Source organism: Pinus tabuliformis, chromosome 1_2 (genome assembly GCF_031772625.1).
Source record: "Pinus tabuliformis cultivar Carrire ecotype Pingquan chromosome 1_2, CPIR1, whole genome shotgun sequence".
Lineage (NCBI taxonomy): Eukaryota > Viridiplantae > Streptophyta > Pinopsida > Pinales > Pinaceae > Pinus > Pinus tabuliformis.
In genome coordinates this window covers 514,643,039-514,715,127 of record NC_142298.1, presented here as the reverse complement: position 1 = coordinate 514,715,127, position 72,089 = coordinate 514,643,039, and positions in this window count along the sequence as shown.

Here is a 72,089-nt window from a genome sequence, read left to right as displayed (position 1 = left end):
TACTCAAATTACACCATGGCTTCTGACATCTATCTCCTTCTTATGTTTGCTCCTACATTCCCACAGCCTAGACCTACTTGTGGCTCCAAACCCTAAGTTCAACAAATCCTTAAAAAAACCAAATTTTCACAAACAAACAAACAAATACACATATCTAGCCTAAAATTCATTTGCTTTAAAGTCATATCATTGATAAGAGACTTAGAGAGATCCCTCTCATGCTCAGTAGGGCTAGATACTGAGCTGAAGTGGTTTGAGGTTACCCTTTCTAATTTCCTTTTCAACCTAGGAGATTGTAACGACTAAAATTTTTGGCGCCGCTGCCAGGGAACGACTGTTAAATTATTCCTGGGAAATATCTAAGAGCTTTCAAAGAACTGGTTCTGTACCTCTCAGTTTCTAGTATTCGAAGTTAGGTTGAATTCATAAATCTCATCAGTTTAGGGTGTATACATTCTGGCTTCCAAAAGGCATACCAGGTCAAACCCTAACCCAAATCCACCCTTTATTGTTGAAGATCCAGAAAGACTGCTCATAAAACTTAGACTACCCATCACTAAAAGTGCAGTTCATAAAATTAAAAGAACATCTGCTTTGCCTAAACACATGTTTGCCTTTGAGCAAATTCTTTTTGAAGAGCAGATAGAATTATCACTTACAAGGTCCAAGTCTGACTCTTGTATCTCTGATATAACATTAGAACTTTAAAGGTTGAAAGTCACTCTATTTCTTCATAATCTTTGTCTGCTAATATTGATCATGACCTGTGGTTAAATTTTGGTATGCTTCAAAGCCTTGCTGACCAACTCCAGATCACTACTGAAAAAGCTTTTGTTTAATATCAACTTGAATACCTAGCCACAGCTTCCTCTGTTTCACCTCCAAACACATCTACCACATCTCCCAAATTTTCAGTTTCCTCATCCTTCCTACCTCCCCCATTCGTTCCAACTTTGCCTCCACAACCCATTTAAATTACTAGTTCCATCATCCTCATCAGTATTTCGACCCTTACTTACACAATCTGTTGTAACACTTTCACTATCTCCAACAGTCATGGCAAGATTTGTGCCTCTTTTACTTCCTGCTCAAATTGCTGCTTTGCCTCTGAACTATGGTCAAAGAATCCCTTTGTTTGATGGAAGTGCAGAAATTACAGCTCAGCAACATGTTGACAAGTTAATAGACTTCATTGATTTAGAAGAAATTGATGAGGAGAATGCCAAAATGAGGATTATAGCTCAGAGTTTCTCAGGAGATGTTAAGAAATGGTTTCGAAGTATGGTCTCTAATTCTATTAATAGTTCTCAAAGATTGATTGAATTATTCTTAGCTCATTGGCAAGAGAAGAAAAATCCATTACAGATATTGGTTGAGTATAATTCAATGAAAAGGAACCAAAATGAAACAGTTCAAGAATTCACATCAAGATTTAATACAGTGTACAATTCTATACCTGATGATATGAAGCCTCCTCTTGGTTTGGCTCTTCTTCATTATCCTGATGCTTTCGATCCAGACATGGCCTACCAGCTCAGAGAAAGAGACCCCACTACTCTTGAAGAGATGCAACGGAATGCAATTAGTGTTGAAGCCAATTTTCTCATTAAGAAGTCAAAATCAAAGCCAGAGAGAGCAGAGAAGAAAGTTGTCTTCAAAGAAGAGCTTGCATCATCTTCTGATGCAAAGCTTGACAATCTGATAAAAACTATGGAGAGGATGATGGATAGAATATCCATAACTGATTGACAAGCTGAACCTTCAGTGAGGAATCCTAACTTTCACGGACAGCAACAACAGCAGTTCAGAAATCGGCAGAAAGAGAAGCGAAACCAAGATCCTCAAGGTCAAGTAAGAGCTCCATTCCAGCAAAATTACACTAAAGGTCAGGAATAAGATGAACAAGAAATTGTAGAAGAAAATCACTTCTTTCAAGAAGATGAACTGCCTACTTTCCTAACAGAGGAAGATCAGTTTTCCGAAGACTCTCTCAAATGATTAGCAATTTGTGTTCGCAAGGGAAAATATGTGGGCTGATAGGACTGAAGAGTACCAAAGAGGATATCATAATGCCCTCAGTCATCTCCAAAAGCAGTACAATTTGAGGAATAGAAATGTACCTGTTACTCTAACTCAGAAAAGACAAAATCTAAAAAAGGATGCACCAAGCAAAGAAACCACTCCTATAGGCCAAAATAAAGACAAAGACATTGCCATACTGAATTGAGATAGAACAAATGAAGCCTCCACTAGAAATGTGAGGAAATATAAATAACTGTAGACTGAAAGTCAAAGGAAGTAACCTCAAGCTAAAGGCCAACAAAAGGAAGGACATCGCTTCAAAAGAGGTAGAAAAGCAATCTAATATTTTTAGCTTGAAGAATGAAATTTCTAAATTGAAAATAGCCATTCCCCTCACCGAATTGGTAAGGAATGAAAAATATAAATTTTAGATTGCAAAGATCCTTAAGGTTGATCAAATGTCTAATACAGTTAATGTAGCTGATGATGAGCCAACAATCCTTTTTGGCCCAGCCTTAGAAGGAACTCCTTAAGATAGTTAAATTCCTCCTTTTTATCTGAGTCTCAAACTTCATGATTTTATCCTTCATAATGCTATGCTAGATTCTGGTGCCTCCCATAATCTGATGCCTAAAGCCATCATGGATAAACTAGGACTGAGCATCACTCGACCTTACCATGATCTTTATTCTTTTGATTCTGGAAGAGTGAAATGCCTTGGCCTCATTAAAGACTTGGTAGTGTCCTTGGACCAAATCCCGACTAAAAATGTACTTATGGATGTCGTAGTTGTCGATATTCCTCCTAGGTTTGGCATGTTGCTTTCAAGGTCTTGGGGAGAAAAATTAAAGGGCACTCTGCAGCTTGACTTTTCATACGCCACTATCCCTGTTTTTGGACAGCTCCGGAAACTTTATAGAGAAAAGAAGATGAAATTTATGATCAACAATAAGGAGAAGCTAGTCAATCATCCTATACATGATGTTCATACTGATCTTGACTCTTTCATTCTATTTAGTGATATGAATTATGTTGATGATGAAAGTCAGTTAGTGGAAATTTCAGAAGTTCCCAACCTAATGGGCAGCATACATGAAACTATTACAGCAGAAGGTAAAGAGGTTGGTGAGGAATATAGGCAACCTGCAAATCCTATTGAGGAGATTCAAAGAATAGTGCAGAAAATAGAAAGTTTTGAGATAGTTGTTCAAAATCCTGAAAATAAAAAAATTCAGTCTTCAGAAATCCTTTTTCCAGATGAATAAAATGGTCTTTGGACCATGGAGTTTGATGGTGCATCGGGAAGAGAAGGAGCAGGAATTGGTGTTTGAATACATGATCCATTACATCATTCAAAACAAAATCCCTCAAAATGTGAGAATGAGTTCTTACAAGTTGGCTTTTGAATGTTCAAACAATGAGGTGGAGTATGAGGCATTGATTGCTGGCCTCAAAATTCTGAAAAAGTTGGGAGCAAAAAATATTTTTGTTTATGGCGACTCTGAATTAGTGATCAAGCAAGTCAAAGGGGAATACCAGGCCAAACACCCAAGGATGAGAGCTTATCACAATGTTGTACTTGATATTCTCAAAACTTTTTCAAAATATACTTTATCTCTTATTCCTAGAACTCAGAATGTCATAGTTGATTCACTCGCCACTACAGCAAGTATGGTGAAGATCCCTATTCATCCTAATCATAAGTACTCCATCCATGTTAAACATCGCCCAGCTGTCCCAGACAATATGAGGTTTTGGCAAGTGTTTGGTGATGATAAGCAAATAAACAGTTTTCTGCAATTGGAGGGAGAATTTCATAATTCTCACATTGATGATGCATACAACTTTGATGATCCCAACATCCATTCAGCTGACACTGAAGTATTACAGCTCAAGGACAACAACATTCCAAGAGGCTTGGTGCCTTTGGAAGAGTTATTTGATAGAGATGATATCACCAAGAAGCCCACCATGGTTCCTACATAAAAGGGAGTTGAAGATGTAAACATTGGCACAGTTGAAAATCCTAAATTGGTCAAGTTATCAAAGTCTTTATCTCCTGAAACAAAGGGTAAGTATATGTCTTTAATGAAGGAATTTGTTGATGCTTTTGCTTGGGATTACTCAGATCTGAAAGTTTATGACAAAAGTATCATTCAGCACACCATTCCTATTAAGCCCTATTTGAAGTCATTTCGTCGGAAATTGAGGAGAATCAATCCCAAGTTGTTGCCATCGATTGAAAAATAGGTAAATAGAATTTATAAGTCTGGAATAATAGTTCCCATTCGGTTTTCTAAATGGATGTCTAACATAGTACCTGTGAGAAAGAAGACCGGGGTAATTCGTCTATGTATTGGTTTCATAAATCTCAATAAAGTGTTCTTGAAAGACAACTATCCCCTGCCTAAGATGGATCACATACTACAAAGGGTGGTCGGATCCTCTAGGAGTGCCCTAAAATTCATCAAAACTCTCCCAAACTTCAAATTTTCACTTGCAAGCTTGGTTTTACTGACTTCTAAGCTAAGGAACAAGTAAGTACACCATCACCCTCTATCTTTTGCTTTCCCAATTTCATCTCATATCAAAGATTTTTCAAGTTAGGGTTTATAGCAAATTTTGCATGGGAAATGTTAGGGTAAAAATGGCCATCATTATTTTTGATTTCCAAAACATGTAAAATGATATCCTACACCTGCATACATGTTTAATGAGCCATTTTGACCATTTTATCCACCTCAAAACAAGGTTTGAACACTCAAAAATCAAAACCATAGCTCATTCCTAGATGTTTCTTGGAAAATTTCATCATAAACCCTCTTGTTTCCACCTGCAACCAAAGCATCTTTCCACTATTTCTCCACTAATTTTCATCAGCTTTCAAATTCATCTCACCTTTACTAAGACCCCTCCCATCATTTTGTCAAAATCACCTACATATCACTTCATTTCCATTCACACCTCACATCTTATTTTCACTTCCTGCTACTAGGGCTTTGTGTCATCATGGAGGTAGAATCTTCACCAGAAAGAAAGAGACAACACAAAGGAGGGAGGATCCTCAAAAATGAACCATCAGACTGCAACACAATCAACTCTTATCCTTTCATCAAACAATGCTTTGAGGATTTCCACTGCTTGGAATTTTGCAAAATGGTGAGCGAGGCAGGATTTCATGAGCAACTAACAGATTGGGTAGCAACACGCCTTAAAGGAGACATTGTTGTCATTGCTGGTATTGAGTTTAGTTTCTCAGTGGCCTCCATCTCAATAGCAATTGGGTTACCGGACAACGGTGAATATTGGTTCAAAGGAATGAACCTAGATCTTGAAAACAATAAGCCTTTCTTAAAGATGCCATACAAAGATACACATACTCACCTCTTGATTTTCAGATATTTATTGGAGAAATATGCCCCTTTAATGAAAACTGTCATAAGGTTCTTCACTTGTGAAGGTAGATTCTCCAGGTTGTATGCCTATCATATTCACCTCCTGATGCATTTCATATCTCAAAAGCCACTCAACGTGTGTAATTATCTATTCAGGAGCATTTCCAAAATGTCTGAAAATATAAAATTAAAGGACAATGAACACTCCCCAAGCTTGTTCCATCATAGTTTCATCAAAACCATTGTCCTTCACCAGCTGGCAGAGAAAGGTATGGCTTGGGAAGCCTTTTTGGAAGCAGCCTTGAAATGGCATGAGGAAAATGCAGCATCTCAGTCTCCAAGTGCACCAAAACAACAAACAGAGGTGGGGTCATCTAGCAAAATAATGGAGAAGACTCAGCTATCCAAACCTGAGGTGACTAAAGTGTATAAGAAAGGGCAGAGGCTTGTGTTTTCTTCTCACAAAGAGAAAGGGGCCAAGCCTTCTTCATCAACAAAGCAGGAATCGGCAGCAAAGGATAAAGACACAGTAGAACATGAGTTTGAACTAATTGATCCAGAGACTGAAGATCAAACCACAAACATGAGACAAACTATCAGGGATAAGGACTACCAAATCAAGGAGCTGGTAATCAATTTGGAAAGGGAAAAGTATGTTATATCATTCCTTGAACAGGAAAACAGTCAACTCAAAGCAAAGGAGTTGATACTAGAAAAGGAAAAAGCTAAGTTAATGCAGCAAATTGGCAAAGGTAAGGAGATCATGACATCAAGAGAGCCTGAAGCATCAGAGGTGAGAGGAAAAAGGAAAATACAAAGAATAAGAGGCATCAAGAAAACTTCGCAAGAGGAACAAGAACAAATTCTGCTTAATGAGGACCTTGACCTAGAAGAAAGGATTTCCCTAGAGGTTCATCAAGATAAGGAATATTGGCTTAATAGGGTGAATGAACACTTGGAGAAGCTCCTTGAGAAGGCAAACAGAGACAATCAATTTCTCAGACACATGGCACATCACTATTAAGCTCAAAACATGATCGCCAATGTCAAAGTGAAACAACTTGAAAACAAGCTCAAGGAGGCCAAAAAAGACCAAAATGATGTGGGAAACATGGAGATGCTTTCGGAAGCATCCATTAAGCTATAAAAAACCTATTTTTACACCTTCCCTCCAATTTTGAGCAAATTCTGAGCATTTTGAGTTTTTTGAGAATTTTTGGTCTAAGTTCAGAAATTCAGCTGCTCCAGAAGCGCAGTGCCTTGGCACTGCGCTTTTTCCTCAGGCATCCATTTGAGGAAAGTTATACATTTTTGGAAATGTCTTGCCATCCTCTAAAAACCCATTTGCCCATATTTTGCAGAGGTGGCTTAGTTTTGGAGAAAAATGCAAAAAAGTGGCAAAAAACTAGCATTCTGGACCATTTTTTGATAGGCGTTGCGCTTTTGGAGCGACCTTGGGAGAATGGATTTTTAAAGGTCTTCCCATACTCCAAATTCATAAATTCAAACTTTTTGGGAAACTAGACTTGAAGGGCTAGTTGACCGTTCTCTCATATTTGCATTTTGACCCTTGGAAGGCACCTAAAAATCAGCTCAAAGTCGGCACTGCGCTTCTGCACTTTCTGTGTTTTTATTTGGAAAATTTCACTGTGTAAAATTTCTAGTTTCTAGTCTGACTTAGTCAAAGTCAAGATTCTCTATGTAATGGCACTAGTTACGAGGCTAGGTGATGTAGGCATGAATAAATGTACATCATAGGTTGTTTTTTATGTTTATTAGGCCTCATAAAAGAAGCAAACTCCTAAACAAACTCTTCATGAAGTGTTTGAGTTTCACCTTCTCACTCTCACTTGTTGGTTGAGAGAATCTTGGAGTCAGTTCCTCCACCAAGGAATTCGACTCCTGAAGGTGGGAAAGTGGTCTAGGAGATTCTATATGTATCATTTCTCCTCAAGAGAAGAGGGTTGAACTTTTTGTGAAGGAGGCTTGCATTGTAATCATCTTTCAGCTAATATAGATACAAGTTGCAGCTATTTTCAAGGAACTCTAGCCTAGTGAGTTCATGGTGCTTTTACTTCATTCTTTTTGTTTTCTCATGGTCTAAACATATTTATCTACATTATATCTCTTATTTCTATGAATACCTTGTGATAAAATACTCAGAATTCTTGTTTTTCAAGCTCTGTTATCTGGTTTTCATAGTTATGTGTTTTGTCTTCCTAAGCTAATGAAATCATGTTTATTTATGCTCATTAGTTTCTTCCACACTATATCATCTATACTACAGTGAAAAATACTCAAATTACACCTTGGCTTCTGACATCTACCTCCTTCTTATGTTTGCTCCTACATTCCCACAACTTAGTCCTACTTGTGGCTCCAAACCCTAAGTTCAGCAAATCCTTAAAAAAAAAAAAATCACAAACAAACAAACAAAGACACATATCTAGCCTAAAATTCATTTGCTTTAAAGTCATATCATTGATAAGAGACTTAGAGAGATCCCTCTCATGCTAAGTAGGGCTAACTACTAAGCTGAAGTGGTTTGAGGTTACCCTTGTCGATTTCCTTTTCATCCTAGGAGATTGTAAGGACTAACAGTAGTAAAAAATCCCAGTGTGATGATCCAAACAAGAGAGACCCTCTCTTATTTATAGAATCCTAATGCGTTAAAATTTCCTAATGAAGAAGCCCCTAATGTGCTTAACCAAGGTAACAAACCCTTGGCTACAATCCAACCAAGATAGATTTAACATTAATTCTTATTTAATTCTTTTTTAGCCCATGAAGTACCCTCCAATGCTAGTGTTTAGGTCTCATGTGCTAATAATGAGAGTGAGGTCCTCAAAAATGATGGTCAAGAGGGATATGCCCTCCAAATGCTGCAAAGCGCCTGCAAAACCCAATTTGGTCTATATGGGTTGCAATGTGTCTCATGGTTCTCCAATGGCTCAAAATTATGTTGATGCACCATCAATGAGGGAAAGAATATGACATATTCCCTCCCATATCTCTCCAGATGCGACAAAACCTCATCTAGTCCCTGGATGAATTGCCAAGTGTCGAGTGCAAATATGTGGCCGACTAGGCAAGTTGTCCATGTGCATCATCATCTATGTATGGTCGGGGCATGAAAAATGAATGTGTCATGTTGAAGAAGCACATGGTGTGGAAATCGATGCTCTGTAGTGATGGAGACCCATGGCTCTCAACACTCGCCCTACAAGTGCCATTATGAACCTTTAGAGGGCTTGGATCCCATATGGGGAGGCCAAGTTCAAGATGACAACCCAATTGCAATCTTGTATAAGATCTAATGCATCTCCTCACCTTCCAGTACAATAATTCATTAGCATAATTGAGTAAATAATCTCGCTATTTAAGGGTAGAAGTGGGCACTTCATAGTGGCATGCCCTTCCAAATGGGGGCTTTAGACATGCCTAGATGTTCCCTTTTTTGGAAAAATGGGTTAATGGAGGACCCTATTAGGTGGTATCAACCTCTAAGGGAGTGGCAAGTCCATGGTACATCCATCAAATGGTAGGTGTCATGTGAAATAATGATGGAACAGAGTGGGGGCAAGAGGGAAAGCTCTGGGCCACATGTCATGGTACAAGGGTAGTTATAATAAAGGAGGCCCACACCTTCGGTGTATGAATGTAGGAGCGAGAAATCTTGGTACATGAGTTACCCCGACCATTGTTTTTCCACCCTTCTTCATATTCCTTTTTCCTTTTATTGATTTTTCTTCCTTTTACTGCTCAAGGCTCCAGGGGATGATAGCATGATGTATAAGATGTAGCAGTAATTACCCCCTTAAGGTTGGGTAGTTCATCACCCACCAGGGGTTGAGACAATCATGGGCTCCTTAATGATGCAGGGGGAACTCATAAGTGGCCTAGGAACCAGGGTGATGGCCATAGTGACAGGGGATAGAACTTCATATTTTTCCCACATGCTAAATTTTTATGTCCCGACCATATTTTGCATTTTGTGGTACATGTCCTATTATAAGTGCCCAAATTATGCTTTTCTCTTTATTTTTAGTTGCATCAAACTTTGGGGCATCATTCTAAGCCTAACCCAAAGTGTGGACAAGGGGAGGGGGAAGCTAGCACCTTGTGGGCCCGATGGACAAATGTTGACCTAGATGGGGAAAATGTGAAATAGTCTTGTAATAAGTAGATGGGAGTGAGATATATGGTGTCAAGCAAATGGGACCATGCAAGAAAAATAGGGATTTCCCACATAATGCCACTCTTGAAGCTAGTAGGCAATAAAGGAAATCCCACGGGACCAGGATACAAGATTAAATCCCCAAAACCAAGACAAGGAAACAAGAGTACAGTCCAATCCCTTGTCTTTCCACCAAATCCCCCCACTAATCCATGCCCAAGTATGCCCAAGAAAAGCAAGCATAAACACCCAATTACGTAATGAAAAATCATAGCTTAAGGTTTGTAAGGCCCATCTTCAAACATACAATCATGACATATTAGTGATGGTACAAAATAGTTGTCTCACGTTCAAAGAATGGGAGCACATCGAGCTATCAATTGGTTGCAAGGGACTACTAGTTTTCAGTTGAAAAGAAATATAGGAGAAAAAATCTCCTATAGGGTTCACCCACTGGTGGTGGGTAACCCCTCGAGGAAGCGCTTGGTGTATCTCTACCACCACCCCCAAGGGTGGAAACCCTGTCAAAAAGTATATGTCCTGGATAGTGATCTCGATATCATGCTCCTATATAATGAAAGCCTCCCAATCTGAATCCTAATAACTGACTATCTAGGCCAATAGTGGCTCACTATCATGTTGTTGTTGCTACTACTACACCCAAAAATTTTGGGTACATCCAAAATTGCAGGTCCTCGTCTGCTTGCCTTAGGCCATAAGGGTTACAATCATGTTTTGTGTTGGGTCCCTATAATACTAGTGATTACCCCATTACTATTGTAGTTATACCCCTTATTTATATTGTTGTGCCCCTATTACCCCCATATTGTTATTTATGTGCCCCATAGAATCCCTCTATTGTTATTTTTGTGGCTTTATATTATTATTGTTAGGTCGGCTGGATTATATTGTGACTCCTTACACTCCTATATATAGAAAGGAGGTTTTGTCATTTGTATCATCCAAGAATTGTTCATTTATGTAATGTAAAGGAGGTTGCCCCCTCGAAGAGGCTGAATTCTAAGGCGTTGATCTATCTTTTCTATCTTTTCTTGAGCTGGTTTCATAACATTTGGTATCAGAGCTTTGGATTCTAGGGTTTCGCTGCTCCAAACAGGTCATCGTGGCATTTTCGCTATAACTTTTTTTCTGTGACGTTTCAGAAGTCGCAAAAAAACCCCATTTGAGAAGAAATTGCGCTGAACCTTGGGTCCGAATTTCAGATCTTTTCGCGTGATATTTGTGGAGATATGATCTGAGGAAGTTGGTCTTTTTGCAGACTCCTGAATTACATTCAAAACAGGTGACCTAGGGAAAATCGTCATAACTTTCTCTCTGGGGATCGGATTGAAATTTCGTAAGAAGGTACAGAAAGAGGACGGAATGTAGTTTCTTGTATATCTTTTTTAGAACCAAAGGTCGAAAATTGTACACGTGGAACTTCATACAAGTTCACTCTTCTGGAAAGGTCTATAATCAGGTCATCTTGGGAGATTGTGCATAACTCTTTCTTGGAGAATCCAATTTGGATCAGACTGGTGGCATTGGAAAGAGGACACAGAGAGCTACTACAGGTCACAATTTCAGAACTAGATGATTGGAAAGTACAGAGATACATCAGAGGCAATATCAAGCTCCTACAAAGTGAAAAAAGGTGTGTAGATTTTTTTAAATTTTTGCTTAAGCTTGGTTTGAAAATTTATTTTGAAGGAATTCAAAGGGCATAGTAGAGCATTATTATCGGTAACTGATGCCCCGAGGAAAGAAAATGCAAACACCTAGTAAGGAACCTGAAAGCTCTAGCATGACTCATGAAGAAGAGGAAGAAATGCAACATGATATATCAAAATTACAAGACCAAGTGCAACAACTGTCCCTTGCACAAAAAGGAACAGAATCTAAGATGGATGGTTTAAAGAAAGATGTAGAAGCTAAGATGGATGGTTTAAAGAAAAGTGTAGAAGGTAAGATGGACTGTTTAAAGAAAGACGTAGAAACTAAGATGGATGGCATGGAAGCTAAGGTGAATGGCATGGACTCTAAAATTGATGGCATGGATGATAAGATGGAAGAATTGAAGATAAATATGAATAAGTTGCTACAAGAAATGGTCACTAAGGGTGAAAGAGTACTAAAGGAAACTCATGATGAGAACAAAAGAAATGTTAATCATGATTCCATAGACTCTAATGTTGGATCGAAGACTCACCATGTTCCAAAAATCGATATGAGGAAGTTTGATGGCAAGGATCCCGCCACATGGATATTACAGATGGAGCAATTCTTCGATCTCAATAATGTGCAAAACACACAAAAGGTACGTATGGAAACTTTATATTTGGAACCAAATCAGTTTGTATGGTATCAATGGCTTTGTTCTCGTAAACAATTTATCACTTGGGCAATTTTTACGGAAGAATTGATAGCACATTATGAGGATACAAAAAGCAACACTTTTTTTAGCCAATTGATAAGTCTCAAACAAAAGGGTTCAATAATGGAGCACATTGAGGAGTTCCAAAAATTGAACATAAGGGTAAAAGATATTCCAGAGGAGCATAGGATTGATGTGTTCATAGGGTCTTTAAAGGATAATATCCAACATGATGTGCGCCTTTGGGAACCTGATTCATTAGAGAAGGCATTCAGGTTAGCAAGAAAAATGGAAAGCAAAATTATGGCAACTAGGAAGCATACCATTCACAACTATAAAGACGGAAGTGTTGTTGCCCATAGTCTTCCACAACCTACAAGGTTGACACCACAACAATTGGAAGAAAAAAGAGCAAAAGGGCTTTGTTACAATTGTGATAGCAAATACACAAAAGGTCATAAGTGTGCTGAGAAGAAATTATTCTACATAGATTGTGAAGAGGAAGAAGAAAAGGAGCAAGAAAGGTCAAAAGAAGAGGATATATTCCAGGAACAAAGCCTAGATGAAGAACAAATAAATCCGACCATATCTTGTAATGCATTGGCGGGAATTACCACTCCTCAAACCATCAAGATAGAAGGACAAATCAAGAAGAAAAAGGTAATAGTGTTGATTGATTCAGGAAGCACCCACAATTTTATTCATTGTAGGGTAGCAAAAGAATTGAATTGCTTCCTATATCCAGCACCAGAGTGTCAAGTGATGATTGCAAATGGAGGAACAATAAATTGTTCTGGAAAGTGCCATAATATCAAGCTATCCATGGGAGAATATGTATTGACTAGCCCAATGCTTTCCATTCCAATGGGAGGTGCTGATGTTGTACTAGGAGTCCAATGGCTACAATCCTTGGGTACAATAGCTTTTAATTTTCAAGAACTTTTCATGAAATTTTCTATGGAAGGAAAGGAAGTTGAATTAAGGGGTATTGCAGGGAAACCAGGAAAGATAATCAGCTCTAATGGCATGACAAAGCTTCTAAAAAAGGAGCAAAGAGGTGTAATTGCACAATTATGTTCGCTAGATGTTTCCACATTGGAATCATCTATTTCTCCAGATCTCCAAAAAGTCCTGGACAATCATTCCAAGGTATTTGAGACTCCCAAAGGTCTCCCACCTATGCGTGATCATGATCATGCTATTCATCTGATTCCAGGAAGTGTTCCTCCAAACATCAGGCCGTACAGATATCCATATGTCCAAAAAAGTGAAATTGAACGTATGGTTGCAGAAATGCTAGAGGCTGGTATAATTCAACCGAGTCAAAGTTCTTTCTCAGCTCCAGTAGTATTGGTGCACAAGAAGGATGGATCATGGCGCATGTGTCCAGATTATAGGGAGCTCAACAAGCTCACTATTAAAGATAAGTTCCCCATTCCTGTCATTGATGAATTACTGGATGAATTGCATGGATCAATTTACTTCACCAAGTTGGATCTTCGTTCGGGATATCATCAAATCAGAATGAAGATTGAAGACATTCCGAAAACGGCATTTAGAACTCATGAGGGTCATTATGAATTTTTGGTCATGCCTTTTGGCCTTACCAATGCACCTTCAACATTTCAAGGTTTGATGAATTCAATTTTCAAACCATTCCTTAGAAAATTTGTGTTAGTATTTTTTGATGATATACTAATCTACAGCAAGTCTTGGAAGGATCATGTTGAACATGTTGACAAGGTGCTACAACTATTGGAGGAGAAACAATTATATGCAAAAAGATCCAAATGTTTCTTTGGAGTCCAGGAGGTGGAATATTTGGGTCATATTGTATCTCATGAAGGAGTTAAGGTAGACCCTAGCAAAATTAAAGCCATTAAGGAATGGAAAATCCCCACATCCATAAAGCATCTGCGAGGATTTCTTGGGTTGACAGGGTATTATCGCAAGTTTGTTAAGAATTATGGGAGAATAGCAGCACCTCTAACAACATTATTGAAGAAAGATTCATTTTCATGGACTCCGGAAGCAACAAAGGCCTTTGAACATCTTAAAGAGGCAATGTGCCAAGCACCGGTCTTAGCTACACCGGACTTCACAAAAACCTTTATTGTGGAATGTGATGCTTCAGGAAATGGAATTGGTGTTGTTCTAATGCAAGATGAAAGACCCATTGCTTTTGAAAGTCGTCCAATCAAGGGAAAGTTTTTAAGCAAAGCTATTTATGAGAAGGAAATGTTGGCAATACTCCATGCACTTAAGAAATGGCGACCCTACCTAATGGGAAGACACTTCAAGGTAAAAACGGATCATGATAGCCTTAAATACTTTTTAGAACAAAGATTATCCTCTGAAGAGCAACAAAAGTGGGTCACAAAGATGTTGGGTTATGACTTTGAAATCATCTACAAAAAAGGGAAGCAAAATGTGGTGGCAGATGCACTCTCAAGAAAGGATGAGGATGTGGAAGCATTGTTGTGTGCCATTTCTATTATCCAACCAGATTGGATAAACGAAGCAAAGGAGGAATGGAAGAATGACGAAGAAGTGTGGGCACTTATTCGAAAGCTACAACAAGATTCCAGTACTTCTGATACATTTAGCTGGCAAAATGATTCGTTATGGTACAAAGATCGCTTATACCTCTGTAAGAATTCCCAGCTAAAACAAAAGATTCTTATGGAATTGCACACTTCTCCCTTAGGAGGGCACTCAGGATTTTTAAAAACTTACCACAGGGTTAAGAAGGAATTTTTTTGGGATGGCCTTAAATCAGATATTCAAAAGTTTGTGGCGGAATGTTTGGTTTGCCAACAAAATAAAGTTGAAACAATTAAGACACCGGGTCTATTACAACCTTTATCCATTCCAAGCCAACGTTGGGAGGAGGTTTCAATGGATTTTATCACAGGTTTACCCAAGTCTGAGGGAAAGAGTGTCATCATGGTGGTAGTTGACAGACTTACCAAGTATGCACACTTTTGTGCATTATCACATCCATTTAAAGCCAGTACAGTTTCTACTGCATTTATGGAAACAGTTCAAAAGCTACATGGAAACCCAAAGATTATTGTAAGTGACAGAGATCCCATTTTCACTGGAAATTTTTGGACAGAATTATTTTCTTGTCTTGGTACTCAGTTAGCTCATAGCTCATCTTATCATCCTCAATCTGATGGGCAAACTGAGATAGTAAACAAATGTTTGGAAGGATATCTTCGTTGCTTTGTATCTGATAAACAGACACAATGGGTCAAATGGTTGCCTCTGGCTGAATGGTGGTATAACACTTCCTTCCATACAGCAACAAAAATGACCCCATTTATGGCACTTTATGGGTATCAACCACCATCCATCACATCATATTTAAGAGAAAATTCTAAGGTTCAGGCAGTGGAACATCACATCGAACATCAACAACAAGTCCTCCAACTCTTAAAGGATAACCTCGTGTTGGCACAAAATAGAATGAAACAACAGGCAGATCAACATCGCAGTGAAAGAAGTTTTGATGTAGGTGATTGGGTATTCCTACGGCTACAACCATATAAGCAAATGTCCCTAAAGCAAGCTAAGAAGGATAATAAATTATCACCAAAGTATTATGGTCCGTACAAGGTGTTGGAAAAGATTGGTACTATGGCATACAAATTGGAGCTTCCTGCAGCTTCTCGATTGCACCCAGTTTTCCATGTTTCATGTTTAAAGAAGGTTATAGGCGACAAGCTCCCAGTTCAAACAATATTGCCAGAACTTGACGAGGAAGGAAAAATTATATTGGAACCGGAAGCAGTCACAGAAACAAGAACTCGACAGCTACGAAATCGATCAATTTCAGAGTATCTTATCAAGTGGAAGAACTTATCCGCTGAAGATTCCACATGGGAGGATGAGAATTTTATGCAGAAGTATCCAGAACTACTCAAGCGTTGAGGACAACACTTTTTGAAGGAGAGGGGCATGTTGGGTCCCTATAATACTAGTGATTACCCCATTACTATTGTAGTTATACCCCTTATTTATATTGTTGTGCCCCTATTACCCCCATATTGTTATTTCTGTGCCCCATAGAATCCCTCTATTGTTATTTTTGTGGCTTTATATTATTATTGTTAGGTCGGCTGGATTATATTGTGACTCCTTAGACTCCTATATATAGAAAGGAGGTTTTGTCATTTGTATCATCCAAGAATTGTTCATTTATGTAATGTAAAGGAGGTTGCCCCCTCGAAGAGGCTGAATTCTAAGGCGTTGATCTATCTTTTCTATCTTTTCTTGAGCTGGTTTCATAACATTTTGAATCAATCAACGCCCCCCCCCCCCCCCCCCCCCCCCACCACCCACTGACCCTTTTCTATTAACCCATATTGATTCTCACAATTACACAGTGCATGTTATATTTATTCTTCTTAACTTGCCTTAGATATTGATCACATTGAGGCATTAGGGTTTATGGGAGTACCTCATGTCAGTAACCTCACCCTAACATGGTCTTCATCCCTTTCAAATTAATTAGGGTTTGTAAGGGTGAAGTTTTTATAATGTGTTATCGATCATTATCTTTCCATCAACATGAATTTAAAAGTGACAGGAAAATGTTTGTGTCATTGATCATACTCCACATGTGTCCTTATCCCTTCAAATGCATTAGGGTTTGGGAGACAATTGTATTTCCCATACAACCTAAAACCCTAGACTATCCTAACTAAGAGCAAAGGTCTACACCATTTTCATTAGCATTACCTAGCTCATATCCCATCAATTTTTAATGGTGTTTTCAGTAGCATTTATCATTTAATTATCCCTTTAAATACTCATATGTGTAAGAATTCAATTTTCCAAAGAAAATTTTTAGTTTATGCATGTAAGGCTAAACCCTCAAAATATCACTAAGTGTATGGAGTATCTTATACATCCTAGACTTTAGTTTCTTTTGAATTATAAATGATTATAATTGCATATACTCAATTAACTAACCTATTACTATATTGTTCTATGCGGGCCAAGTCAAAGAAACATACTCGACACAATCAAAAGGTCATATCTACCATATATGTGATGGCTACATTTAAAATTCAAAGTATAAAAATAACCTTTTAGTAATCAATACTAATGCCAGCCAGTGGATACTTAAAGAGCAGCGCTGGTGAATGTTATGACAAGAACATTACTTTGAAAAATGGTAATGCAAACTTCTAGTATGATTGGTTAGGTTCAAAAATTTGATGAGAACTCGCTTATTGGTTACGCTCAAGAAAATGTTGAACGCTTCCCACTTCTTGTGACAAAATTCGATATTTCACAGTTTTACCATAAACAATTGAATCCTACCATTTTTCTTTCTCTTGAAGTTGGGTCATATGTGACAGTCAAACAATATGTTCTGTTGGTATGACCTTTTGCATCATGGATTATTTGGAAGGTCAAATATTTCTGAATCCTGGACTGTTGGAACTCAACCCAAAACAAAGAAGAGCCATATACCTTGCTACTACCAAAACTTTGGTAGCAATACACAATGTGTATGTTGATGTAGAAGGATTAGGTCACTATGGGCATCGTGAAAATTATTGATAGAGGCAGGTAGAAATATGGGCAAATCTACCTTCACCCAATGAAGAAAAACCAATTTGAAGTCTAATGAATTTGGAACTCATTCATGGAGACTTTTGAATTGATAATCTCCTCTTACATCCATCAGATAAATGTGTCATTGGTGTTTTAGATTGGGAATTGCCAACATTTGGGAACCCAATGCCCAATGTTGCTTTATAATGCATGTGTTTTCTCATCAACACCAATGAATTTCTAGTTCTTCAATATGGCCTTGATAATGGGGCAATTCCAGAAGGAGTTCCTTCCCTAGCAGTGCATCTGCCATATTATTGTGTTGCAGTTGGTGTCCAGTGGCCTGCTAAAGATTGGAAGTTTTATATTGCATTCCCTCTTTTACATTTAGCATCTATGTTTTTCTGGGTTTATCATATGCGGTTGAAGGGAAAATGCCTACGATGTTATGAAACTAGCTCAAAAAAAGATAAAAAGATAGATCAATGCCTTAGAATTCAGCCTATTCGAGGGGGCAACCTCCTTTACATTGCACAAATGAACAATTCTTGGATGATACAAATGACAAGACCTCCTTTCTATATATAGGAGTCTAAGAGGTCATAATATAATCAGAGCCGACACAACAATAATAACATAAGGGCACAATAATAACAATAGTGGGCTTCTATGGGGAACAATAATAACAATATGGGTACTACATGGGTACAACAATATAATAAGGGGGTTGTACTAATAACAATAAGGGGTTACACTAGTAGTATAGGAACCTAACATGCCCCTCTCCTTCAAAAAGTGTTGTCCTCAACACTTGAGTAGTTCTTGATGCTTCTGTATAAAATTCTTGTCCTCCCATGTGGAATCTTCAGCAGGTAAGTTCTTCCACTTCATGACATACTCTGAAATTGATCGATTTCATAGTTGTCGGGTTCTTGTTTCTGTGACTACTCTGTGACTGCTCCAGGTTCCAATATGATTTTTCCTTCCTCTTCAAGTTCTGGAAATATTGTTTGAATTGGGATATTCTGCAACTTTTGAATGAGTGGCCACACTTCTTTGTCCTTCTTCCATTCATCCCTTGTTTCATTTATCCAATCTGGTTGGATAATAGAAATATCACAAAACAATGCTTCCACATCCTCATCCTTTCTTGAGAGTGCATCTGCAACAAAAATTTTCTTCCCTTTTCTGTAGATGATGTCAAAGTCATAACCCAACATATTTGTGACCCATTTTTTATGTTCTTCTAAAGATAATATTTGTTCTAAAAAGTATTTAAGACTATCATGATCCATTTTTACCTTGAAGTGTCTTCCCATTGGGTAAGGTCGCCATTTCTTAAGTGCATGTAGTATTGCCAACATTTCCTTCTCATAAATAGCTTGCTTGATATGTAGCCGTAAAATACCCAATCACCTACATCAAAAAAATTTCACTGCGATGTTGATCTACTTGTTGTTTCATTCGATTCTGCACCAAAGTGGTGTTATCCTTTAAAAGTTGGAGAACTTGTTGTTGATGCTCAATGTGATCTTTCACTGCTTGAACATTTTTCTTCTTGATATGTCCTTCTATCTTGAGAGTTTGAGGAGTGGTAATTTCTTCCAATGCTTTACAAGATATGGTCGGATTCATTTCTTGATTCTCGATGTGATCTTTCACTTCTTGAACATTTCTCTTCTTGATATGTCCTTCTATCTTAATAGTTTGAGGAGTGGTAATTCTGGCCAATGCATTACAAGATATGGTTGGATTCATTTCTTCTTTCTCAATGTGATCTTTCACTTCTTGAACCTTTTCTTCCTGATATGTTCTTCTATCTTGAGAGTTTGAGGAGTGGTAATTCTTTCCAATGCTTTACAAGATATTTTTGAATTCATTTCTTCTTTCTCTGGGGTTGGGTCATGGCGTATATCCTCCTCTTTTGATGTTTCTTTTTCCTGTTCTTCCTCCTCTTCACAATCTATGTAGAATAATTTCTTCTCGGCACCCTTATGACCTTTAGTGTATTTTCTATCACAACTGTAACAAAGCCCTTTTTCTATTTTTTCCTCCAATTTTCATGGCGTCAACCTTATAGGTTTTGGAAGGCTATGAGTAGCAACACTTCCATCTTTGTAGTTGAGAGTGGTAGACTTCCTTGTTGCCATAATTTTGCTTTCAACTTTTCTTGCCACCCTGAATTCCTTCTCCAATGAATCAGGTTCCCAAAGGTGAACCTCATGTTGGATGTTATTCTTAAAAGTCCCTTGAATACATCAATCATATGCTCCTCTAGAATATCAGTTACCCTAATATTCAATTTTTGGCAGTCCTCAATGTTCTACACCATTGAACCATTTTTTTTAGATTTATCAATTGGCTAAAAGGGGTTTTTCTCTTTTTATCCTCATAATGTGCTATCATTTCCTCCATAAAAATTGACCAAGTGGCAAGTGGTTTACAAGAACAAATCCATCCATACCATACAAATTTATTGGGTTCTAAATATAAAGATGTAATGCGTACCCTTTTTGTGTGTTGCACATCATGTAGATCAAAATATTGCTCCTTCTATAGTATCCATGTTACAGGATCCTTGCCATCAAACTTCCTCATATCTATCTTTAGAATGTGGTATCTCTTAAACCCCACATTCAAGTCTCTAAAATCATAATTCATATTCCTTTTCTCCTCATCATGTTTTTCAGGGATTACCTTATCACCACCAGGAACCCTTTCTTGCAACAACTTTGTCAAGCCTTCCTTAAAACCTTCCATGTTTTCTTTCAATCCATCCATCTTAAGTTCCACGCCATCCTTAAAACCTTCCATGCCTTCTTGTAAACCATCCATGTCATATTTGGTTGCTCCTTGTGAGAGTGAAATTTGCTGCACTTGGTCCCATAATTTTGATATATCATGTTATAATTCTTCCTCTTCATGCGTCATAGTAGAGCTTTCTGAGGGCTTAATGGGTGTAGAGTTATTTTGTTTTGGAGGAATTTTAGAACCAAATATTGATATCTATGCTTCAATATGCCCTTTGAATCACTTCAAACTGATTTTTCAAACAAAATCTATGCAAAATTTAAAAAATACACACCTTTTTCTTGACTTTTTGGAGCTCGATATTGCAATTGTTGTATCTCTATAATTTTGGATTTCTACGATCTGAATTTTGGTATCATAGTAACCCTATGAATCTTGTTTCCAATGCCACAATTCGTACCAATATTGTATTCTTCAATATCAGGTTATTCAAAATCTCCCATGATAACTTGATTATGGACTGGTTCATTAGAGTGAAGTTGTATGGGATGCCATATGTCATTGTTTCCATATTCGACCGTGAAATTACTACTGGAAAAATTGTTTGAGATGGAATTCTAGAGCTTGCACAACCCTAACTTCCCCAGATGATATCTCAGAAAATATAGCGAACCAAGATATGAAATTTGTACACGAATTTCAACAAGATTTCAGCTCCACGTGGTCGAAATTTCATCTTTTGAAGCCTTGTAGAAAAAACGTTATACCGAAGATCCCAAGATGGCCTATTTGAAGAAGTGAAACCCCAAAATCCAAATCTCTAATACCAAATGTTATGCAACAAACTCAAAAAATAGAGAAAATATAGATCAATGACTTGAGAAATAGCCTATTCGAGGGGGAAACCTCCTTTACATTACATAATGAACAATTTTTAGATGATACAAATGATAAGACGTCCTTGGTATATATAGGGGTCTAAGGGGTCACAACATGATCAAAGGCTACATAAAAATAATAAATTAAGGGCACAACAATAATAATAGTGGGATTCTATGGGGCACAACAATCACAACATGGGAGATACATGGGAAAAAAATAACAATAGGGGGTTACACTAATAATAGCAATAAGGGGAATACACTAGTATTATAGGGACCTAATAGGACCAGTGCAAATAAAGAAGATGGGATGAAGTTGAAAAAAGGGATTCTCACAAGAAACTCCATAACTAGGGTTTCCATTAGCATGCAAGATGGCTCCTTACAAGCTTCAAAAACCTTTTACCAAGCTCAAAGGAACGAAATCAAAGTTGGTTGGATGTAAAGGAGGGGCAGTAGTAGGAAAATACACATTTAACACCTAATTCATTAGCCTATACAAGTCTCCCTATCATTGTAGCAATGTTGGCAACAAGGATTCCAAGGTTTCTAGAACCCTCTGTATTCTCCTCATAACTTCTCTTTCACTATGAGGAAAAATAGTAATCATCATAATTCCAGTAGCTATGTTGTGAGTGTCTTGAGCATGGATTAGTCATTAGGCTTGAGAAAGCAGTGAGGAATTTCAGGAGTCATGAGGGTAGGCTAAAGGTCACAGTAGGTCAACACTCAACTCAAATATATAAGTAAACCCCCATCCCTCATATGGAGGGACTTTTAGCACTTGAGCTAGGACTAGCCTTACATAGTTAATTTGTGCTTGAGATCTATCAGCACTTAGCTCTTGGTAGCTAGTAGGGTGAGTTGTGGTGAGGCTAGGGTTTTAAATTGGATAATGGTATGAGCAGCCCATCTTTCATTGTTGGGTTTTGATGAATTGTAGGGCATGTACTTGTATTGGCAACAACATTAATAAGAAGTTATTCGCTTTTAGTATGGATTCTCGTGCATTTTTATGATGGTTGTACTGGCTTTCCAGCATTTCCATCATGTTTGTATGTGTGCTTTTATGTGAGCATATGTTAATGAACTCATTCTTATCTTATGGATTTCATGTCCATTGTGAATTTTTGCTTACTTATTCCATGCCATGTTTGTGACCTATTGTGAACTAATTTGCAGTTAACCTCTGGAATTTTCTTGTTCACATATGTCTGAGACAGTTTTAGCTTACTGGTCCTTCTCTTCGCATATTTATTCTTGTTGTTCTTGCTACATTCTTGTACCTCGTTCTATGATTTTTCAATCTTGGGTTGAATTTGTCTCATTGTCCAAGCATTTCATTCGTGTCCTCACTCTAACATCTTTTCATTTGACATCCAAGAGCGAAACATTCGCAGTGGCAGTTGGGCCAACATATCGGATGAGGCTCCTATCCCAAACAGTGTGATCTCTAATTGGGACTTCACACTAAGGAGACCCCTTAGTTGTTGGCAGGACATCCAACACTGTCAACACAGCCCTCATAAGTGGGTTCTTGAAGAACTTGAGTAACCCATATCATGCAAGAGACCCTCTCACTACTTGGTTCCACTGAACCTGAGAGAGCATCTCCTTAAAGTCTCATTCTCACCATACCACTTTTCACTCTCCCATCATTGCACAAAACCATACTTTAGATCAGTATTAGAGTGTAAACCTCATTTCTAGATTTAGTGTCACCTCAAGGGACCAAAATACCCCATTCACCTTCCCCAGCTACCCAACGTACATTTTCCACTAGAACATGTGTTGCCAATGCACTTTTTCTACCATTTTATGTGTTGCCCAACTCAAACATTAGGGGAATTTTGAGGTCTAAAATGGGTCTCCTAAGGAAATTATAAAATAACAGTGGAGATAATAAAATAAGATTAGATTACATCATCAAATTTTAGAGGGAAAAAAAGAAAATAAATTGGTTTTCAACTCGTATTTTCAACTTATCTCCCTATATGTTTACTCAAATTTCGAGCAGGAACACTTGTTGGATGCATAATTTGATTCCTCATCCAAGGAGTACCCATGTTGCATACTTTCTATGGACCCTACTACATGAAAAAATAGAAAAACATGATTGCAATCATGTTTTTCATCTATTTATCATTTTTTGTATAACATCGTCCATAAAAAAAAAGTATGCAACATGGGTACTCCTTGGACGAGGAACTAAATTTTGCATCCAACGAGTACTCTAGCTTGAATTTTGAGTAAAACATTACGGAGATAAGTTGAAAAAGTAATTTTATTATCTTTTAATCATTTTACCTTTTTAACCCAAAAATGGTGAATCATCCCCCATGTTTGACATTATCATCTTGAATCCTATTGGTTCTTATAAAGTTTATTTTGGTTGTACATTTTTCTTAGGAGGCCCATTTTAGACCTCAAAATTTGTCTAATTGAAATGGTCAAATAGGTGTGTTACAACCATGAAGATGAACAAGGGTTTTTTAAGGTCCAATAAATCCTTAAATTAGAAAACTAATCCACAAAAATGATGACTATAGTATGGCCACCAACCTAAAATTCGCCAATCCAAAATCCACCAATTGGTTTGTCTGCTACAATCTCACCAAGTTTTAGGGCTCTTTGTTCCTCTCCAATTCACCAACAGCACAACACACAAATGAATTTGAATTGGGGGCAAAAATCCCTTTTATAGGATAACCCTAGTTTTTGCATTAGCCATTACGGGCTCATCATATCTTTATTTGACGAGCTGTCTACACCATTGGAAAGCTCTCTTTGAGTTCTCTAATGGGTTACTCTTTGTTTTTTGTAATTTTACACTTCACCCAGAAGCAATTTTTTTTGTGAGGTCTCACTTTGTTGCTTATTAAAATCGAATCTCTTAATATTTTTCGCTCATACTCTAGCACCACTTTGTCTTTGCACTTTCAACTTATGTGTCAAGTTTCATCGTGAGTAACCACTTTTTACTCATGTTTTGTTAGTCCCCCTGGGACTATCCCCTATGGTAGCATCATTGAGTCATTATTGTTTAAAGCATTAGAGATGAGTCACCCATATATTCCATGGAGTCTATTCAGAACCCCATTAAGTCATGTTACAATATATCATCCTATTTGAGTGTTGCATTCATCATGTATTATCGAGATTTTACCTCCATATGTCCTGCTCTGTCTTCCAAAATCCTTCATCTGAGTAATTGACCATCCCCTCTGGAATCATACCAGTGGTTGCCAAGTCAAAATTTCATATTATGCTCTGACAAGGGAATTCGTCAATCCACCCATCCCCTTATTCTCCATTATACCCCCTAGTGTCAGTCCCCCACAGTCATGTTGCTATGTTCCCCATGCCTTTGTCGAGAACTCCTCATTGCCTCAACTCTTGTGGGCCCTCCCCTGTTAGTTTCAACCCATTAATTCCAGGAGAGTGTTCTAGAGGATGGTGTACCTTGGATCTAGCCTCTTCATTCTTGGGAACCTTATATCAAGCAAAAGGAACCATCATTACACTTTGACTTCGTCATTTCTTGCATGCTCGACTACAGTTCATTATCACACTATCGAGAATCATACACTTTATGGACCATTACTCTAATAGATTGTCCCAGTATTTACCTAGTATGTGTGATATGTTCCATACCTCATGAAGGGGTGGCCCTTCAGGTATCCCCCCACATGCTTGGTCATAATCAGTTCATGATCCAACCTTAGATGCAGTTGAATAGATTTTACTAGTTTGGTTTGAACCGATCGTAGATCCCACCGCATGAGCCCCTCCTTCAGTTGGCACATTGGTATCTTCATAGCCCTTTCTTATTCAATGGGGCTTCTTTGGTTGTGATCTCCCCCTCACATCAGCTTGGGGACATTTAATCTTATGTGTATATGGGACTCTTTTGTTTCATTGTATTATCATCTGGCCCATTGATTCCAGCACACCATGCAACATAATGAATCATTTTTCCAGTGAAATGTATCAGATGTACTGGGATCTTACTGCAACTTTTGAATGAGTGTCCACACCTCTTCGTCATTCTTCCATTCATCCCTTGCTTTGGTTATCCAATTAGGTTGGATAATAGAAATGGCACAAAACAATTCTTCCACATACTCATCATTTCTAAAGAGTGCACCTGCAACAACATTTTGCTTCCCTTTTTTGTAGATGATTTCAAAGTCATAACCCAACATCTTTGTGACCCATTTTTGCTACTCTTCTGAAGATAATCTTTGTTCTAAAAGGTATTTACGACTATCGTGATTTGTTTTTACCTTGAAGTGCCTTCCCATTAGGTAAGGTCTCCATTGCTTTAGTTCATGTAGTATTGCCAACGTTTCCTTTTCATAAATAGGTTTGTGTAAATACTTTCCTTTGATTGGATGACTTTCAAAAGAAATGGGTCTTCCTTCTTGCATTAAAACAACACCAATTCCATTTTTGATGTCATCACATTCCATAATAAATGTTTTTATGAAGTCTAGTGTAGCTAAGACCGGTGCTTGCCACATTACCTCATTAAGATGTTCAAAGGCCTTAGTTGCTTCTGGATTCCAAGAAAATGCATCTTTATTTAGTAATGTTGTTAGGTGATGCTATTCTCCCATAATTATTAACAAACTTGTGATAATACCATGTTAACCTACAAATCCTCAAAGATATTTTATGGTTGTGGGGATTTTCTATTCCTTAATGGCTTTAATTTTGTTGGGGTCTACCTTAACACCCTCATGAGATACAATATAACCCAAATACTCTACCTCTCGTACTCCAAAGAAACATTTGGAGGTTTTTGTATATAATGTTTCTCCTCCAATAATTTGAGCACCCTCTTCCAAGACTTTCTATAGATTAGTATATCATCAAAAAATACTAACACAAATTTTTTAAGAGTTTGAAAATGGAATTCATCAAACCTTGAAATGTGGAAGGTGTATTAGTAAGGCCAAAAGGCATGACCAAAAATTCATAATGACCCTCATGAGTTATAAAAAAAAAATTCGGAATGTCTTCATTCTTCATTCTAGTTTGATGATATCCTGAACGAAGATCCAGCTTGGTGAAGTAAATTTCTCCATGTAATTCATCCAAAAATTCATCAATGATAGGAATGGAAAATTTATCTTTAATAGTGATCTTGTTGAGCTCCCTCTAATCAGGACACATATGCCATGATCCATCCTTCTTGTGCCCAAATACTATTGGAGCAGAAAAAGAACTTTTGACTAGGTTGAATTATACCAACCTCTAGCATTTCTGCAACCATACATTCAATTTCACTCTTTTGGGAATTGGATATCTATAAGTTTTGATGTTTGGAGGAACACTTCCTATAATTAAATGAAAGGATGATCATGATCACGAATAGGTGGGAGGCCTTTTGTAATCTCAAATACCTTGTAATGATTGTCCAATAATTTTAGGAGATCTAGAGAAATAGATGATTTTGATGTCTGAACCTCTAGTGAGCATAATTGTGCAATAAATCCCTATTGTACTTTCTTCAGAAGCTTTTTCATCCCATTTTCTTGTTTTCCCTACAATACCCCTTATTTCAACTTCCTTTCCTTCCCAAAAAAAAATCAACAGAAGTTCTTGAAAATTAAAAGCTATCCTCCCCAACAATTGTAACCATTGGATTCTTAATGCAACATCAGCACCACCCATTGGAATGGAAAGAATTGGTCTATCCAATACATATTCCCCCATGGTTAGCTTGATATTATGGCACTTTCCAAAGAAATTTATAGTTCCTCCCTTTGCAACCGTCAGTTGACATTCTCGTGCAGGATATAGGAAGTCATTCAATTCCTTGGCTATCTTACAATGAATAAAATTATGGGTACTAACCTGAATCAATCAACAGTGTTACCTTTTTCTTCTTGATATGTCCTTCAATATTGAGAGTTTGAGGAGTGGTAATTCCTGCCAATTAGGGAAAATTTTAAGAACCCTCCCTAAATTTATATGTATAATAAATGGGCGAATATTCATGGTATATAGGAAAAATGGAAGGCGATTTTATCAATAATATAATATGTATATATAATGTTTTGGCGAATCTCTCACTAGGCATGACGAATATTTTACTCAATTATAAAATCTTGTAAGATCTTGGTATTACCATGGGTCAATACCATGGGTTATCATAAACTTGGAGCTTAAAAATTACTATTAGTAATTTATAAAAATTAATAAAATTAATAGTTGATTTTTATTTTATTTTTTATTTTAACCAAGCTAAAATGTTTAACATACATTAAATTACAACATCCATTTTTACTCTTGATCCACCCCCGAGAGGGATCAAATATTTTTTCACTCTATGCTAGTTTGCATATCGCGATATTTGATACCTCTCGGGGGTTAGTAGATCTAGACTAAATATGGATCTATGTTGGTTTAATTCCCCCATTTAAATAGGATACATTCCAGGTGAATACCATGGGTCAATACCATGTGCCATTTTGGTGAATACCATGGGTCAATACCATGTGCCATTTTTATTTTTATTAATACTAATATTAGGGTTAATAATGTTTTTTTGCATGGTACTAATAACAATCTAGTCCATGGTATTTGTCCCATAGTATTTTGCCCATAGGTTTCACCTAAATATAACGCATTTTTTGAGTGTTCGTAAATATAAGGTGACTTATGGAGTAAATATAAAAAAAAAATGTTTTATTTGTTTACCATACCTCTCGTTTATTTATATTTTCATTAATTTACCATACCACTTTTACAAATATGGTATTTGGCCCATAGGATTCACTTAAATAAAACCTCTTTCTTGAGCCTTGATAAATAGAATGAGGGTTATGGACTAAATATAAAAAGAGGTTTTATTTATTTACCATACGTCTAGTTTATTTATATTTTTATTTATTTACCATACTTTTTGAGTAAATATAAAAAGACATTTTATTTATTTACCATACCTCCACTTTACTTATATTTTTATCTGTTTACACCCTTGCATGTATATAAGGTGACTTATGGAGTAAATATAAAAAATGTTTTATTTATTTACCATACCTCTCATTTATTTATATTTTTATTAATTTACTATACCTCTTTTATAAATATGGTATTTGGCCCATAGGATTCACTTAAATAAAACCTATTCTTGAAAATGGGCGAATGGATTCACTTAAATCAAATCTATTCTTGAAAATGGGCGAATGGAAGGTTGTAACTCCTAATTTCAAGGGCTAAATTTACCTTTTTTACCCTCTCCCTTAGAATAAGGTGGGCTATTTGAGGTGATTTGTAAAATTGTACTATGATACAAAATATTCGCCCACTAAAAATTTAAAACCCCTTAATTTCGCCAAAGGGCGAACATTCGCCCCTAAAATTTTCTATGCTGCCAATGCATTACAAGATATGGTTGTATTCATTTCTTCTTTCTCTTAGGTTGGTTCCTAGTGTATATCCTCCTCTTTTGATGTTTCTTGTTCCTTTTCTTCCTCCTCTTCACAATCTATGTAGAATAATTTCTTCTCAGCACCCTTATGACCTTTAGTGTATTTTCTATCACAACTATAACAAAGCCATTTTTCTCTTTTTTCCTTGAATTTTTATGGCGTCAACCTTGTAGTTTTTGGAAGGCTAGGAGTAGCAACACTTCCGTCTTTGTAGTTGTGAGTGGTAGACTTCCTTGTTGCCATAATTTTTCTTCCAACTTTTCTTTCCACCCTAAATTCCTTCTCCAATGAATCGGGTTCCCAAAGGTGAACCTCATGTTGGATGTTATTCTTCAAAGTCCCTTGAATACGTCAATCATATGCTCCTTTAGAATATCAATTACCCTAATATTCAATTTTTGGAAGTCCTCGATGTTCTCCACCATTGAACCATTTTTTTTAGATTTATCAATTGGCTAAAAAAGGTTTTTCTCTTTGTATCCTCATAATGTGCTACCATTTCCTCCGTAAAAGTTGACCAAGTGGCAAGTGGTTTACGAGAACAAATCCATCGATACCATACAAATTTATTGGGTTCTAGATATAAAGATGCAATGTGTACCCTTTGTGTGTGTTGCACATCATGTAGATCAAAATATTGCTCCATCTATAGTATCCATGTTACAGGATCCTTGCCATCAAACTTCCTCATATCTATTTTTAGAATGTGGTATTTCTTAAACCCCACATTCAAGTCTCTAAAATCATAATTCATAGTCCTTTTCTCCAAATCATGTTTTTCATGGATTACTTTATCACCACCAGGAACCCTTTCTTGCAACAACTTTGTCAAGCCTTCCTTAAAACCTTCCATGTTTTCTTTCAATCCATCCATCTTAACTTCCATGCCATCCTTAAAATATTCCATGCCTTCTTTTAAACCATCCATGTCATATTTGGTTTCTCTTTGTGCAAGCGAAATTTGTTGTACTTGGTCCCATAATTTTGATATATCATGTTGCAATTCTTCCTCTTCATGTGTCATAGTAGAGCTTTCTGAGGGCTTAATGGGTGTAGAATTCTTTTGTTTTGGAGGCATTTTAGAACCAAATATTGATATCTTTGCTTCAATATACCCTTTGAATCACTTGAAACTGTTTTTTCAAACAAAATCTATGCAAATTTTAAAAAATACACACCTTTATCTTGACCTTTTGGAGCTCGATATTGCAATTGTTGTATCTATGTAATTTTGGATTTCCAAGGTCTGAAATTTGGTATCATTGTAACCCTATGAATCCTGTTTCCAATGCCACAAGACATACCAATATTGTATTCTTCCATATAGAGTTATTCAAAATCTCCCATGATAACTTGATTATGGACCAGTTCATTAGAGTAAAGTTGTATGGGATGCCATATGTCATTATTTCAATATTCGACCATGAAATTGCTACAGGAAAAATTGTTTGAGATGGAATTCTAGAGCTTTCAAAACCCTAAATTCCTCGGATTATATCTCAAAAAATATAGTGAACCAAGATATGAAATTTGTACATGAATTTCAATAAGATTTCGGCTCCACGTGGTCGAAATTTCAGCTTCTGAAGCCTTGTAGAAAAAAAGTTATAGCGAAAATCCCAAGATCACCTATTTGAAGAAGTGAAACCCCAAAATCCAAATCTCTGATAACAAATGTTATGCAACCAACTCAAAAAATAGAGAAAATATAGATCAACGACTTGAGAAATAGCCTATTCAAGGGGGCAACCTCATTTACATTACATAATGAACAATTGTTAGATGATACAAATGATAAGACCTCCTTGGTATATATAGGGGTCTAAGGGGTCACAACATGATCAGAGCCTACATAACAATAATAATTTAAGGGCACAACAATAATAATAGTGGGATTCTAGGGGGCACAACAATCACAACATGGGGGATACATGGGAAAAAAATAACAATAGGGGGTTACACTAATAATAGCAATAAGGGGAATATACTAGTATTATAGGGACCTAATAGGACCAGTGCAAATAAAGAAGATGGGATCGAGTTGAAAAACGGGTTTCTCACAAGAAACTGCATAACTAGGGTTTCCATTAGCATGCAATATGGATCCTTACAAGCTTCAAGAACCTTTTACCAAGCTCAGAGGAACGAAATCAAAGTTGGTTAGATGTAATGGAGGGGCAGTAGTAGGAAAATAGACATTTAACACCTAATTCATTAGCCTGTACAAGTCTCCATATCATTGTAGCAATGTTGGCAACAAGGATTCCAAGGTTTCCACAACCCTCTGTGTTCTCCTCATAACTTCTCTTTCACTATGAGGAAAAATATTGATCATCATAATGCCAGTAGCTATGTTGTGAGTGACTTGAGCATGGATTAGTCATTAGGCTTGAAAAAGAAGTGAGGAAGTTCAAGAGTCATGAGGGTAGGCGAAAGGTCACGGTAGGTGAACAATCAACTCAAATCTATAAGTAAACCCCCATGCCTCATATGGAGAGACTTTTAACACTTGAGCTAGGACTAGCATTACATAGCTAATTTGTGCTTGAGATCTATAGGCACTTAGCTCTTGGTAGCTAGTAGGGTGAGTTGTGGTGAGGCTAGGGTTTTAAATTGGATAATGGTATGAGCAGCCCATCTTTCATTGTTGGGTTTTGATGAATTGTAGGGCATGTACTTGTATTGGCGACAACATTAATAAGAAGTTATTCGCTTTTAGTATGTATTCTCATGCATTTTTATGATGGTTGTACTGGCTTTCCAGCATTTCCATCATGTTTGTATGTGTGCTTTTATGTGAGCATATGTTAATGAACTCATTCTTATCTTATGGATTTCATGTCCATTTTGAATTTGTGCTTACTTATTCCATGCCATGTCAGTGACCTATTGTGAACTAATTTGCAGTTAACCTCTAGAATTTTCTTGTTCACATATGTCCAAGACGGTTTTAGCTTACTGATCCTTCTCTTGGCAAATTTCTTCTTGTTGTTCTTGTTACATTCTTATACCTCGTTCTGTAATTTTTCAATCTTGGGTTGACTTTGTCTCATTTTCCAAGCATTTCATTCATGTCCTCATTCTGACATATTTTCATTTGACAGCCAAGAGCGAAACATTCGCAGTGGCAGTTGGGCCCACATACCAGATGAGGATCTTATCCCAAACAATGTGATCTCTAATTGGGACTTCACACTAAGGAGACCCCCTAGCTGTTGGCGAGACATCCAACACCGTCAACACAGCCCTCATAAGTGGGTTCTTGAAGAACTTGAGTAACCCATATCATGCAAGAGCCCCCCTCACTACTTGGTTCCATTGAACCTGGGAGAGCATCTCCTCAAAGTCTCATTCTCACCATACCACTTTTCGCTCTTCCATCACTGTAAAAAACCATAATTTCGACCAGTATTAGAGTGTAAACCTAATTTCTAGCTTTAGGGTCACCTAAAGGAACCAAAATCCCCCATTCACCTTCCCCAACTACCCAATGTACATTTTCCACTAGAACATGTATTGCCAATGCACTTTTTCTACCATTTTATGTGTTTCCCAACTCAAAAATTAGGGGAATTTTGAGGTCTAAAATGGGTCTCCTAAGGAAATTATAAAATAATATTGGAGATAATAAAATAAGATTAGATTACAGCATCAAATTTTAGAGGGAAAAAAGAAAAAACTATTTTTTCAACACGTATTTTCAACTTATCTCCCTATCCGTTTACTCAAATTTCAAGCCGAAACACTCGTTGGATGCATAATTTGATTCCTCATCCAAGGAGTACCCATGTTGCATACTTTCAATGGACCCTGCTACACGAAAAAATGAGAAATACATTAAAAACATTATTGCAATCACGTTTTTCATTTATTTATCATTTTTCGTATAACAACATCCATAAAAAGTATGCAACATGGGTACTCCTTGGATGAGGAATTAAATCTTACATCCAACGAGTACTCCTGCTTGAAATTTGAGTAAAAAATTACGGAGATAAGTTTTTAATCGTTTTACTTTTTTACCCCAAAAATGGTGAATCATCCCCATGGTTGACATCATCATCTTTAATCTTATTGGTTCTTATAAATTTTATTTTGGTTGTACATTTTTCTTATGAGGTCCATTTTAGACCTCAAAAGTTCTCTAATTGAAATGGCCAAATAGGTGTGTTACGACCATGAAGATGAACAAGGGTTTTTTATGGTCAAATAAAGCCTTAAATTAGAAAACTAATCCACAAAAAATGATGACCATAGTATGGCCACCAACCTAAAATTTACAGATCCAAAATCCACCAGTTGGTTTGTCCGCTACAATCTCACCAAGTTTTAGGGCTCTTTGTTCCTCTCCAAATTCACCAACAACACAACGCACAAATGAATTTGAATTGGGGGCAAAAATCCCTTTTATAGGATAACCCTAGTTTTTCCATTAGCCATTACGGTCTCATAGTATCTTTATTTGACGAGCCATCTACACCATTGGAAACCTCTCTTTGAGTTCTCTAATGGGTTACTCTTTGTTTTTTGTAATTTGACACTTCACCCAGAAGCCATTTTTCCTGTGAGATCTCACTTTGCTGCTTATTGAAATCGAAACTCTTAATATTTGTCGCTCATACTCTAGCACCACTTTGTCTTTGCACTTTTCAACTTATGTGTCGAGTTTCATCGTGAGTAACCACTTTTTACTCATGTTTTGTCAGTCCCCATGGGACTATCCCCTATGGCAGCATCATTGAGTCGCCATTGTTTAGAGCATTAGAGATGAGTCACCCATATATTCCACAGAGTCTATTCAGAACCCCATTGAGTCATGTTATAGTATATCATCCTATTTGTGTGTTGCATTCATCCTGTATTGTCAAGATTTTACCTCCAGATGTCCTGCTCTGACAAGGGAATTCGTCAATCCACCCATCCCCTTATTCTCCATTATACCCCTTAGTGCCAGTTCCTCACAGTCACGTTGCTATGTTCCTCATGCCTTTGTTGGGAACTCCTCATTGCCTCAACTCTCTTGGGCCCTCCCCTGTCAGTTCCAACCCTTTAATTCTAGGAGAGTCGCCTAGAGGGTGGTGTACCTTGGATCTAGCCTCTTCATTCTTGGGCATCTTATATCAAGCAAAGGGAACCATCATTACACTTTGACTTCGTCATTTCTCGAGTGCTCGACTCCAATTCATTATCATACTATCATAATCGTACACTTTATGGTCCATTACTCTAATTTATTGTCCCAGTATTAACCTAGTATGTGTGATATGTTACATACCTCATGAAGGGGTGGCCCTTCAGGTATCCCCCCACATGCTCGGTCATAAGTAGTTCATGATCCAACCTTAGATGTAGTTGAGTAGATTTGACTAGATTGGTTTCAACCGATCGTAGATCCCACTGCATGAGCCCCTCCTTTAGTTGGCTCATTAGTATCTTCATAGCCCTTTCCTATTCAATGGGGCTTCCTTGGTTGTGATCTCCCCCTCACATCAGCTTGGGGACATTTAATCCTATGTACTCAATTTATTAACATTCATTATATTAGTCTTGGCCTTTATATTCCATGCACATATGTATATGGGACTCTTTGGTTTCATTGTATTATCATCTAGCCCATTGATTCCAACACACCATGTATCATATATTATTTTTCTCGGGCCCACATTACTAGATGCACCATTATTCTTTTTACTAAGTTATCTCGGCGAGTATGGGTATGCCTCCCCTACCTCATTGAGGTCATGTACATCATAAAGGAGACTTTTCTCTAACAAGTAGGTCTCGTCTCCTTTGATTATAGTTCTTCCTCGTGTTGTAGTGACTCTCTCTCTCTCTCTCTCTCTCTCTCTCTCTCTCTCTCTCTCTCTCTCCATTTGACTCCCCCTTCAATGTCTAGTGAAAGTGAACCTACAATGTATTTCGGTCATACGATGTGCTCCTAACATTCATACATTGGGGGGCAATCTATTATCACGTAAAAATTGATCACCTATCGATTTTCCACTAAGATGATCAAAATACACCATCTGATATGGGTTTTACACATTAAAACCCGCTTTCACTTTAGGAAGTAATTTAGAGAGCCACTTTCCCTAAATTATTTATGTTTACCCACTTGAAAATAACCCAAGAACCCATAGAAAAATTAAATAAATCACTATTTATTTATTATTCCTCAATCATTTAATTTCTCTCCCTTGAAATAATTATTAAATAACTATTTATTAATTATTTCTAACCCAATTTGACTACATTTCCAAAAAATACTTAAATGCACTATTATTATTTAATATTCATTAATCATTATACATTTCTCCCATGAAATAATTATAAAATCACTATTTAGTAATTATTTCTAACTCGCTTTGACCATATCTTCTTAAGTAGTTAATAAATCATTTTAGTTATTAATCACTTTAACCACTTTTCTTAATTAACTCAATTAATAATTATTTTTTGAGTTAGTTTGCCAAATAAATTTTTCTAACAATTTCATTGACTAATGTAACTAAGAATATAATCTACTTATGTTATTTTATTATATTAAAAATTAAAATAAAATAATTAGTATTCTTAATAAATTAATAATTATTCCCCGGATGCGGGTGTTAGTACGAGTGGCAGTGAGGAGCCACATGCCATACATGTGCTGCCTCGAGATCATCCGGGGAATTCAATGCCTCTCGCCGCCGAGGAGTTAAGAGCTGAGACGTGATCGCAGGGCATTCAATGCAATGTAAGGGGAAATGGGGAGGCTGCAGAGAGCAGTTATGGAGAACAAGTCTCGAGAGAATGTTGAGAGGTTTAAGAAGGATGAGGGAATGTTGCAGGTCTATGCTCAGAGCGAGGATCACGCAGTTCAGGTTTCTGTTGGCAATCTCATCATTCAGGCTACAGCTCTTGCTATTACAACCACCATTCAAGAAGCCAAGGGAAGTCTTGGGTTCGGATATTTTGTTGGTTGTTGTTTTTGTTCTGTTGAGCTTCGTCCCAGAACTGTTGGGAGAGGACTTAATTCTGTTGGGGGGCGACTCAAGCCGGGAAAGCCTTCAATTTCCGCTCTGCTTCAAGCCACCGGCATCCCTGCAAAGATGGTTAGACCCAGGCAAAGGTTGCTCAGTCGACGGGGTTCTGCTCGAGGAGGTTCTTCTCGCCACCCTGCTGCGGAATCCCACCACCACTGCTGTTGTTGTTACTGCCACAGAAGGGCAGGGGCCACTCCTATCCAGGCAAGTTAATTCATGGACACGAGAAATCCCAATGATGGATCGCACCCTCTTCCAGTGTTCGGATCTGCCATCTTTACTCTCGGCAGCTCGAGGGACAATTCCTGCATCAATGCACACATCTCGGTTTTATTCATTGAGGATTCTCAGGAAGGTGAAGGCGGTTCGGGCAGCAAGGGGGAGCTCCCAAGTGAACAATGGGATAATGTCGAGGAAGAGCCAGCGGGGGTACCTGCGCAGACGCCTACCCGACCACAGGAGCCGGAGGCGTCGACCTCCAAGAAGAACGCAGTGGAAAAGTGGGACGGCTTCCCAGAACATCACGGGTGGTGCAGAATTCTCGAGGAGAAGCCGGAGGAATAGCTTCCAGTGGCACACTCTGTCGTCCTCCACACTTATTCAGTTCTCGTATAGGTTATACGTCTTTGTCTGTGTCTGGTATAGGTTATATGTCTCTGTCTGTGTCTCTCTAGTTTATCTACATGTCTATGTTTGCTCTGGTTTTGTTAGTAGGACTCGTAAGGGCGTTGTCATAAGTCTTCTGATGCCCCTGCGAGGGATGAATTTTTGTTCCGAAGCCCCTGCGCGGGATGTTTTGGTATGGTCTGAAAACAATGTTGTGTTATGTTGCGATGTGGAAGCGATTCTGTATGGAAAGGCTGCCCCTGCGAGGGCTAATACTGAGCTGCGAAATGCTAACCCAAAGAGCCACAGTCGGCCTTGGGCAACCTGACTCTATGACTGTAATGTTTTCTTGTATATAATATAATAGATTTACCGAGAAAAAAATAAATTAATAATTATTATTATGAATTATTTTCATAATTGAAAACTAAATAAAAATTTTAAAACTAGTATTATTTAACAATTAAATCTATAAATAAGAATAATTTAATTATGATAATAATAATAATAATAATAAGAACAATAATAATTTATTTACTATTTAGAATATTAATTATTACTATTAATAATAAAAATTAAAATTAAAATAAAGTTATTAGCTGACTTCCAATAAAAATATTTCTTTAACTATTTATCCTTTCACAAAGCTCTTCTTCTATCATCATTCAGATTGGTCCTGATGATGGATCCCTGTTGGGATTTGAAACGTTGACAGAAATATGGTTTCTACTGTGGATACTCTGAGACTAAGTTCAAAAGAAATGAACCACAGATACCTAAAATCCAGAATTTCATTAATATTTTCCTTTCTTAAATATAATGAAATACTTCAAATGGTTAGATATTGATTTGGTTTAATCATATTTTATTGATTTGACTAGATCTAGATTTATCCTAGCATTTTATTATAAATAGAGAGGTTTTTCCCTCACTCTCTACACATGATCATTATCATCGGCATCACTCTGATCTCGTTACTTATGAACTCTCCACATTGAGTTCAATTGGGCTTCTTCTTTGCCCATTTGCAACTAGGAAGAGAGGGAAAGAAACTACCTGAAGCAAAGGGACATTCCCACAAAGGAGGACATCAAAACACTGAGTATATGTTCTACTCCACGAGCGACATCATTAACTAATAAAATTCAAGTTCTTTCCATTGGGTTCTTTCTTATGGTTTTTGGTAAGTATTTTCAAAATTTGTGAGCTCTTTGTAGGTTTTCTCTAACATCTTTTTGCATATTTGAATGTCTTGTTGAAGATTATAGGGTTTTGCAACATATTTCTTCTTTTTTCTTTTTTGTTGTTAGGTGGATTCGTCACCAACCAAAAAATATATATTTTTTCACACATTTGCTCAAAAAATTACACTTTACAAGGAAGACCTTAAAATCATGACGCTACTAAAAATATGTTGGGGAAGGAAAGAAATAAACACCACTAAATGAAAACAATTGAGATATCAAAGAAGCCTAAGGCTCGGGGAGAGTTGTTGCGATTGTGACTCGTTGGTTGGGTGGAATGTGTTGGTTCAAAAAATATTTCCAAAGACTATATTATTTAGATAAGTAAAGGTTATGTTATAGTTGTGTTGTTATCATTCACTTTTAGTATGGACATGTCATGGACATGTTTAATTCATAGATGTTTATGATGAAAAGTATGTAGAGAGGACACGAAAAAGATACGTCTACATATAGTATCAGACATTCAGAAATATTCTGGAATGTATGTATGGATGCATGTGTTAAGTAGAGAGTCCTATTATATATTCCAAGAGTATAGGTAAGTAGAAAGCTTATTGTGGCGGGTTCATTATTATGGTGTTTATTTTGAAAACGGGTTTCTACTAATTCTCAATTGGGTTATAGTGTGTATCTCAAAAGAATAAATAGTGGTGCACATACTTAGTATTTCCATGGATGTATGTAGTGGTTAATAGTAAATTGTGTATGAATGCATGTGACTTTGGTTATAGTAAAACATGTATGAGTGTATATATTTTTTATATAGCAAAAAGAATGCAAATAGAGTACATTTAGTTATGATAAATAGTGCATAAATAAAAATGAATGTATTCTTTATAAATGACTGCGAAGTTACGCATTACTCTTCTTGTGCAGAAAATATTAGTATGATTACAAAAGGAATAGAGGAAGGTAGCATCTTTTATAATGACTTATTTTTCCTATGAATTGTCACACTCTAATAGAAAACAAACTAGGTAGGATTAGTAATGTTGTAAATTGATATGGAGAATTACCAAAAATATTTTACTTCCATATTCTATAACTACTTTATTTAAAATTACAGGGATAGGTTATCTATAACTACTCTTAACAAATTACATAGATAGTTTGGAGCATGGGCTATTGGTTGGGAATTCTATAGAAATAAGTATTAAAGGAAACTGAGACATTATAGTACACATAAATTTTTAATCACAAACATAAGCATTGTATCAATTCTAAGAAATTCATAGATGCATATTCCAAATGAAATTATAATAGTTTTGGATATATATATAGAAAGAGAGAGAGAGAGAGAGTATATGTGTGGAGGAGTCGTACCCAAAAAATTGTTTCAATATATTAAAGAGTATATATAAGGGAGTAAAACACTCGTGATATATATATAAACCAATAAAGAGTCGTATAAAATCCTAATACTCCAAAACAAGTTACTTATGCAACCTTGGAGTTAACTATGTACTTTATTTAGAATAAAGAATATTAAGTTAAGGACCCTCAATATAATGGTCTAAACAAAAATAAAATAAGTTACAAAATAAAATCCTATAGTGTAAGAGGTGTCATAAGCAGTTTTGGTTGTCCATATTTGAAGATATCCTCCATAATATGCTCTATTAGAGAGGAAAGTGTTAAGATGAATTTTGACCTGAGGAAGGCAGAGTTAAGGTATCGATGAGAAACCATGAATAAAGGTTCTAAAAGAAAACCTATCATAACAACATCAAAAACCTTATTATTGTTCTAGACATATATTCTTAAAAACCCTTAAGCTAAAATTCTTTGTACAAAATATTTTCACAACAAATATTACCTGATATGTCCTTAAAAATTGTTGGTTTCAAATAACCTGTAGAAAACATTTCAGTCAATCACAGACATAACCTTGTATTCGATTGGTAAACTTAAACAACAAATGCCAAACATGCAAGAACTATTTAGATATTCAAAGAGGAATCAATGGGGAATAACGTAGTAATTTTTCATTATTGTTACATGGATAGAAATTAAATGCCTCAACAAGCAATAGCCACAAGTCAGTAGTATCCTTTGTGATAAGAGTTTCTTGACCCAAAAAAGTTGAGAAGAATTGCACAAGGAAACTACCAGGTTTTCATTATCAAGGAACCCCAAAAGGGTTTTTTTTTTAAATAAACAATAAAAAACCCTCAGGAAATCTGAGAAGGTACCTTAAGTAGAACCCTTAGCAAGAAATTAAAAAATAATAAAAAATAAATAAAATTGAGTATACTTGAGTGCATTGAGAGGGAGGGATAACCCAGTTGGTCCAAGGTTAAAATCCATAAATGAAAGGATGTATTTTCGACTTTTATATTCACACACGCCTATTTAGAAAGTTGTTAACACCTCTGCATAGAATCTAAGTTAAAAGAATTTTTAAAAAAAAATGTTAAGGGAAAAAATTAGAAAACCTCTCTCTGATAAATCAATCAAATTCTAAATGCCTCCTAGTGATTGTGAATGATGAAACCCTTAGGTTATTTTCTTATTAGAAACCTTGGGTAAAGATAAATAAGTAAACCTACTTATACAATTAAAAACCAACTATAAATTTTACATGCCAAAGAGATAGGATTCAAATATTTGGGTATACTCACACGTGTATGTTCCAAACAAATAAATTTTAAAACCTGACACCTTTGTTGCACTATATTACTACTAGGAGGCAATGAGGAAAATCAAAGGGTTCCCATTAGCTCTCAAAGAGCCTACAAACATTAAAAGATCTAATGTTAGTGAAATCTCATACTAAACCCAAAAAGGAAATTGTTAAAACAAAAATTTGAGTGGCCAATTCAAAGTTACATAGTTCAAACCATGAGCAATACAATATCAGAAATATTGTTAGAGTAATAATGAAATTACCTGTTGAAGATGGATGAAGATAGGCCTAAGAGAAGAAGAGGAACTTTCCCTATCAAAAAACAACCAGAGAAACCATTTGATTCAAACCCTAATCCACTACCGCGAAGAACTCAGACGGTGAAGGGAGGAAAATGTGAATGAATGGGCTTGAGAGGGTGATCAATCCATTTGATAAATTCATAAACTCATTTATACCATCTGATAAACCTAAATCATCCTAACTGTCCACTTTGTATGCCATCACATGAGGTATTTAGATTCAAGGCTGCATGTTCGTCACGGGGATATGGGACCCCACACCACACATACCTTGGTGCAATGTATGGTAAATGGGAGGGGTTGATTCAAGTCTGGAAACATTTAAAAAATTGAATAGTAAGGAGATAAACAATATCATAATGTAAGGTGTAAGGAATCACATCACATGTATCAAGAATGGCTTGATAGTCCATAGTGAATACAAGTCTTAAATAAATTTGAATCCAAGGTTGAGGGTTCAAGTCCCTTGCACTTCACCAAAATTAATTTTATTTCCATTTTGAATTTAAAATAAGATTAAGATAGATAAATGTTCATTTCCAATCAAAAATTACATATAAAAGTAGTTATATAGAGTAATTTACTCTCTATGCTTTTGGTTAAAATTGGTTTAACTACTAAGTTACAAAGTCTACATCCAAGTGATAACATGAAGTCCATTTAAACTAAACTAGAATAACTAAAAACACCTAGACTAATATGGGTAGTAAGAGAAGAGTTATCATCAAAGATCACTCTAGTTACATTATTTCAATGAAATCATGCCACTATTGGAATAAAATAAAAGTATTAAAAAAAAAAAATTAAGTGTGTAAATTGAAGGGATGATACAAGTAAGCACCTAGTATGGGAGATGACTTGAGCGATGGATTACAATTGGAAGCCAGTGACATCCATGGGAAACAAAAAAGTGTAGATAAAGGTGTTGGCCAAAGTGTGCCACCCACATGGATTGCACAATGTTGAGCTTGATGAGGAAAAAGGCATTAAAGTTAATTAAGGTAATATGATCCAAATTTACAGTTATGACAAAAAGGTTGCTGACATGAATTCCAACCTGGCCAAAACCACAAACGTCGTACCTACCCAGAGAGCCACACTGTGTGAGGATCAGCGAAGTTATGGCAGGGTGAGGCCATGATCGCTCGATAGTTATTGTAGCTAAAAATGCATGCTAGGCATTTACATCATTAGTATTTCCTTTGTTTTCAATTTCGTTTTCTCACATTTGCAAAGTGTAAAGCCAAGTTAGAGCAAAGAACAAAAGCGATTTTTAGAGGTCTGAGCTTGACTTGCAAAGCTAGTTTCCATATTTTAGAGCACATTCAATATGGTGTCATCTTCAATTGCCAAGAAATCAGGGACTAAGGGTGTTGGTGGTGTGCCAACTCCACATCTTGCTTCCAATCAAAACTTTGTCTACTTAAGTAGTCAAAGTATCAACTAGTTACAGCCCCAATTCCATACGGGGTTATATAGGAGGAGGCTATGTTGGGTAGGGTTGACAAACTGAAATATAATGACCATGATGGAGGATCAAGAGAAGTTCCCATAATTTTTTGTGGAATGGTATACCAGAAGAACTAAACAACCAAGCCAACTAGTGGTCATCGAAGTGAAAATGTGCGTCGCAATGCTAGAAAAGTCTAGCATCCTTAACATTTTTTATATACTGCATTCAAACAAAAGCTTGGAAGTGAACATTTGCTTCAATTTTCTAATAAACTATGTGCATGAAGGGTTCTTATGGCTTAATGAGATAATAGAAATCAATACCAAGTTAATCACTTAAATTACAAGGTGTGTGGTTTGCTATCCATTATAGAACAGGACAATGTGTATTTTTCTACCAAATTGATGGCATACAACTGCTAAGAAAGTGTAGGAAGGACTAACTCCCTACAGGTGCAGTTGCAGTAGTCGTGAAGTGTGTAGAGGGGGTACAAATGATGCAGGATACCTTTTTACTCTCTCAAATCAGACAGTACTATCTCAAATCGCAAGACAAGAACTTTGAATTCCCCTAATCTTGGCTTTTGACCATGATCACCCTCACGACATGGATAACTCCAAGAGAAATCAACATTCCTTCCCCAAACATGTTGGAAATCGTCACACCTAAGTTTTTTTCTTTATGGTATACCACAAACAAGAAGTAATAGCAAGATAATAATGTTGTGTTTTATATCTGGAAAGAGGAAATCACTCATGTAATTAAGAAATTACCATGCATATTGGTCCAGAAAGTGATTGTCTATAGCCTAGTGTCGTGATTTTGCACCATCCCTCACTTTATGTATATTCAAGTTGGAGTCGACCTAGATGAACATTGGTTACAATGTCCGTATAATCTCGATGAGCTTACGAAGTTGCAGGTCATTAATGAATGGCTAGAGGAATGGAGAGTACCATTTCCTGAAAATCCAAACATTAAGGACATTAGAAAGAGGATAGAGGCAGACCCAGAAATAGAGCAACAAAATGGCCAACAAGGAGGATAGATTGTGCCCTAGACAGAGATACATATGAATCCCCCATCATAGGAATTAGAGCAAGAGTGTCCAACACACCATTGTGAGACCCGGAGGAAGAAGAAGCTACACCAAAAAAAGAGAAAAGGAAAGGAAGAAAAGAAATATGACAATACAATAGGAAATGAACCCAATCAATTAGAGGAATACTTAGAGAAGCTGGAAAAAAATATAAAATAATAAATAAATAATTTGAAGGAAGTGATAGAATAGGGGACTACAACCCTTCTCACAGCTATAGAGAAGGCCACCAAAGAGAAAAGGGAGTTGCAAGACCAAACTTAGCAGTAGTTAGAGCAGTTGCATTTGATGATAGGGGCTTCCAAGGTAGCAACTCATGTGCCCAGTATAGTAGAGCCAACGACGACATTATAGGAAACCAATGCACATCTTGTGCCAGAGATCTAATTAGAACCTTCACAACCATCTGTGACTTCATCTAAACCTCACACTTTAGTCATGCCCTTAGTAGCAGTACATTTTACGAACATTAATGTCCAGCAGTGAGCAAAAGAATTACCCCTGGTAGGCTTGATTATTTTTCAACTACCTATGTCTATTTTACATTCTTTACAATATTGAATTTCCTAAGAGGTACAATTTCAGGCACAAACATCCCTAGAAAAACTAGTCTAGCTTACTTCTGAACACTACTCTCTTCAAGAACTGTAGACATAGCTAGAAGAGGTGAGGAAACAAACCAAAGAAGTCTGGCCTTTCCCATTTACTCAATAAGTCTGTAAATGAGGGAATTGATAATTGAACTACCAAATTCCCATAATTATGATAGGTAGTGGGGGATTGTACCCAACTATCCCTTATATGTATCAACAAGTACCCATATAGAAGCTCCTGATATGACCCACGAAATCACAACTCTAACCCCCAAAATATCATTTGAGAAAAGAAATAATGTAGTCAATGTGCAAGCAGGGGAAAGTGGGATGCACACAAATGGGTTTCGAGTTGATTTCTGAGTGAAAATTGTGCCCAAATATGTTCTCATTGGTTGCAGAACGCTAGAGGACTATTAGACTCATGTTTCCCCAAGGAAATCAAGTAAAAGGATACTCAACTAGATTTGTGAAAGAGGCATACAATTTTTAGGTGTTTGTTGGGAAACCATGGAGTAATTGATAGGGAAGGTTGTTGAGGGACTCTTGATTCAGTGAAGAGACTCCCTTGTGCTATGAAAGTTTGTTGAGAAACCACCTGTGATCTAGTATATACTTTGGTTGAAGTGGGTTTGAAGAATTTTTTGTTGATTTTTTTTATGCAAAGGAGAGTGGCTTTCATCTTTCCACCATCTATTGTTGAGTGAAAGTTTCCCTAATGGAATCATGGTCTCACTAGGGGATGGCTAGAAGAAAAATATTTATTGATCTGAAATTATGAAGGGAATGGAATGATATATAGATTTATAACCAAAATCTGGAGATACAATGAAACTTGGCTTCTTTTAATAAATGGAAATTGTTGAAACTGTATAAATGTGAAATGAAAACAAACTAGCTTGAATGGTGGTAGCTTGTCTCTGAGAAGAGATGTAATGGCTACATGCCTTCACCAAATTATCTTACAATGATGCTTGAAGGCCTTTTTATCATAAGGAAGTGATGAGAAACCCTAAACATCCAAAAACCTAACCCTAGGAGATGAAAAGGCAAAGGACCGTGGGCCCTAGTGGGGTAAAGTTATAATTTCAACTTCCTAGGTTCATAACTTTATCATACAATCTCCATTTGGTGTGCATGATAACTTGTTATGCAACCAACTCACAAAATAGAAGAAAAGATAGATCAACGACTTCAAAATCAGCCTCTTCGAGGGGGAAACCTCCTTTACATTACGCAAATGAACAATTCTTGGATGATACAAATGGCAAAACCTCCTTTCTATATATAGGAATCTGAGGGGTCACAATATAATCAAGCCGACATAACAATAATAATGCAAGGGCACAAAAATAACAATAGTGGGCTTCTATGGGGCACAATAATAACAATATGGGGACAATAGGGGCACAACAATAACAATAAGGGCTAAAATGATTATAGTAATGGGGGAATCACTAGTATTATAGGGACCTAGCATGCCCCTCTCCTTCAATAAAGTGTTGTCATCAACGTTTGAGTAGTTTTGGATGCTTATGTATAAAATTCTCATCCTCCCGTGTGGAATCTTCAGCGGGTAAGTTCTTCCACTTGATGAGATACTCTGAAATTGATCGATTTCGAAGCTGTCGAGTTCTTGTTTTTTTTACTACTTCAGGTTCCAATATGATTTTTCCTTCCCCGTAAAGTTCTGGAAATATTGTTTGAACTGGGAGCTTGTCACCTATAACCTTCTTTAAGCATGAAACATGGAAAATTGGGTGCACTCGGGAAGTTGCATGAAGCTCTAATTCGTATGCCATAGTACCAATCTTTTGCAACACCTTGTATGGACCATAATACTTTGGTGATAATTTATTATGCTTCTTAGCTTTCTTGAGGGACATTTGTTTATATGGTTGTAACCGTAGAAATACCCAGTCACCTACATGAAAACTTCTTTTGCTGTGATGTTGATCTTCCTGTTGTTTCATTCTATTCTACGCCAAAGTGAGGTTATCCTTTAAGAGTTGGAGAATTTGTTGTTGATGGTCGATGTGATATTCCACCACTTGAACCTTAGAATTTTCTCTTAAATATGATGTGATGGATAGTGGATGATATCCATAAAGTGCCATAAATGGGGTCATTTTTGTTGAGTACCTTATGTGGCACTTGATGTTAATCATTGCATTATTTGTACTTAGTATTGGCTTGTTGCCAGATATCATGGACCTACTAGTGCATGTGTTGAATTCTGTCAATAAAATTGGCAGCTTTATCAAATTCATATTGAACATGTGTATATTATGACTGGGAAGTTACAAGGGGCCATGGGAGATCAATGGGACCCAATGGTTGAGATCCCAGGCCCACCCAAAAGGGGTTGTCACCGATTGAGCTATGGAGAGCTATGTTGTATTTATGTTGGACATAGGGGAGATTCTCATCATGATGGGTGTGGAGCCTGATTATCTTCATGATTCAAAGGTCTTGTTTAGGCTGTGTTTGGATCCCAGTCCCTAACGTGGGGGTGTGGTGGGGGTTCTCCCCCGCTATTGCCGCCAAGACGTAGCCCAAATTGGGTGAACCATGTATATATGTGTTTCTCTTGTTTTATGCTTTTCTATATTTGTTTTTCTACAATATTTTATGTGTTCCATTGCTTTGTTAATTAATTTCTAACACATCCTATGTTCGTGGATCCTTGGAGTTATACATGTGTAAAATGTGCATGATCATCTCGTTGACGACCTTTGTCTAGCCATCATTTTAGGGGTGGAAGGCAGTTTATTTGGTGAGCTTGGTGTCTAAAAATGACTAGAGGATTGACTATAATGTGCTTAGGCACCTACTATCTCGATCTAGTACGATAGTCTATGACACACCAAAATGTACCCACACCCATTCAAAGAAGAGCTTGCCAATGGCTTTTGTTGTGATACTCTTCTTGCAAGAAATCAGAATGGCCATCTTATAAAATCTATCAATGACCACAAACACATAGTCATTGCCATGCTTGGTAGAAGGAAGGCCATACATATAGTCTATTGAGATGGACTCCCAAGTGCGGATAGGAGTAGGCAGATTGGTGTATAAGCCTTGCTTCTTAATGGTTGGTTTGGCAATGACGCGGGAAATGAAGGACCTGATTTACTTACATTTTGTTCAAGCTTTTCCCAATAAAAATACTTGTACATTACTGCCACTATCTTCCCCACACAAAATTGCATCATTACATGACTATATAATGTGACCCTAGATCTGTTTGGTAGTCTTGCTTGAAGGAACACAAAGGTGTCCCAAGTAGCAAAATAATGCGTCTTGGAGGTGGAAGTTTGGAATTTACTTTCCTGGCATCAACATCTGGTATGTGGCAACAAATTTGAAGTCATTGTTGTATATTTATGACAAACAAGGGTTGAGAATTGTGGTCAGTGCCACAACCAGGGACCGATTGAGGCAGTCTACAACATGATTGGTGCTACCCTTCCTATATTTGTTGTTCAAATGGAATTGTTTCAGGTATGTGGAATATTTATGATTACATTCATTCTGTAATTTCCCTTTTGTCTAAAAAAATTGAGGAAGCCTATGATTCACATGGACGATCATCTCCTTCCCCATAATATAACGTTTCCATTACCGAAATGCTTGCACAATGGAATACATCTCCTTATCATAAGTGGGGTACCTCTGGACAATATTAGGGAGTGTTTTATTTTGATAGGCCACTGGATGTCCTTACTGAATCAGGACTACACCAATGGCATATTCGGAGGCATATGTCTCAATCTCAAATGGTTGTTGTAGGTCTAACAGGGTGATGACTAGTGTAGAGAAAAGGCGATGTTTCAGTTCATCGAATGCCTTCTATTGTGACTTAGACCAGAAAAATGTTTCTTTTTCTCTACCCTTGGTCGCTTGACTTAAGGGCCAAGCAACATAAGAGAACCCTAACACGAATATTCGGTAAAAATTAGCAAGACCCAAGAAGTTGCAAATCTTTTTTAGATTCATCGAGGCCAGCTAATCCCAAATTACTTGGATCTTGGTTGGATCCAAATGCACACCTTGCTCATCAATATTGTAGCTTAGGCATTGGACCTTGTCCATGTTGAAGGAGCATTTTTCTGTGTTAGCACATAGCTTATTCTACCATAGCGTGTGAAGGACCTGTTGAATATGCTACAAGTGTTCTTCCCAACTCTTATTGAAGATGAACATATCATCCATATGTATAACCATGAAATAGTAGGTGAAAGGTTGCAATATATCATCCATCAGTCCCATAGAAGTTGTTGGGGCATTTTTCAAACTAAATCGCATGACCAACCATTCAAAAAGACCCTCCTTGGACTTGGAAGCAGTCTTCCACACATCAGGTGGTTTTATTGGGACTTGGTGGTAGTCAAACTTCAAATCAATCTTATTGAAGTACTTGGTTCCCTTGAGCTAGTCAAGAAGGTCATCAATCTAGGGAATCAAGTATCGGTTCCTGACTGTGATTTTGTTCAAGGCCTGATAATCAATGCAAAGTTATCAGGCCCCATCTTTATTTTATACGAGTATAATTGGGCTTCCAGAGGGTCATGAATTCAATTAGATGTGCCTTTTTTGGAGCAACTCTTGTAGAAATTTCACCTGTAGAACAAATTGATATATGCAATGTCCTAAAGCATAATACTTGTTCTACTTCTACAAAACATTAAGCGGAAGCATAATCGAATTCATGAGCAACATCAAGTAGAAACATGCATAACTGATCAAGAGAAATAATCACACATAACACAAGATATATCCAGGGGAAAGCACCAGCACAAAACCCCAACCATGTATTTTCAATCAAGTGGAAATCCTCTTCACAATACAAAAAGAATCAACTCTTAAGCTATCTAGTTCTTAATGAACTATGAAGATATGAAGATATGTCTCATGAACCAACCAAGCCCTGTATATAAAGGCTTTACCTATGGTCCAATCCCTATTTCCTTGCGCAGTTTGCTTAGGAAATAATAGCAAAAGCATATGCAATTAATTCCAAACATACCAAGTTAACCAATGGTCCAACTACGCAATCCTTGAGGACACTAGTTCCTCAATCATGCAAAAACTTCTTACTAGAAATAGTCAAGCATCTGATAGTACATTGTCCCACATCTGATCTCAACTGGGTCTCTGACAAAACTGACATGAAACAGTTATCCATGAGTGAATCCTCGGTTATCTAAAATAATAGTTGTCACATGCATGCAAGCATTAACAAACTATATTTTATTATTTTAACAACTTGTTAAAATAATCTAACTGGACTTCACTAGTTAGAACTAAGTCAACTGATTCTCTCATTATAGAACTCATACTTATTCCCTCAATCAGTGGAGGAAATTAAGGATAAATTCCTCAATCAGTGGGACAACTCATGTGCATGCTCACAAAGACTTCAAATTCGAATTTCCTTAACTAATTAACTCAACTGAATTAATTAATTAATATTTCCAACTGCTGTTAAGACCAAAATCAATTTTACTTCCTATAGATAGACTAGGGACTGCTATAAATAGGAAGGGACCCATAAATGCTATTTTTAGAAGTTTCACCTCTCACCCAATGTGGCCAATGACCTCACTGGCCAAACTGCTATTTTTAGACATGCTATTTTTAGAAGGTCTATTTTTAGCACATTCTAAATTTAACATTTCTTGTTGCACATTTTTCAACAACTCTTAGATTTGTCGCTTAACTTCCTCATTTTCCAAAAGAGAGTGACAATAGATTGGCCCTTTGGGTAGAGGTGTGTTGGAGGTTAGATAGATTGAATGTTTGACATGACAGTGTAGAGGTACCCCAGTGGGTGAGGAGAAGATGTCTTTGTATTCTTCCATGAGTTTATGCACTTGCTTTTGCTGCATGGAGAAGATTTGTGTGGAGGCCATGGATGTAGCAAAAATCTTCTCCTTACTTTGAGGCAAGATAAGGAAGAATGCAAATTTCCCAATTCGGGAGATGACGTTACTACATTGCTTAGCAGACATCAAAGAAATGGTAGTAGGTAGGACTACCTCTACTATCTTATATAATTATCTACCTAAAGTAATAATAACACTATGAGGTCAAGGAGAGAAACATCATAGAACATCATAGACTTCAAGGGGAGCATCATCACACAATACCTTGCCCTTAAAAGGTTTTATGTTGTAGAGCAAGTGGCACTATTGGCTGACGTGAAAATCTCACCCTTGTTGGAGCCACCTGATGGTGTATGGCTATAGCAGTAAGCCCAACTGCTTAACAACCTCTACTAAGATGAGATTCGTTTAACTCCTATTATCAACAATGAAATGTAGTGGTGCACCCTTCACCCACATTTGTGAGTGAAAGAGTCTCTCAACTTCATTCGAACTTCAAGCTCACTTTGTTGGACCTTGGTGGTGGCAATGGTGGCACTAGGTTCTGCATCAATGATTTGTTTCCCCTTATCTATGTTTGGTTCAACGTCAAAACTTGCATCTAAATTTAAGGTTTTTAGCTCAGCAACAAATGACTTTCTTGTGCAACATTCATTAGTGTTATGAGAGGGAATATTTTGATACTCGCACAACTTTCTGTATCTTTCTTTGTCTTCCCATTACCTTTCTTTTTTTGCAGCTTAGATGGGTTGTCTTGGGGTAGTTAACCATGGATCCGTCCCCTGTTTAGTAATTTGGGGATGCCCTTTCTTTGTTGATGTTGTGAAATATTCACAAATCCAAAGTCTCATTTTGTTTAAATTTTTGCTCAATTTTGACAGCATTTCAATATGTTGTGCCAAGTGAGGAGATGTCTAGGAACTCAATTTTTGTCTGGATGTCTATTTGAAGATAGTAATAGTACTTAAGCACCAAATATTGCTTAGATCCTTTGATACCCAACTTGGTCTGCAAGGTATAAAATATATTTGTGAAATGTGGCACTGCTTCATCCCTTTCCTATTGTAATGTGGTCCATCTCATGTATTGATATTCATAGCTTCCAATATGGTAATATTGTTCCTTAACAACATCCCTAAAAAAGTCCCAACTGGGTGCAACTAAAAATAGTGCAGAATCCTTCATGGCCCTTTACTGACAATAAGTTTCCCATTAATCCTTTACATGGGGGCGTCCTTAAGGAGTGGAAAGGTAATATTTTCTCTATCAGAAAAATTGTGGACCGAGAAACACCCTTCTAGTAGATTTAGCCATTTTTCTAGAGCATTTGCATCTATTTGACCTTCAAATATAAGAATATCAAAATTAACTTGTACCTTAAAGGGGGTGATGCCTCCAAAGTGGTCACTTGATGAAGATGAGTCTCCTATTGGCATCCATCGAAGGTTCTAGGAAAAAATATCCATCATCTCATTCCTTTGTCACTCAAGGGCTTCTTTGGAGGAATATTGTTCATTAACAGCTTCCCTAAAAGAGTGCCAAGTGGGTAAAACTAAAAATAGTGCAGATTCCTCCATGGCCCTTTGCTCAATGTAAGTTTCTCATTAATCCTTGACATAGGGGATGGCCTTAAGGAGTGCAAAGGTAGTTGTTTCTCTATTAGAAAAAATGTGGACCGAAAAATACCCTTCTAGTAGATTTAGCCATTTTTCTAGAGAAATTGCATCAATATAGCCTTCAAATATATGAATATAAAAATTAATTTACCTTAAAGGGGGTGATTCCTCCAAAGTGGTCACTTGATGAAGATGAGTCTCCTATTGGCATTCGTCGAAGGTTCCAAGAAAAATTACTCATCATCTCATTCCTTTGTCACTCAAGGGATTCTTTAAGCAATAGTTTAATAGGATCTCCTACTCCCTTGTATTTCTTTTCTTCTTCCATGGTAGGTCATCAGGGTCTGTGAGGATGATCTTGCAAGAGATCGAGCAGTTCAAGTCCCAACTCCTTATACCTCGATATCATTGGGGACATGCACAAAAAAACAGATAAAGCACAAACCACTATGATACCATTGATATGAATTTATGAAGGGAACAAAATAATATATAGATTTATAAATAAACACGTAGATACAATGAAAATTGACTTCTATTAATAAATGGAAAATGTTGAAGATGTATAAATGTAGAATGAAAACAAATTAGTTGGAATGGTGGTAGCTTATCTCTGAGAAGAGACGTGATGGCTACACGCCTTCGTCGAACTATCTTACAATGAGGTTCGAAGGCCTTTTTATTATAAATAAATAGTGAGAAACCCTAAACATACAAAAACCTAACCCTAGGAGATGAAGTGAAAAAATGCTTGTGGGCCCCGATGGGATAGGTTAGAATGTTGACTTCTCGGGGTTGTAACTTTGGCATACGATCTTTGTTTGGCATGCACAATAGCCCGTTGGAAAGATCTATCCAAGATGTACATTTTCCAATTGTACTTTGTAAGCGACGATTGGTGGGTGTTTTTTCCCCAAAAAATGCTAGTTAGGGCCTCAAAACGGCTCCAGAAGTACAAGACCTAAAAATTGTATAAAAACTGCCAAAATAGGGAATTGTGTTGTGAGTCGTTGAATAGGTGGGTTGCCACCAATATCCACCTCGATTATTTATCTAGACAATTGATCCTACAATTGGGTCGAAAAAGGATCACCCTTCATTATTTGTAGGCAGCTTTGAACTTAATAGATAAGTGTCTTTGTGCCTCAATTTGATATGTAATTGTATGTAATGTCTAGGAAAAGATACTCATGGTTGTGTAGATGAATAATTGCCTATTTCCCTATGAATGTGAATTTAAATGTGTTTGTACATAGCTATATGCTTGAATTCAATTTGAATGTGCTTGCACATAGCTATATGCTTGAATTCAATTTGAATGTGCTTCTACATATCTATATGCTTGAATACAATTTGATTGTGCTTTTACATATCTATATGCTTGAATACAATTTGAATGTGCTTGTACATAGTTATATGCTTGAATTCATAAATATGAGTTTGCCTTAAAAGTTTCCCTCCATTTAGGTTAGATAATACATCATAGGGAGGATTTTGTTATCTAAACTTATCGTGTTATTTTTTCTATGTTCACTTTTTTGCCAAAGTAAAAATTTATGGTTTTACTAGATTTAAAATAGTTTGCATGGGAAATTAAAATTATAAATATATTTACATTTATGTATTTTTCTTATTAAGTTATCTCAATAGAATATTTTGTATAAGGAATTTTCCACTCAAGGATATGTCTAAATCTAATTTAGGGAAATGTTTGTTTCTCTTTACCTAAATTGATGGGAATTTGTCATTTCTCCTCAATCAAGGGAATCTTGTTCTCCTTTCCTAAATTTTTGACCGGTTGGTAATTATCTTTCTACATTAAAAAAACATCATGTATGAATGTAAATTCTTGTTCTCCTTTCCTAAATTTTTGACCGGTTGGTAATTATCTTTCTACATTAAACAAACATCATGTATGAATGTAAATTCTTGTTCTCCTTTCCTAAATTTTTGACCGGTTGGTAATTATCTTTCTACATTAAGAAAACATCATGTATGAATGTGAATTCTCAATATTTTTATTTAAGTAAATTGCCGTAATAATTCGTATATTTGGGCTAAGTTGGAGTTTATCATAGTCATAATTGAATTTTGGAGCGAAGTTATTACATATGGGAGAAGAATTACGACCTTTTACACTGGTAAAAATATGGCATCAAATTGACACTTGGGAAAAGAATTTTATAAGTTCGTTATTGAGAACAAGAGTTTTAGATGAACACACAATACATAAATATGTATGAAAATATAAAAAACATACATGCAAAAATCCCATTTAGAATAATTGAGATGAGATCTTAAGAAATTGTCGGAATGGAAATTCTTCTTAAGTGACACTTGGAAAGTATGCAACCAGTGGGCCATTGGGAAATGAAACGACTTCTCAAATTATATAATTTTCATATTATATTATAGAACTTATACGACAGGCTCCAAGAGATTTTACCATAAGTGTTATTGGAAATAATAAATGGAGTTGTCTATAATGTGATTTTTTGGAGATTTCGGTGACGGAATCCAGCGGAAAAAATTGAGATTAAATCTTGATTTGTATTATTTAAAATAGTTTTTTAATTACATATTTGGATTCAACACTCTGAAAAACCCCTGGGACGCTTTGATTGTGCAGAAACTAGCTATCAAACTTGCGATTCCAATAAATTGCTGCCAGATTTTAACTGGAAAAACCCACCGAAAAAGCTTCCAAAAAGTCAAAACGTGGCCCATGGAGAATTAAAGGATAAATGAAAGCATGAGGCCTAATGGAAATGCTCCTATAAAGGATCCCCATTATATTATATTATATTATAATTTAATTTATATTTAAAATATTTTGGAGAGGATATAATATAAGATATCATATAAATTTATTTTTTTGTTTAGAAGAGAGGCATGTAGCAAACTTGTGAAGTATAAGCCATTAGAGTGGAATGGGGAGGAGCTTTGTGAAACTACTCGATGAGGGGGTTGCTGATGTGACACTTGGTGAGCATGTGAGGTATGAACCATTAAGGAATTTGGGAGGGTGTCCTAATTAAGAGGTCTAATAAAGTAGTTCCTCGATATTGTACTTTATTATAAATATTATATAAATGGAAACATAACATAAATATACTTTGGGGCAACATGTGCAGGAGGGGTGCTCTACGACTCAAGAGGAAACTTAGTGTCCTTGTTTTCTTGGAGGTTGAGACTAGCCTCAAATAATTTAGTGGAAGCATATGATCTATTCCAAGAAATCAGACTTGTCTCTTCCCAATTTTTTTCAAACCTCATTATAATTAGACACTCCCAGAATACCATTATATATCTTTAATTAGGCTCATCCCCCTTTGATTCTCACCTCAACTCCATAATTATCACTCAAAATCACTCTTGAGCTCCTTTGGCCAAGTATTATTTTTCCACATCCTCCATATTAACAACCATACCACTGATTATTTCACAAATATAGCCCTTTACTCAATTTAAGGCACTCTCATGGTCAACAATTGATGATCCTATTTTTTGGTCCCATAAGTTCTCTCCCTTCAGTTTAACATGTGGTGAAGATGCCCACATGGTCTCCCTCCATCAAACCTATGCAAATTGCATTCAAGCACAATCCCTCATGCATGCTCCACCTCTTCGTAATCATTTCCTGCTACATCCCTCATGCATTTCACTTGGCCTCCTATTGATTTCGCTTGCCCTAGCTGGTATCCTTGTCCATAACGATAATCATTATTGGGTGTCGGCTCTTGCCTTGATGGCCATTGCAATCAATCCATGCTTCTCCTATATTCACACAACTAGCATTATGAAGATTTTATTGTACTAGTTATCCTTTTTGCCTAGTCCTTATGCAATTGTCCTTGACCATTTGGCTTAGTCGATTGATGACTCTATTTTGATGGCTCCTTGTGGGTCCTCAACTCAGAGGCCACCCCCCAACCTGACCTGGTTTCACAAAATGATGTCCATGACATGCATAACAATCCACACTACACATTACTAATCAAAATTATATGCCTTGAATCTCAAATGGAGATCCTTTGGGATACATTCATCTAGCATAGGCATTTAACTCAAAAATTGAATGATGAATTAGATGCTTTATGCTACATGGTGGATGAATTAATTCTTGAACATGATAGGGTTCTCCATGGACAAATTTCTCTACCACCTTCAAATGCAACATCATCTCCTACAGTCAACCAAGTTCTCATTTCTCTGAATGTTCTAACTACAATAATAGGACAAAATTTTAGAATTATGAAGCAACCCTCACAAATTCTAGGTTCCTCTTAATGCAATGTTTTTTATATATTTATATTAGGGTTTTTTACAGAGATAATTAGGAAAATCTCTTTGATAAAAATATACACCCTCATATAGTAGTTAGGATCATAGTTCTATCTAGGACAGATGTTTTGGACAAGTGCCCAATGGTTGAACTCTTGAAATTTGGTATTTCAATTATGTCATCTTGACGCAAAATTTTGCTAATATAAAAGTCTGCGGTTATAGTTAAAAAGAAGAAGAAGAAGCATAATATAAATATGCTAATTATATTTATATTTTTTTATGTTGTGGTTCACGGACACTGGGTTGCTGTTACATCCACGGGAAAATCTGGGCAAATCAACCCCGAAGGGAATCTTTTAAAGCTCTTCAACCCTACTAGCAGGTTCTAACCCTAAGGGCATCGAGGAGAATTGACCCTGTGACCTCTCGATCGGTGAGGCACTTAACAACGGGGACTCAACCAATTGAGCTAACCCTTTGCGGCTTTCTAATTATAATTATATTATATTTAAATGTCTAGGGTATTTGGTTTGATTGGTTGTCTCGTTATGAATAATAAAAATATTTAATAAATTGGGGAAATATTTCGATAGGGTGTGCTCCAGTTAAATGTCTTTATAGAATAAATATTACTATAATCATATTTAATACGCTTAATTGGTATAATAATAATAACAAATATAAATAATCATAATCATAATTAATAATGTGACAATGATGTGATAATCATTAGCTTAATATATGGTCAAGTGTATTATTAATATATTAGAATCCATGGAGAGACTAGGCAATGACCTAGCAAAGCCAAGTGGCCTCATTGTTGACAAGGAACCACATTTAGGGTGACATGTGGACCTAGGGCACCACATTATCTGCCACATGTCAACAATATGTTCATGTTGACATGGCACAAATTGCTAAATATTCGAAGGGCTCTAATGTAGTGCACTGGACTCAAAATTTGACAAGATTTGCATCATTAGAAAGTTCCTAGTGAGCAAAATATGATGGTCGCCTTGGAAATGAAAATGGAACTGAAAGGAAGAATAAAAAAATTATGAACCCCATTTCCTCTAAATGACTTAAGAAGTCAGGTGTATTACACTTAATTACTTTTGTGTTCACTTTATTGGTTTAATCCATCCATAAATTCAAATATGTTGCAATCATTCGTAAGGTGCATCCATGGTTTGCCAAATACAACCCTCTATGACTTTATTTCAATTTCATTTCTAGAGATGCAATTGTCTTGCTATGACTTTATTTCAATTTCATTTCTAAAGATGCAATTGTCTTGCTATGCATTTGTTATTTTATATGGTCTTTATCACACTTGGGTAGTGCAAAGAATTGTTCTTTGATTACCATTCGTTGTATTGTTTTTGAGACACGAACAATAATTTATGGAAGTGAAGTGGGAAACTTGAAAGTTAACCATTGATACTTTGAGGTCATAGGGGTAATATGAAAATATATCAAAATCAAAATTTTGTATTTTTTACTCAAAATGCTTTTGAGCAAAATTGTTGAAGCTTTGTAAGGATTGCCCGTATCTCCTCATTTTATTGCTAGGTCTTTTGCAAAACAATGAAAAAAGGCATTATATGATTCCACGTTGGAGATCTCGATAACCAGATATTGTAAAGGGTATGCTCCTCTTTATACACTATATCAAAAATACTTGAATTGGTGTATGGTTAAGGGGGCTCTAATGTAAATTCCTCGTAATCATTATTTTTCTGGAAAACCTTAATTTGACCCAAAATTTGAATAGGGGATCAATGGCATTTTGTGTGCTTGAGTGTCATCAAACTTATTGTGTTCGTTTTACCTGAGCAAATGCTTCATATTACCTGTACAAACTTTTAAGGATCAATTAAACCCCTCTATTTGAAGGCAAATTAAAGAAATTTGAGCACATACAATTAATGACAATCAAGTACATTTAATCAAGTAGATGCAAAGATATTCAAGCATTCAAGTTGTTGTACACATCATCATTAATTCCAATTTGCATTAATTCAATTTCTCACTCAACATTAATTTTTTGTAAGTGCATGGGATAGTTCCATTTTGTAAGTGTCAAATCAAAATCGAAATTCAAGGGATATTTCTTTTTTGTAAGTGTCAAATCAAAATTGAATTTCATTGTAATTGTTAGGTACATTTTTAATTGAATTCAATATTTTCAACTTTTTGAGTCTAAATTATTGGGTTTTGTTATCAAATAGTGGATTTGCATGAATCTCTTTTTCTCAAGTCAATCACACATATTTAACTAAGCATATTATCTCTGAGTCTTACTTTCACAAAGATGCTTCTTTCAAAGTTTTAAATTGTTCAAAGTAAAAAATTATTAGAGTTACCAAACGATCGAATTCTCACAACTAAAAACAACATAATTACAATCTAGAAAAGAACTCTTCAATTTATTCTAACTTGTTTGTAAGTTTCATAAGTTAATGCTAAACTTCATCAAACTAAAACTCAACTCTAACATGATAAAATATAACTCAAAAATCAACAACTTCTACAACATATTAGATTAATTTTTATTTAGAACAATCCTTTATACAAATGACGAAGATTTTTCACATATTCTTAATCAAGGAAAATTTTAAGGATGAAAATTTATTGCTTCGAGAAGCGCTTTCCAGCCTAGTATGATAGAGATGTTTAACATAATGTAATGTAAATAAAAATAAAAATAACAATAACAAAACAATATGGTAGAGATGTTGTAACATAATGTAATGTAAATAAAAATAAAAATAACCCTATAAAAATAAAATAAAATAAAAATAAAAATGATCCATGGTATTGACCCATGGTATTCATGTGGAATATAGCCTATTTAAAGGGGAAAATTAAATCAGCCTAGATTCTTCGAATCTACCAAGCACTAAGAGGGATCAAATCTCTTGAGATGCAAATTTTTTTAAGAGTGAAAAGAAATTTGATCCCTCTCTTCGCTTGGTAGATGAAAAGTTAAGATGGATGTAAGTTGGTCTAAAAATTTGGAGACCTTGGCAAATCTTGCTAGTCCCTAATATGCAAACTATAAAATGTTTGGCAATATTTTTATAAAACAAAAAACAAAAACAAAAAAACAAATTTCTAATAATATTATATTGTCTTTATAAAAATTTGGCCATTTTTAAAGTAAAATAATTCTATACTGTAAAAATTAAGCAAATCATTTAAAAAAAATGAAAATTAGCAAATCATTTTTAAAAAAAAACCATAGAAAATTAATTCTCCTCAAAATATTAACTCCAATTTTTTTTATTATTCTTAACCTATTAATAAATAATATATTCCTAACATATTAATAAATCATATTAAAACAAATATTTTGACTTTTTAACGATGTTAAATTGTAAATATATCTATGTAGTGTGGATTTAAAAAAATTAAAATAACTTTCAAATAAATAAATAAATTACACTTTTCAATAATCCTCGAAAAAGTGCCCTAATTTTTCTTGGGAAATAGGCGCTGAAAAAATACCCCATGCATCTTTGAAAATAGGTATTCAATTTAATGTGTTATTATGATTGACCTAAATTTTTGTGGGACATGGGTGCTGAAAAAATATCCCATGCATCTTTGAAAATAATTATTCAATTTAACGTGTGATTAGTCCCTGCCCTGAGGCAGCAGGGACTCTTGTAATCGTTTTTACGATGGTTCCGGGTGTACTAAAAGGTAATTCTTGCGTTTTTTCTAAATGTGCTATTACAATGTACTTATTTTTTAGAAATAATATATATATATATTTATTTATTTATTTATTTATGGAATATTATAATGATTGATGATAGGGTTTCAATGAGATATTGAGAATTTTAAGCATGATTTTTTATAACAAGGAGTCACTGCTGTGGCGGTAGTCCCTGCCGGTTAACAGAATGTATGCCAGCGTTGGAGGGAGTTCATGATTGATATAGGCTGCAAGAGAGACATAGAACAGGTTACAGAAGAACCAAATGACTTCTTTGATGTTCAAGAACATAGTTACTTGTCCATGTCAGCTGAGGCGAAGTATTTGTAACATTTGAATGAGATGTAAAGGCCTGTGATTTTACGTTGATTGTGAAATGTATTTAGGAAAATAATAAAAATAATTATTGGCAGAATGCCAAGATCCACTTTGGTCAGTTATTATCATGAGATTTAAATTGCCTTGGTGACAGTCACATATCTTAACGCCAATCATGAGAGCTGGTCCAACCTCCTATGATAACGACAAATGACAAATTCATAAAATGATAATGACCAAATATAAGTGCAGGATAACTGTCTAACTGGACCCTCAAAACATGTACACCCCAAACATTAAAAACAGACAACATTGGCTTTGAACCATAACCACTGGCAGTAGAATCCAAATTGAAAATATAATCCAGTTGTTGTTTATCAAAATCGTTCTGTGATTTTTGTTCCAAAATACATTTATGTCAAGTCAAAGAAATCCCACTTTATAAGCCGGATAAAGAAGTATTGATTACTGATAAACACATTTGCGCTGGCAGTGGAAAAACAATGTCTGTCACTACAATGTCAAATTTTCCCCGGCAACATTTTTGGCAATTATAGCACTTCATTCCAAGTCTCCATGTTTCAAAAATTTCAGTTGAAGAGGATCCCATGGAATTTGCAGATTATGTTAACCTAAAATACAGAAATCACGTATATTTGCATAGGGATTTTGAATTTGGATAACGATTATGTTACCATAAAATCTGCTCATTGGCATATTAACGAAATAAAGGTTTGTTGTTGACAATGGATGCTTGAATCAAGCATTGGGCTGCATTTGTTTGCTCTGGAGTGCCTAAAATTTCAACCACTCCTTCAGATGTTCCTGGTCTAACTTCAAGAAGATTAACTTTGGCAGCAGAAATCTAAACATACAAAGAAAACATGATCAATAAAGGGCCTTCATAGCAAGGTAACAACAATCGAGCTTGAATTACTAGCCATTTAACACATTCTTATTTCCTCTAAATATGTGACAACTTGACCAGCAACTTTACAAATTAAATTTATTCTTCTTTATAACAGCTTAGCTGCTGAATTTTAACAATACCATTCCCAGACTTTCCTAGAATGGCTGCAACTGCGCATTCAGGTATTACAACTTCAACTGTAGTTTTTGTGATAAGCCCACCAACAGCTCTGACACTGCCAAAGATGATATACAATGTCAGCGACATTAGTACAAAAATGGTAATCAGCAAAACCCCCATGACACCACCAACCCACAAAATTTCCCAAATCTTGTGTACCTTCCAAATCCAGCAGAACTCCCTTGACGACGAATTGGCTCCTCAAACTCAGAGAAATTGCCAATACTGCCTATATCCCGATTTGACTGAATTTTGAAACAAAGCATATAGTCAGTACCACAGGGGTTGATGTTTGCAGATAGATTTATGCTCAATTATCTTAAATAGAAATTTAATTGCATACGATAGCCATGATACTGCATTAGAAGCAAAGAATTTGCTTCTATTCTAAGAAATCAAAACCAAAAAGTACCAACAGAGGGACAGGAGAAGAATTCATTGAGTGCCCTAAATTACTAATTGTTCAAGAGTAGAATATAGATCATCCAATCTATACACAACTTGGCAAATGCTCAGCACATTTTCAAAATCTCAGCAAATATTGGAAAATGTCAAAGCCAAATCAAAAACTCCATACAAAATAGTGTTCCGAACTCCAAACATTCTTGCGCTTCATCCGGTAAGTAAGATGGAAATGAAAGGGCAACGTAGAATTGTCAGAACTAGGCCAATAGATATTAACATGGGCTTTAATCCCCAAAAAGGGATATACCATGAGCAGATTATGTTAACCTAAAATAAAGAAATCAGGAGAACAGCTTAGCTGCTGAATTTTAACAATACCATTCCCAGACTTTCCTAGAATGGCTGCAACTGCGCGTTCAGGTATTACAACTTCAACAGTAGTTTTTGTGATAAACCCACGAGCAGCTCTGACACTGCCAAAGATGATATACAATGTCAGCGACATTACTACAAAAATGGTAATCAGAAAAACCCCCATGACACCACCAACCCACAAAATTTCCCAAATCTTGCGTACCTTCCAAATCCAGCAGAACTCCCTTGACGAAGAATTGGCTCCTCAAACTCAGAGAAATTGCCAATACTGCCTATATCCCGATTTGACTGAATTTTGAAACAAAGCATATAGGCAGTACCACAGGGGTTGCTGTTTGCAGATAGATTTATGCTCAATTATCTTAAATAGAAATTTAATTGCATACGATAGCCATGATACTGCATTAGAAGCAAAGAATCTACTTCTATTCTAAGAAATCAAAACCAAAAAGTACCAACAGAGGGATAGGAGAGGAATTCATCGAGTGCCCTAAATTACTAATTCTTCAAGAGTACAATATAGATCGTCCAATCTATACACAAAATTCATGACTACTATAGAGATAAATCAATTGTTGTTGGTCTAAGTACTCAATAATCGAAAAGTTGAGTCAATTTACCAGCTGAAAGTAGCCCATAAGACTTGGCAAATGCTCAGCACATTTTCAAAATCTCAGCAAATATTGGAAAATGTCAAAGCCAAATCAAAAACTCCATGACAAGGGAAAATGCCAAAAGAAGGGAAATTGATCTATGCCTGGATAGCTCGCTCTGCTTAAAGTTTGAACATTAAAGAACTCTGATTAGTTGGACATACAACCTGATCCTATTAATAGGGCATTGACTAGTTACATATACAATTCTCACCATTATTAGCTTGTTCACTTTGATTTCAGTAAATTTTTCCTTCAACTTTGTCATGAAACGAGTTTGGTAATGAGTTCATATTCCATAAGATAAATACTTCTACTTAAATTGGTTTAAATATCCATCTGGACCAGAATATAGACTTACTATAACAGCAAATAACAGAAGTCTGATAATGAGTTAATTTCAGAATTGAAATACTTATGCTTTACTTAGTTCAGGTGTGGTCCAAAGCAAAATAATGGAAAACAGTATATAGTTTAAGTTGGAGATGTCTAATTTTGTATCAAACTTCCCTCCACTTGCCCAAATCAAGAAATACACAAGGTATGTTTCTCTTGGTCTGGAACGCTGATTTAATTTTGGACGATCTCGGTCAATTCAAAATTGGGTAAGAGCGCTAAGGGCACTGTTTCACTATTAACGGACAATGGATCCTCCTTGAACTATGCGTGTGCCTGAAATTTTTAGTAGATTCTTATCAGATTTGTGGCTGGAACAAGTGTTTGCTACAAAATTAGCTTACTCTACTGAAGTCTATTCCTATGGAATCATCACTCATAGCATATAGTGTGAGCTACTTGCCCATGCTGTTTGTCACCATTGAAGCCAAATTTATCTTTAATCTCATACTGCTCCCATGTTATCTCATTGCAGCAAAACAATATTCAAAATAGAAAACTCATAAGGTATACGGGAACCAGTATCTGACAACAGTTTTAAATATACAGAACAAGTCCCCTCAAAAATTGATCCACTACAAAATCCTGAAAATGACAGAAACTCCCATTTGCTAAAATTCTCAAATTCAAACATGATGCATTGAAGCATAGTAGAGCGGAAATAATGTCCAATAGTTGATAACAACCCTCAAAGACAAAAAAAAACCTTGTTTTAATCAATAGTGGATGAAAATAAATAAAAATGTTTAAACAAAGCTGACCTTTGATGACCATGGGGCTGGTGAAGACTGCATAGTCGGATAGCTTGATGATGAATGACCACGACCTTGAAACGCGATGCTATCTACCAGGAGAGCCCTGCTCAAACCTTTCTCTACTACTTAATGGTGCCAGAGACGAAGAAACCATAGCACTAGTACTGGACCTTTCATGGTTTAAATTTTCCCGCAGTCTTGAAGTTATCTGAACTAAAGCTTCTCGCGCAACCCTTATATCACCTACAATCTGCCAAAAGCTTGCTTAACATTAAAAAGACTATTTGATTGACTAAAGCTCTATCTTTTTAATACAATATCAATGTTGTCAGGCAAAATGCATTGCAGTCTGAATTTGTAATTGTCAACATCTATTATTTCTTCCATCATTTGCAATTGCTTACCAGAGTTGCCTTTTGCAATTGCCTTGTACAGCTTTGCAAAAAATATTGATCAAGTTAGCAAAAAGTGAAGATGATTGTTTCGAACAAAATATATATATATATTAAAAAAATAGGCTATTGCATTATGTTGCTAAACAAATATCAAATTTCTAGCAACAAGCCATATTTATAAATAACAAAGAAATTGGAAATGGAAACAATGCAAAGACATAATGAAAAAATGGAGCATAACTTTAAGAATATTTGTGCAAGTTAACAAAAGGAAGCAATGGAAAGACAAAATGAAAAAATGCACCATAACTTTAAGAATATTTCTGAAAGTTAACATCATTGTCGATTGCATTTGTGAAATAAAATAACTCTGAGGCTATTTATGAGTTTTACATAAGTGGTGCAGCAATTCAACTGTCAAAATATACAAAGTATTGCCTCCAATTGCTGCTAGGTCGCAACTCCAAAATATTTCAAGGAAAAAAGTTTCCTCCTATTCAGTATGAGAGTATGGCTATACTATATGGATCTACACAGAATTCAAGGATCAAGGAACCCAAATAGGGCATTGAGAAGCAGATACAAGTAGTGCATAAGCGTACTTCCATAAGGTATGATTCATATAAATGATCAACATGTAATATGTTCAAAGGACAGCTTTGGCAAACACACCAACAATCTGCCTGAGCAAATTGCCCCAAGACTGCTGCCGATTCTGGCACCTGAAAAAAGATGCCCAAAAATTACAGATCTTTGATGATTCACAAATTGTGGTGAATTGGATGAATGGAACAAATTCATTGGATAATTATAAATTTCAGCCTATATTTGAGGAGATTCAACTTGCTTGAACAGAGTATTTAACACATTATCTTTCAACATGTGTACAGAGAGAGGAACATGGAAACTGATGGACTGTCAAAAGCTGGATTACACTTGGAAGCACGAGCTTGGATCATTCAAAAGAAAGTGGAAGGGCAGCTCATGGAATGTCTTCATACACCTTTCATATAATCATGGGACTGTTTAAATGTGAATATCTATATGTATATTTTTTTATGGGACTGTTTATGAACATATCTAGGAGCTAATTTTTTATGAGACAAAACTGGTTTCAAACCTGTGATATATGTTAGAATGACTATGATAGGGCTGTCATATTGACATTTTTGAAAACTGTTTATGAAGCAAGATATCTTCTCAGCCATACTTTTATCACTTCCTATGCTTAGGGATATCTCTGAAATGCAGAAACACATATAGTAAATGTAATTTTGTTTTCATAATAAAATTATTTTTTCTGCCTGAGGAGTGTGATGCTAGAGGTATGATTCATATAAATGATCAACATGTAATATGTTCAAAGGACAGCTTTGGCAAACACACCAACAGTCTGCCTGAGCAAATTGCCCGAAGACTGCTGCCGATTCTGGCACCTGAAAAAAGATGCCCAAAAATTACAGATCTTTGATGATTCACAAATTGTGGTGAATTGGATGAATGGAACAAATTCATTGGACAATTATAAATTTCAGCCTATATTTGAGGAGATTCAACTTTCTTGAACAGAGTATTTAACACATTATCTTTCAACATGTGTACAGAGAGAGGAACATGGAAACTGATGGACTGTCAAAAGCTGGATTACACTTGGAAGCACGAGCTTGGATCATTCAAAAGAAAGTGGAAGGGCAGCTCATGGAATGTCTTCATACACCTTTCATATAGTCATGGGACTGTTTAAATGTGAATATCTATATGTATATTTTTTTATGGGACTGTTTATGAACATATCTAGGAGCTAATTTTTTATGAGACCTGTGATATATGTTAGAATGACTATGATAGGGCTGTCATATTGACATTTTTGAAAACTGTTTATGAAGCAAGATATCTTCTCAATCATACTTTTATCACTTCCTATGCTTAAGGATATCTCTGAAATGTAGAAACACATATAGTAAATGTAATTTTGTTTTCATAATAAAATTATTTTTTCTCCCTGAGGAGAATAAGGTAGCCTAACATCATATCAGAACCAATCTGGTTAAAACTACCTAACATGAGATTTTAATCTAAGCATTAAATAGACAGAATGTCTTCATACATCATTATACGCAGCTAGTTGGATGCATTACCCAACTTCTACTTGTTGGGATCATCTCAAACAAGACTCCCAGTGTAAATTGACATCTAACTTTAACGTGGTCAACTGTTTCTCTAACATTGTACCTTAAAGTTAAGATATACTTTACCAACATAAGATAGTACAAATCATTAGAATCGAGAATAATTTCTTAATTAATTATATGAAGTGCTCTGAAACTGGAAAGTTGAAACATATGCTAATTCAAGTTGTATGCGGTATTGACCCCAATTAACATCATCGCAATACATCCACTTTGTCATGGATGATAAAATTACAAAATGGTTATGCGGAATGACCCCTTCTCAACTACAGGGTTTACCCGGACTATGGTACAAATATGTATTTTGAAATAGCAGAATAATGTTGAGAAGTCATTTGGAAAGCAATTTCATTCTTGCATATATGGTACGAGGCCAAATAAAAAATACTCTTCCATTTGGAAGGAAACAATGATCGTACTTTTTGAGTGACCAATAATATACACTATGCAAATCTCCTACAGTCATTAAAGGTCAAAGTGCAAACTAGAACAGGTGATGAAACTTATTTCATTATACCACTCATCTGTCAACTGTTACTTCCATTCTAAAAGATAAATAATATATCATTGTAAAGAGCACTGGCAGCAGAAGTCAATTCGAACCAAAAGCATAAAATCAGGACAAAATACAGGCATATCTATTATTATTTTTCAGTTGTTTCCCCTCAGTTGTTTCCCCTAAACCCTGGTTCCTTTAAATCCAAATACTGGTATTATTTATGGAATCATAACATATTTAAGCCAATCGATATTTAGCTACAGAAGTCTACATATTTTACGAATAAACCCAATTGCGTATTATTATACCTAATTGCTAGATGCTTTGAATCAAAATATTCTTATTGCTTTTGGAAGCATGGAAAATTAAGAAAAGCAATATTTAGCTACAGAAGTCTGGATATTTACCAATAAAACCAACTGCCTTTTATTATTAGTAAAGGCACACATGGTCAGACAAAATACTTGAAAATTCAACGGCCGGAGCCTGCCATTTTCAGTTAGGAATATGAAACTCTTATGCTCGGTGAAAGGAGATAATGCGGTTTTGCAGCAAATGCAGAGGAAACTCGCAGCTCGTTCCGCGTAGGGGTTAAACAGAACGCTCTCTCAGCTTCCACTAAAATGATAAACCCTAGGAACCATCCCCAAAACCCAAAGTGTGAAAAACATCCCCCTGCATCTAATATTCCAGTGATGATTCATGGCATGGAGAGAGAACAGTGGCATGTTAGTCCCACTAGATGGTTTGAATCAAAATATTCTTATTGCTTTTGGAAGCATGCAAAATTAAGAAAAGCAATATTTAGCTACAGAAGTCTGGATATTTACCAATAAAACCAACTGCGTTTTATTATTAGTAAAGGCACATATGGTCGGACAAAACACTTGAAAATTCAACGGCCTGAGCCTGCCATTTTCAGTTAGGAAGATGAAACTCTTATGCTCGGTGATTTTTCATTTTGCTTTGGCCAAAAACCCTAAATAAACATTTTTAGCGAACAAATACCCAAATAAACACAACAGTCATTCGCAATGGTTCCCCTAATTTACATTTGTGGATTTAACCACCAAAACTATTGGATATTCACACTCGGCGACATGCATATCAAAGGAAGAGTTATTTCTCATTATAGCCTTTTGAAGACAGGACCCATGGCAATTCTTACCTCGACTTGAAAGGAGATAACGCGCTTCTGCAGCAAATGCAGAGGAAACTCGCAGCTCGTTCCGCGTAGGGGTTAAACAGAACGCTCTCTCAGCTTCCAGTAAAATGATAAACCCTAGCCGATTCGACAACTCTTAAATAGGCCCAACGTGCGATAACATAACTAATTTCCGTCACCTCGATCGATCTGAACCATCCCCAAAACCCAAAGTGTGAAAAACATCCCCCTGCATCTGATATTCCGGTGATGATTCATGGCATGGCGAGAGAACAGTGGCATGCTAGTCCCCAGGTGCACCATAGTAACGTAAAACACTTAAGCCGAAGCATGCCATCTTGTCCCAGCTACTAAATTCAATGCCCCGAGCCTGCCATTTTCAGTTAAGATGGCTTTGGCCAAAAACCCTAAATAAACATTTTTAGCGAACAAATACCCAAATAAACACAACATCCATTCGCAATGGTTCCCCTAATTTATATTTGTGGATTTAACCACCAAAACTTTTCGATATTCACACTGGGCGACATGCATATCAAAGGAAGAGTTATTTCTCATTATAGCCTTTTGAAGACAGGACCCATGGGGATTCTTACCTCAACTTGAAAGGAGATAACGCGCTTTTGCAGCAAATGTAGAGGAAACTCGCAGCTCGTTCCGCGTAGGGGTTAAACAGAACGCTCTCTCAGCTTCCACTAAAATGATAAACCCTAGCCGATTCGACAACTCTTAAACAGGCCCAACCTGCAATAACATAACTAATTTCCGTCACCTCGATAATAAACACAACAGCCATTTGCAATGGTTCCCCTAATTTACATTTGTAGATTTAACCACCAAAACTATTCGATATACACAGTCGGCGATTCTTACCTCGACTTGAAAGGAGATAACCCGCTTTTGCAGCAAATGCAGAGGAAACTCGCAGCTCGTTCCGCGTAGGGGTTAAACAGAACGCTCTCTCAGCTTCCACTAAAATGATAAACCCTAACATCCCCAAATAAATACAACAGCCATTCGCAATGGTTCCCCTAATTTACATTTGTGGATTTAACCACCAAAACTATTCGATATTCACACTCGGCAACATGCATATCAAAGGAAGAGTTATTTCTCATTATAGCCTTTTGAAGACAGGACCCATGGCGATTCTTACCTCGACTTGAAAGGAGATAACGCGCTTTTGCAGCAAATGCAAAGGAAACTCGCAGCTCGTTCCGCGTAAGGGTTAAACAGAACGCTCTCTCAGCTTCCACTAAAATGATAAACCCTAGCCAATTCGACAACTCTTAAACAGGCCCAACCTACAATAACATAATTAATTTCCATCACCTCGATAATAAACACAACAGCCATTCGCAATGGTTCCCCTAATTTACATTTGTAGATTTAACCACCAAAACTATTCGATATTCACAGTCGGCGATTCTTACCTCGACTTGAAAGGAGATAACACGCTTTTGTAGCAAATGCAGAGGAAACTCGCAGCTCGTTCCGCGTAGGGGTTAAACAAAACGCTCTCCCAGCTTCCACTAAAATGATAAACCCTAACATCGCCCTGCATCTGATATTCCGCTGATCATTCATGGCATGCCGACACAACAGTGCCATGCTAGTCCCCATGTGTACTATACTAACGTCAAACACTGAGCCGAAGCATGCCATCTGGTACCAACCACCTAATTCCTCACAGACGCATTCACCTCGAACAATGCGAAGCCCGTAATAAGACTCCAAAACCTTTCCACCCCAAAAATTTGGTTCGACTTAGGTTATAATGCTATTATAATGAAAAATCACGTCGGTCAACCAACAGTCAGCGATCGATCGATCGCATATAGTCCCAGGAAGGGACTAATAAACCCTAGCCGATTCGACAACTCTTAAATAGGCCCAACCTGCAATAACATAACTAATTTCCATCACCTCGATAATAAACACAACAGCCATTCGCAATGGTTCCCCTAATTTACATTTGTAAACTTAACCACCAAAACTATTCGATATTCACAGTCGACGATTCTTACCTCGACTTGAAAGGAGATAACCCGCTTTTGCAGCAAATGCAGAGGAAACTCGCAGCTCGTTCCGCGTAGGGGTTAAACAGAACGCTCTCTCAGCTTCCACTAAAATGATAAACCCTAACATCCCCAAATAAACACAACAGCCATTCGCAATGGTTCCCCTAATTTACATTTGTGGATTTAACCACCAAAACTATTCGATATTCACAGTCGGTGACATGCATATCAAAGGAAGAGTTATTTCTCATTATAGCCTTTTGAAGACAGGACCCATGGCGATTCTTACCTCGACTTGAAAGGAGATAACGCGCTTTTGCAGCAAATGCAGAGGAAACTCGCAGCTCGTTCCGCGTAAGGGTTAAACAGAATGCTCTCTCAGCTTCCACTAAAATGATAAACCCTAGCCGATTCGACAACTCTTAAACAGGCCCAACCTGAAATAACATAACTAATTTCCTTCACCTCGATAATAAACACAACAGCCATTCGCAATGGTTCCCCTAATTTACATTTGTAGATTTAACCACCAAAACTATTTGATATTCACAGTCGGCGATTCTTACCTCGACTTGAAAGGAGATAACGCGCTTTTGCAGCAAATGCAGAGGAAACTCGCAACTCGTTCCGCGTAGGGGTTAAACAGAATGCTCTCCCAGCTGCCACTAAAATGATAAACCCTAACATCCCCCTACATCTGATATTCCGCTGATCATTCATGGCATGCCGACACAACAGTGCCATGCTAGTCCCCAAGTGTACCATACTAACGTCAAACACTGAGCCGAAGCATGCCATCTGGTACCAGCCACTTAATTCCTCACAGACGCATTCACCTCGAACAATGCGAAGCCCGTAATAAGACTCCAAAACCTTTCCACCCCAAAACTTTGGTTCGACTTAGGTTATAATGCTATTATAATGAAAAATCACGTCGGTCAACCAACGGTCAGCGATCGATCGATCGCATATAGTCCCAGGTAGGGACTAATAATAAGTTTTTTATATATTTGATATTTATTTTTTTATAAGTTGTTAATTATTTAGTAGTTAATTAGTGTGATTATTTGGAAAAAAAATCAGTTTATTTTTTGATATAATTTGTCTAGAATTTAGTAGGGATTCATTCAAACACAAGTTTGAAAGGTGAACTCTTCATAATTGAAGTGTCTCAAGGATTTTTTAGGGTGTTAAATCCATAAATGCAGTCAAAAAACTAGTTTAAACAACATAAATCAAGATTTGGCCACAATTTTTTTCACCGGATTATGGCCAATCCACCGGAAACTCCAAAAAGACGCACTTAAAGACTCTTTTTATATAGCAAGTTCCTTAAATATTGGGTTTTTATTTTTATAGTAAATTGAAATTCTTAAATTTTTTTTGTAAGCTTGGTAGGACTAAATCTTAATCATGTCCAACTTCACACCTCGATCGGGGGGATAGCACAAGATTTGAACCCAAGACTTCCAGTTCTGTGAGACTTCATTTCCATGGCCATTGCCAATTGAGCTACCCCAAGTAGACTCTTTATATAACAAGTTCCTTAAATATTGGGTTTTTATTTTTATAGTAAATTGAAATTGGGTTTTACCCTAATCGGGTGGTTGAATGCAACGTATTAAATGGAGGTGATGGGGAGGTGAGCCTCCCAAGGCAACACTGACATGCTATTATGACGCTAAGGGCCAAGTGGTGGCCAAGTACCTGGCCAGAGGGAAGAATCAGGAGATAGGGGAATGTTAAAGGTTGGAGGGAGTTCGTTATGTAGCAATTGTTTACATTGGATAAGGGAGTTTTGGAATGTGGTGCAATGGTTGGCATCGATGCACGCGTTACCAGTCTGTGCATGCCTATCCATTCGAATTATGCATACAGTGTTGAGGTAGCTAGACGAAGGGGTGGAGAATAGGTTGGGGGATGTAGGGTTTGGGACCCTAGTGCGAGCAGAGTTTACAAACTCTTTGCAGGTTGGTTGGACACAAGGTGGTGCTGAGTTATGAGAGGTAGTTTCGTGGCAGGGGTGACTCAGCCTCATTTAGTAAGATTATGCATTATCCTCATTCTTGTTAAACTTGGTTATGTTTCAGGCTTGTCTAGGGTGGTGGAAGTCAATAATGGGTGGGCCTCTCCTTCTGAGAGCTAGGGGAATTCTGTCGAGGTAACCCTTTTATTATGTCATTTTGGTTGGGTTTTTGTAGTGCTTGTCAGTCGTCTTAGTGTGTGAGGTAGTTGGAGTTACAAGCTTCTTCATGTCTCTTCTAGTTCACAAGGGGCTCTAGTCAAGAAGGGAGTGGTGCCTAGGTTGAGCCCTTGGGTGGGGGGCCGGGAGGGGTGGAGGGGAGAACTCTTTAGTGGAGGGGCATAGACTAGAGGGATTAAGAGTGGTGGTTGTTCGAACTGGGGAAGTGTGCAGGGTATTCTTTACTGTTTTTTTGTGGTTTGTTCTCAATCGCGACATGATGAGACAGAGGGATTGTGCCATCGGTGAAGACGTTTTGGGATGTGAAGGTAGGGAAGGTGTTAGGGATGGAAAGGAGGGCCCTAGGGGGATTCCAATGGTGAATTGACTCACGAAAAATTGTCAGAGCTTGCCCTAGCTCAGGCACCACCTTCAAGGGAGTCACTAGGCAGGAAAATGCTGGGTATAATGACACTCCTGATAGAATTGCGTCAACAAAGGCACGACGACAGGAATGAAACAACTGTCTTCATGAATGATTTGTAACACAACTAGTGGGTGATGTTG